Below are 72,089 nucleotides of genomic sequence, written 5' to 3' on the forward strand. Positions count from 1 at the left end.
ACAATGATTAACCTACCTAAAATAAAACAAGTAACAGTAATGAAAGAAAATAAAATAAAATAAAATAAAATAAAATAAAAAAGGGGGGGCGGTTGAACCGGCCAGGGGGCGGTTGAACCGACCTGGGGCAGGGGCGGGGGCGGCCGAGCCGGCGGCGGGCAGGGGCGGGCGGTTGGGCCGGGGCCGGGGCGGCCGAGGCCGGGCGGCCACAGGGGCGGCCGAGCCGGGCGGGCACGGGGGCGGCCGAGCCGGCCAGGGGGCGGCCGAACCGGCGGGCAGGGGCGGCGGTGGCCGAGCCGGGCGGGCACGGGGGCGGCCGAGCCGGCCAGGGGGCGACCGAACCGGCGGGCAGGGGCGGCGGCGGCCGAGCCGGCAAGGGGGCGGCCGAGCTGGGCGGCGGGCGGCCGGACCGGGGAGAGGGAGGGGAGATGGGGGGAAGGGAGGAGAGGGGGAGGGGGACCTCACCGGGGACGGGGACGGGGCGGCCGAACCGGAGATGAGCAGGGGCGGCGGCTAGGGCAGGTGCGGCGGCTGGGGTGGGGGAGAGGGAGAATGAGAGGGAGGGAGAGGGATTTTGGGGAAATTGAGGGAAATTGGGGGGGAGGGAGGGGGCGGCTGGGCCAATGGGCCCAAAGGGGCGCACGGGGGGGGCGGCTGGGCCGACCAGGGGCGGCCCACGGCGCGGGAGAGAGAAAGAAAAGAGAGAGAGAGAGAAAGAAAAAGAAAAATAAAAAGAAAGAAAAGGTTTTTCTCCTTTTCGAAATCCGATCTTTCTAGATGAATGCACTTACATCTCTAAGCAAATCAAAGAATGCATAGTTTGGCATGGTGCATCAAACCACATAAAGTAATTTAGAGTTTTTCTTAACACGGGAAATCCAAGCCAAACCCCGCTATAACTTTGGAAAAGGTCAAGGTTTAGCGAGGGAACGAGAAAAGAAAAGAGTAACGCCTGAATTTGGTGAGAGAAAAGAAGAAAAAAATTCTACCCCCAAATTCAGGGCGTTACAAACCTATCCCCCTTAAAAGAATCTCGCCCTCGAGATTCAGGGCTGGCTAGCAAAGAGCTCAGGGTATTTAGCCATCAGATCATCTTCACGCTCCCAGGTTGCTTCTTCCTCAGAGTGGTGATTCCATTTGACTTTGCACATTCTGATGGTCTTCCTTCGGGTGACCCTGTCTGCAACCTCAAGGATCTGCACTGGCTTCTCAACGTAGGTCAAGTCCTCCTGGACTTCAAGACCTTCCACTGGCAACTGCTCTTTTGGCACACGCAAGCACTTCCTCAACTGAGACACATGAAAGACATCATGCACAGCAGACAAATTCTCTAGCAAACTGAGCTGATAGGCCACTTCTCCACGTCTTGCAAGAATCTGATACAGGCCAATGTAGCGGGGTGCTAGCTTGCCTTTCACTCCGAACCTTCTGACTCCTCTGATCGGTGACACTTTCAGATAGACAAAGTCTCCGACTTCGAAACTCAGCTCTCTTCTTCTTGTGTCTGCATAGCTTCGCTGCCTCGATTGCGCTATCTTCAGATTCTCTCGAACCATCTTGATGTTCTCTTCGGCTTCAAGCAAAATGTCTGGCCCAAACACCTGCTTTTCTCCAGGCTGATCCCATTGCAACGGAGTTCTGCAACTCCTTCCATAGAGCGCCTGAAATGGTGACATCTTCAAACTGGCCTGGTAACTGTTGTTATAGGAAAACTCTGCATAAGGTAATCGCTTGTCCCATCCGGACTGATCTTGCAACGCACAGGCTCTCAACATGTCTTCAAGAATTTGATTGGTCCTTTCGGTCTGGCCATCTGTCTGCGGATGATAAGCTGAACTGAAATTCAGATGCGTGCCCAAAGCTTCATGCAACTGCTGCCAGAAATGAGAGGTGAACTGCGTTCCTCTGTCTGACACTATCTTCTTTGGCACACCATGAAGACAAACGATCCGAGACATATACAATTCTGCCAATACGGCACTGCTATAGTTGGTCTTGACAGGTATGAAGTGGGCTGACTTGGTCAGACGGTCCACTACTACCCAAATGGAATCGTAGCCGGCTCGAGTGCGAGGCAATCCGACTATGAAATCCATACCAATTTCATCCCATTTCCACTGAGGGATCTGCAACGGCTGCAACAATCCAGCAGGTCTCTGGTGCTCTGCCTTAATTCTTCGGCAACTATCGCACATAGCCACATGCTCTGCGATTTCCCTCTTCATTCCGTACCACCAAAATTTCTTCTTCAGATCCTGATACATCTTCTCGCTGCCAGGGTGAATCGAATAGGCTGTCTCATGAGCCTCCTTGAGAATCAACTCCCGAATGGACTGGACATTGGGAACACACAAGCGGTCTTTGAACCATATCACGCTTTCTGCATCTTCTCGAAAATCTTTGCCTCTGCCATCTAGAATCAGTCGCCGGATCTCACTGATTTTCTCATCATTCTTCTGCGCTTCTTTGATTTCGCGCTCTAAGGTAGGTTCCAACTCAACTGTGACTCCTCGCGAATTGTTCAGAAATCCGAGACTCAACCTGTCAAACTCTTTGGCCAACTCATAAGGCATCGGACGAGCAACCATCAGATTGACTTGACTCTTTCTGCTCAAAGCATCTGCCACTACGTTTGCTTTACCTGGATGGTAATGAATCTCCAACTCATAGTCTTTGATCAACTCTAACCATCTTCATTGCCTCATGTTCAACTCTGATTGAGTGAATATGTACTTCAGACTCTTGTGGTCTGTGTAAACATCGCATTTCTGTCCATACAAATAGTGCCTCCATGACTTCAGTGCGTGAACCACTGCTGCCAACTCTAGATCATGGATTGGGTAATTCTTCTCATGAACCTTCAGCTGTCGGGACGAGTAAGCCACAACTCTTCCCTCTTGCATCAACACACACCCCAAACCTGTGTAACAAGCATCACAATACACCGAGAAGGGCTTGTGCACATCAGGCAAGACTAGGACAAGCGCTGTAGTCAACTTCTCTTTCAGCGCTTCAAAGGCCTCTTGGCATTTCTGGGTCCACTTGAACTCAACTTTGTTGCCTAGCAACGCTGTCATTGGTTTCGCAATCTTCGAAAACCCTTCAATGATTCGCCGATAGTATCCAACCATTCCAATGAAGCTCTTGATTCCTCTAGCATCTGTTGGCGCTTTCCAGTTCAAAATGTCTGCCACTTTCTTTGGATCCACAGCCAATCCTTCTTTGTTGATTATGTGACCCAAGAACAGGACTTCATTGATCCAGAACTCACACTTGCTCAACTTTGCATACAACTGGTGCTCTCGTAATCTCTGCAATACCATCCTCAAATGATCTGCATGCTCTTCTTCGCTTTGAGAATAAACCAGAATGTCATCAATGAATACCACCACAAACTTATTAAGGTAATCCATGAATACACTGTTCATCAAGTTCATGAAGAATGCTGGCGCATTGGTCAAACCAAAAGACATCACTGTGAACTCATACAACCCATACTTGGTAATGAATGTCGTCTTCGAAATGTCCGAAGGTCGGATCCTGAGCTGATGATAACCTGACCTCAGATCAATCTTGGAGAACACACTGGCTCCTCTCAACTGGTCGAACAAATCTTCTATTCTGGGCAAGGGATACTTGTTCTTGATCGTGACCTCATTCAAAGCTCGATAATCGATACACATCCTCTTGGTGCCATCTTTCTTCTCCACAAATAGGACAGGGGCGGCCCAAGGCGAGGTGCTTGGCCGGATGTAACCTTTCTCTGACAGCTGCAGAATGCAACCACACATCAGAACTGATCTGGCAAATCTTGCAGCATAAGAAAAGAGAATAGAATTCTTCAACAGCACTGAACAGATGAGCATCTTCACTGATCTCCAACACAGACCACACAGCTTCTCAGATAAAGAGGAGAGTGGAATAAAAGGTTTCCCAACTATATAACTAACTCTATTAACATAATAGGTAAACCAAAATGCAGGGGATACCCACACTCTGGTGACAGTCATTACAAAGATCCAAACCAAACATAGTTCATCATGACAAACACAAATGCACAGGATATAGCAAACTACCCTGTCTAACTAAGACTAACTAAGACTGAGACTAACGCTAAGACTGAAGCTTCTACGTATATATTTCGTATTAATTACAAGATCCAACTCTAACGATCTATGGTTCTAGAGTTATCTTGGTCTTGCAGTCGGGATTGCCATAAGACTGGTGTCCACGCTGAGGTGAGCGGTACGGGTGCTGAGTCCCGACGGGAGCGGGGGAACCACCATCCAGGTGACGACGTTCCGCGCGCTCAGCCCGCAGCAGGGCGATCTCAGCACGAGCCCTACTCAGCTCATCTAATGCATGGTCCAGCTCCGTGTTTAGCACGGCGGCTAGGTTGACTGTGCTGCTCAACCTAGGATTGCCCTCACCGACAGGTGAGACAATCACGCCTCCTGTGCTGCCAGATGGACGGCGGGGGTAATACTTCAGGTCAAGACCATCAGCTGCCCCACCGAAAACTGAGCAGTAGTGCGAAAGCGCACGCCGTGCAGCATCTTGCATGGCTGCCTCAGCTGAGTCCCGCTCAGAGATAGAATATTGCTCTGAGCAGGCCTCCGCACCCTGAAGACTGTTCTCCGGGCAGCGCACCAAGCAGGTTGCCTCCCAGCGGTCCGGGTAGACCCCGCGACTGTGCTGGTAGACCACACAGCGATACTCGACGGACCAAGTATGCCGGTTAAATGCCCGACGTAGCAGGGTGTCGAGCGCATCGTGGAAGTGACACCCGCGAGCAGCGACGCGAGTGATGGGTCGAGCAACCCATCCTTCCGGCTCAGGTTAGCAGAGAAGTCGGTGTCGTGGCTCGAGCTGTCGTCGCCACCTCCGTCGTCTGGGTCTCCTCCAGCAGCTACTCCAGAAGCTGGGGCGCCCAGTGGTGGTGCAGGGGGCGGCTCCAGAGGAAGCACAGGGGAGCAGCTCCTCACAGACTCTATCTCCTGCTGGAGCGAGAAGGAAGAGCCCTGCTGCTCCTGTCGTCGACGCTCCTGCTCCTCACGCAGGCGGTGGTGTAGTCTCTCCAAGTGGCTGGACTGTCCGGCCACGGGACGGCGAAGCGGACGCTCAGCAAGGCGGGAGGGTAAGAAGGGGATGACTGACTTTCGTGCAGTGTGTCTAAGTCGAGCCATCTACAAAAGACATCGCAAGCAAAAGGTGAGAACAGAATTAATATGACCAGCAAATAATGAATCATAAGTAAATGAAGGATTAGAATAAAACATGATTTTCAGCAAGGTATAGTATATAGTAGAACATAGGTTTGGTCGGTATGACCAACTTTTGAAGGGATATCAAAGTCAAGGCAGAGATAGAGGTCTATAGTCCTTAGAGCGACCATTCTACTCTAGGTTAGCGGTCCTACAGTCAGCACAGCTTTGATACCACTTATGTCACACCCGGTTTTAGAAGGTAAACCGAGTGCGAACCATGTACGTGCCAGGATCAGTTATTCACGTACACAGCAGTTACATAATATGGACATCATCACACAGTGCTCAAAATAGTATTAATAAGGGAAATAGTCGATTACATCGTACGTCTGAGACGTCCATATAGTTCTTACAATAAATCAAAGTGCGGAAAAGAAACGTAGATAACCGCGGCCTTCACAGGCAGCCGACTGGGGGTTGCCGCTAACCCACACCTAGAACTCGTCGTAATCTTGGAACTCCTGGAAATCTCCTTCCACAGCTTCATCTTCGCCTGAGCAGTGGTTGCAATGTTGACAACCTGGGGATGGGGGGGGGGTTTGGTGTGTAGAGCAAGGGTGAGTACACATCAACATACTCAGCAAGCATCCTGTTTGGCTGTAGTGGACTGGCTATATGTGGGGATAAGTCAAGCAGTTGCTTTTAGTTGGTCAGATTATTACTTACTAGTAGAAAGCCAAGTTTTAGCATTAACCCAAGTTATTAACCCTGAACGTACTCCTTTCCAAACGGAAAGAGTACCACTTACCAGCACCATAGTCATAACCAAAACCATCAAGCTCATAACCACCTGTAATCCGAACATCTCTGATCAAGTATCACTAATCACTGGAGCTCCCTTGGCCGCTCATAACCGCGAGCACGGCTGATATATCAGTTTTCAAACACTCTGCAGAGGTTGTGCACTTTACCCACAAGTCGTGATTCCCATTCTGCCCGGAGAGAGCTACTCCCCATTGACCACTACCTAGGTGGCCTAGCAGGGCATCACTACGTAGCCTTTACAAAGATTCCCCGGGGCTGTAGCCACCCGTTAGGTTTCCTAAATGCACCGCACTCCTCCCCAAGGGGCGAACCCAAACTTGGCAGAGCGAGCCGCATACACCGAGCCCCATTGACGGCACGACGGCTAAGTGAACTACACCCCGGATCCTCTAATTATTCAGCTAAGGGCATCCCATTCCACCCTCATGGTTGCACTGTTTTCCCGGGCGGTCATCCATAGAACAGGTCCTTACGGAGAGGCACTCGAGAAACCGCTCGAGCCCCCTTGATGACCACAAGCATACATCATAATAAGAGAAGGGAAAACAGCGTATCATAGATAATCTCATCATGTTCATTGATTAGAGTTTGAGCAATAGCATAAAGCTAAACAGTAATAATCCAACCCAAATAGGTGAACAAGGACATGGTTAACAAAAGCTAGTCAATCCTTAGGCATAAATGTGTAAAGCGGGAGGTGAATTAAATAATGAATAGGACAGAGATAGGTCAAGGGACACTTGCCTCCACCAACCGACTGCTGCTCAGGGGCTTCTCCTGCGAGTTCCTCGGGCTCTTCGACCGGATCGTTCTCTATGCGATTGCAAGCATACATACATTCATCCATTCAAATTGGGAAACAAACAGTACATCATACAAGGGAACAAATAAAGTGAATATGCATCAAGTATGACATTCGATATCGCACTCATTATGGTTAGAAAGAAACGGGAAAAGGTCTCGCGGGAGGGGGGGTTAAAGCTTATGCACTAATGATTAGTTACAATTGGTTCTAACAAAAGAATTCAGTTATAAGCACTAATGGAAACCTAGTCGTTTTTAGTTGACCAACATTGGACTGGATAAACAATTAATTGTATGAACTAAATAGCATAACGAAATTCTAAATTAAGTTTCCTATTTCAATAACATGAACAATGATTAACCTACCTAAAATAAAACAAGTAACAGTAATGAAAGAAAATAAAATAAAATAAAATAAAATAAAAAAAGGAGGGGGGCGGTTGAACCGGCTAGGGGGCGGTTGAACCGGCCTGGGGCAGGGGCGGGGGCGGCCGAGCCGGCGGCGGGCAGGGGCGGGCGGTTGGGCCGGGGCCGGGGCGGCCACAGGGGCGGCCGAGCCGGGCGGGCACGGGGGCGGCCGAACCGGGCGGGCACGGGGGCGGCCGAGCCGGCCAGGGGGCGGCTGAACCGGCGGGCAGGGGCGGCGGCGGCCGAGCCGGCCAGGGGGCGGCCGAGCTGGGCGGCGGGCGGCCGGACCGGGGAGAGGGAGGGGAGATGGGGGGAAGGGAGGAGAGGGGTAGGGGGACCTCACCGAGGACGGGGACGGGGCGGCCGAACCGGCGATGAGCAGGGGCGGCGGCTAGGGTAGGGGCGGCGGCTGGGGTGGGGAGAGGGAGAATGAGAGGGAGGGAGAGGGATTTTGGGGAAATTGAGGGAAATTGGGGGGGAGGGAGGGGGCGGCTGGGCCAATGGGCCCAAAGGGGCGCGCGGGGGGGGCGGCTGGGCCGGCCAGGGGCGGCCCACGGCGCGGGAGAGAGAAAGAAAAGAGAGAGAGAGAGAAAGAAAAAGAAAAAGAAAAAGAAAGAAAAGGTTTTTCTCCTTTTCGAAATCCGATCTTTCTAGATGAATGCACTTACATCTCTAAGCAAATCAAAGAATGCATAGTTCGGCATGGTGCATCAAACCACATAAAGTAATTTAGAGTTTTTCTTAACACGGGAAATCCAAGCCAAACCCCGCTATAACTTTGGAAAAGGTCAAGGTTTAGCGAGGGAACGAGAAAAGAAAAGAGTAACGCCTGAATTTGGTGAGAGAAAAGAAGAAAAAAATTCTACCCCCAAATTCAGGGCGTTACATCAGTCTTCGGGTTAGCTCTCTTGGGTGCCATCGCGGGTGGTTTTCTCGTAGCACGAACGGTGAGCGCCAAATGTTGGAACTTGCTCTCAGTCGCAAGGAGGCCAACAAGAGTGAACAGTGATGACAACAGGGTTACGTGCTAGAAGGCAATAGCTCTGTTGATCTGGCCTCCCACGGGCACTGTGCAGGGGTATTTATAGGTACCTGAGCGCCCAGCGCCTTGTGCTAAGGACGCATGTGCCCTCAGCTACCTAGGTTATCCCCAGAATATTCCCATAAAGCGGGGTTACAGACTGTAATTACAGGGATGCCTTTACAAATTAGGCCCGTAACGCGCGGCGGCCACGCAGGGCCCGTTACAATGGGCCAGATCGCACGTGGGCCTCTGAGCTGGACGAGGCCGCACTGTGGGATGACGTCGTCGCCGGTCTTCGTCTGGCGCCGATCAAGCGAAGGGTGTCCCTGCCTGTTTTGTCTCTGTCAGACCAGCGGCTGCAGCGAAGACTTCGAGCGAAGGGTGGCGTCTTTGCCTTCGCCCCAACACTAGTCGTATAAGGTGAATGTCCAAAGGTAAGGTAGAATCTGTCAAGATGAGATAGATACAGGATACTAGATACATTTTAATGGGGATAATCTAGATTGTCTAGTTATTTTATAAATATTGTCCTTTATACCTAGGTATATATGCAGATGCAATTGTGGACATTAATCCACAACCCATAACATTCAATCAAAGATCTAAATCAGGCAAGTATCATAAGAACAAACATTCAAGTTCATAGATATCTATAAAAATAGTTTTGTTTTTGTTCCTAAGATGAGGTCTCCTATTCCTAAAAGTCACTTTAGGTGTAGGATTTCAATATGTGAAATCCACATTTGTCTTTAGAAGTGAAAAGGTAAGAGTAATCAGAGTAAAGTAGCAGTGGATGAGAAAAGATTAAGGAAAGTTTAGAAAGGATAAGAGTAGCAAAGGTACGTAGATAATGGTTGTCCAGTTCTATCTAGGTTTCGTCCTACAGTCAACATGGGCTCTGATACCACTTCTGTCACACCTGGGTTTTAGGGGTCTAAAACCCGGGCGCGAAATAATCACCAAGTGTGCTGGGACCAAGTCTCACACATATGATGATTCATGGTATAGAAACGAATGTCACATATTTACTATATAATAGGAGTTATATACAAAATAAATAAAAAATTACATCATAAGGAGACAACGATCCAGCAACCCCAAAGTTGACTAGGAGACGACGGCCTAGACCTCTCACGAACTCGTCACAACATCCTTCGTGCGCCTCATTCTGCGATACTTGTTCTTGATCTGTGAGGGGGTGTGAGACAGCAAGAGTGAGCTCACATACGTTCATCGCTCAACAAGTTGTGGGGACGAATGTGCATGAACTCGCCAAAGGTGGGAGCTCACGTGAAGTGTAAGGCTTACTAAAGAGGATGGTTGAAGCTGAGCATTGCTTTTAAAGTTGGTCAAAATTTTATTAGCAATTACTAAGTACAAGTAAATACCAACCCAATTAAGTAGTAGAACAAAAGTGATAACAACACCTGCGATGCAATGCATATGACAAATTGAATTTAGTTCCATAAATTAATCATGTGAGGGTCCGAGCTGCTCATGATCGTGAGCATGGCTGATGTACTAGTTTTACACTCTATAGAGGTTGCGCATCTTAGTCATGATACCCATCTGCCAAGGGAAGGCCACTCCCATACACCTCTATCGAGGAGGCGAGGCAGGGTAACACTATGAGGCCTTTACAAAGTTCCACTAGCTTCAGAAAACCCGCTACAGTTTCTAGGAAGCTCCAATGCAGGGACCCGTCGCTTGACCGCCATCGCAGCAAAATCAACCCAAGGGTGTCCCTACACTGACCACTCCCATACTGCCCTTGCCCCTTTCGGGTTAGCCTCCACTAGCTTTCCTAATTAGTCAACTAAGGGCGTCCCATACCATTCTTGTGGTAGCACTGTTTTCTTGGGTGGTCGCTCCATGTTCCAATTAACATAATGATCTTATCATGAACAATAAATAACAAACTGATAATAAAAGTATAATCATGAATAATGTGCATCTCTATACCCAAAACCACATAAAGCAATAGCAGGTACTACCCAAAAAACCAGTGGTAAACAAGGTATAAAGATAGTCAAACTAGGGTAACCTATTGGATCCCATCAAAATTAACCTATGCAAATCATTATGATTAATAAGAACATGATTGGGTAAAAGAAGTGATCAAGGGCACAACTTGCCTGGGACTTGAGATTCCAGGTACCAACTTGCTCTTCAGGTGACTCGTGACCTCGCGCTAGTCGTAGCAATACAAAAAAATAGTGTATAGGCAAAATTAACATCACACCAAACATAAGAACAAACTGTGTAATAATAATCTACGCGTCGTAACAAGATCGCAGGCTCAAGAATCACTAAATTCGGAGTTACGGTTAAGAAGGTATAGTTTACGGAAGACCCACGTGAGTAAGTGATTGAAACTAGGTCTTGTTTTGATTTTATAAAGATAATATAAAGAAATAATTAATTCCACTTTAATATTAATTATAACTTGACTAGAGATCATATTTTAACCAAATTATAATTATGGACATGTTAGCTTTGATTAGAAGAGTTAATCTAGTAGACATATGTTAAATAAATATCTAACTATAAAATTATGTGATATGGTATAATTGATGTTGTTAGTGCATAGTAAATATTCATATGTAGCTAACGCGACTTGAACGAACCAAATTGGAATTAAAACGAAGAAGTTATGGATTTCTGAAGTTTTAAGTGTTGGATTAAAAAAGAACTAAGTGCATAATTTTTAATCCCAATTTTATAACAAAATAAAGTTACTGGATGATAAACAATATTAATATGAGTCTAATGCAACTGGAATGGATTAATTTGGAGTTAAAAAGGGAAGTTATGAATTATCTAAGATTATTCTATATTATAAATCATTTTCTAAAATTCTATTTACTGAAAACAAAGGCTATGGATTGCTGTTTCAAATTCTAAAGAGCACAGGGGCTAGTTAATGAATATCTAGGGCACATCTGTAATTATTATGCGCTTCCCATGGACGGCGGGTTGGTTTGTTATAAACCCGAGGGCTCATATGCTAAAATGTCTGGGCGAAGAGGTATTCCTCAATCTAGGTCGTGCGATCTAAGATGGACACACGAGATTAGCTCCAAACCAACCAACTCACCTGAGCCATCGATCCCGAGATCAATGGCCAGAATCTATTGCGCGAGGGGGTTATGTTTCATTTAATCCTGGCTGTCTATGCAGAGATCAACGGCTAGCACCAGTCGATCCCCAACTTCTAATCGTAGCTATTCAAATCGGTTCCCATGGTTACGAAGACTCTCATCCCCAACCTCTCGCACTACGGTCGGTGGCGCATGGTCGACCACGGCGAAGCCATCACTGGAGAAACGCAATCCCACGCTCCCAGCCACGGAACTTAGGTTATTCGTGATCAACACCTTAACTGAGCTATGGTGAGTAGGCAGGGACAACTCATACCTATAGAGACGACATGCAGCGACCGATCCACGGCGAGGCGCGGGTGTGAGGCAGATGCACACACCGACGAGCGATTTTGGTTCACCCCGGAGGTCTCCCCGCCTAGCGATGCTTAGAAGACTTGCGACTTGTCCGCCTGCACATGATACACCCCACTGGCAGACCGGAGACGCAAAGGAGGGACCCCCCGGCGCTGAGATAGTCAGCCGGAAAACGCTCGTGGCAGCGGTGACTCACGGTTGATCAAGTCGTGTTGAGGATGCGCACGCGGTCGGTACCTAGAGATCTCCAAGGAGGGCGCCTTATATAGGGGCGAGAGCCGCGGATAGTGTAACACCCGAGGTGTTACTCAGGGTGTCCACCCAGGGCTACACCATTTTTGAGCTACTATCACATGTGGGTTAGTTGAGCAAAGTACATCAAACTTAGAATTCAAGGTCCTAAGCAAGTGCAACCCATCTTGGATATCATGCCCTAGCTTGTCATGCACATCTAAGGGGAGAATTTCCCAAAACCCTAAAGAAAACCCCTTTGGATAATGGGAACCCTAAATATAGGAAGGATCAAAAAGTCATGTAAACCTTACGATCATGGCTTGGGCCAAATATAAAAGTTGTAGTACACTTGATAACTTACAAGTAATAGTAAGGAAGTAACCCCAAAAAGATTTCAGAAAAGCCCCAAAAAGTTCACCAAAGGTTGAGCACAAGAGAAAATTCAGAAATTGCCTAAGTCTAAAAACCAACCTTTGAACAAAGATCCCACATGTTCACCCTCATCCAAAATTCAAAACATTTCGACCCAATTGACAAAGTGGCGCCAAATTAACCCTAGAATGCCCTGGAAAGAGGTGACACCTACCCTAGGGCGTTTGACACGACTTGGCACCATTTTTGTCTCGGTTTGGACCTAGCTGACATAGCCAACTTCTCACCCCTCTATCTCCCTACCCCGACCATATCTTGACTTGGAACTCACAGCAAAAAGGTAGGATATAGAGCAGAGAAGAGACCGTACACAGTGCTTTTGCCAAGATACGCACGCTAAGGTGCTCAAATCTGTCGTTGAACCATGGCAGAAGCGAGCTCCCACGTGTTCGACGAGGGCTGACACCCGGGGGCGCGCTCAGAGCACGCCCGCGCGCGAACCCCCGCACGCTCGCGGCCGCCCGTGACCACGCCCACGCCACGGCTATAAAGCCCGTCCCAGTGCTCGGCTGCCTTCCCCGTTGCCTCCTCCGTACCACGCCTAACTCCCCCGAGCCCGCCCTTAGCTCCGGCGACCTCCCCGCGAACCGCCAGTGCCGCCCGAGAGCAACCACCGTGGCCAGCACCTTTCCTGCCCTCCTCCGTTCGATCCAAGCCTTTAGATAGCTTCCTTGTGAGGCCGTGAAACTTACGCAAGCTTGAACCGAGGACCCGCGTCACCGGAATAGCGAAACCGTGCTCGCCGGAGTTCATCACCCCGCCGGCGCCCGTGGACCGGGTAAATCACTGCGCCATTTTTCGATTCAATGCACAGATAGCCTATACATCACCCCGAGAAGCTCACCGTGTCGTTGGATTGGACTAGGTCGCCGTGGTTTGGCCGGCACACCCGCCGCCGATGAGGACCCCCGCCTGCGCACGTGGACCAAGCGATTCCGACCATCCCCGCCGTCGAGCCGTACACCATTGTGACCGCTAGAACCTTCCCGAGCCAACCCTGCCCCTCGCCGGACCTCTCTCGCCGCCGGTAAGCCGCACCGCCCCTTTCTTCTCTGCGGATACTGTTTACACCTGGGAGGGACCGCGGGGGAGAGGAAGAGAAAGCCAGGGGGTTATGCGCATTGTTAGTCACACCGAGGAATAGTGGCGCAAGGGTAGAACTGCGAGGATTAATTAGGATGGACTTTGGGGACCTCGGTGCAAAGTAGTTTTTCAGGAAACCTTTATTAAATCTGATTTAAATTTTGAACAGAAATTGAATAAATCATAACTTCTGTTTTATTCATCCAAATTTAGCCAAACCAATTTTGTCAGACTCTAAATAATGTAAACTACTTAAGAAAAATTTAAAACCCCTATGTATTACAGAAAACTTTAGAGTTCTAAATTAATTATTGTTTTGGCCAAAAGCTAATAATAGGGATAAAAATAGTTGCACTATTTGACTAGGGTTAGAAAACTTTGGAGAAGTTTATATCCACTTACTGACCTGTTTAAAAATGTTAAACCTCTTTGTCCACCCCATTAAGTTAGTTTTTGCCATTTATTTTACAATATGCTTAAGATTAAGAAAAATAGAAAAGATGATTTAAATAATGAACCAGAGGGCACCCTTATTTTTGTTAGAGTACTTATTCAATGTAGTTTACTAGAAAAATCTATTACACCCTGGTTTAGTATGAAATAAGTAGGATCCCTTTTTCTTTTAGAAAATAAGGAAAACTTAGAAAAATCCTACAAAAATAACCCCAAGGTTACAACACCCCAAACCTTGGGATAACTAATGTTTTGTTTTTATGAACATAAGAAAAATACAAAATCTGTTGTTTGATATTTTTCAAATGACAAGTTAGTTATAAGCACCTTTTTGGCATAAAACTTTAGAAAATCACAACTAAATAACCACCAATTAACTTTTTGTGATTTTTGGCACAGAGGTTTATTATTACTGTTAGATACCAACAAAAATAACCCTTAGGAAAGAACTCACCTCTAATGAAGAGATATAGTGCAAAGTAGCCCATTTTACACAACTTTTGTCATTTTTGTCTAAAGCATAGCCTTTTTATTTTAAGCCCCAAATTCCTAGAACAGGCTATAAAGACCAATGGCAACCCACTGTAATTTTTACAAGATTTTTGAAAATTTTGAAATCACTGTTGTAGTTCAAACCCACACAAAAATTCATAAATAGAAAATAAAGGAGGGGAAAATGAATGGTGGAAATTAGTGTGACCTTAAAACCCTTTGTAAATTGTCCACTAAAATATATAAGGGAAATACAAATCCACTATGCTTATCCTTAGCAAAACCTAAACCTGGAGTCATAAACGTAAACCACTAAAAGCCACGTATAACCAAGAAACCCTAAGTTACCAACTAACTTAGTTTTTCTTCCGTTAGCATAATGTTATTCAATCCTGCATAATCATGACATACATATTCATTGCATTCTGATAGATTGCAACCTCGCCGACAGAGATTACGTCCTCGTGCCGGAGCAAGGAGCTGCTCAGGAGGTAGCCCCAGATCCAGCACCCAAGTCTGCACCAGAGGATCTGCCTGCCACAGCTTTAGAAGGCAAGCCCCGGTTTTATGCATAACCGTTTATATATGCTATTTTACTACACTTAATGTTTGTAGGCTTGTATTGTGCACTTAAGTGTAGGAGTTGCCTGAAACCATAGTTGCATGAACTCAGGATCCCTGTTGAGATGAATACTAGTATGCTAGGTCGAGTAGCTGCTTTACTAATTAGGGATCTCGGTAGAAGTCGAGTGATTTTTCCAGCACTCGCGCGAGGTTAGGAATTTGTTGTACTCACTTTCATATCATAATGAGGTTGGTTTGTGGGCAACAATCCATGGGGATTGGTTGACCACGGGATGAAAATTGGAATAAGGATTAAGGTTTGGTACCGTGTGTCAAGCGTTTGAACGTGCTAAACACATACCGAGAAATATGGTAAATCGGTAAGCCTAGTACCTGAGTGAACCTGGCAGCAGTTTGCCCTCCTCACGTGACCTGAGACGTGGTCTCCCATTCCGGTTATGGTGGGTACAAGTGCGGTCACTGCACGACGGCAGTCGGGGTCAGTGGGGCATTGTACGCCAAGGCGGTGAGCCCCTCTCTGCTGACGGGGAATCGATGGGGACGATTGATGTGTGTGGGGACGGAGTGCCTCGCCACGTCGTGTGTTTAGGTTTACCTTGCAAGGTTTAAAAACTCGATTCGAATCGTCTGCTTCTCGCAGCTAATGAGACTGCTTGATCCATGCTGCTACATTGAGTAATAAGTGGAAATGAGGTGACTGACAAAAGATGTTGATTGGTAAAAATGTTTGATACCATGTATGATTAGCTAGGTACACATCTAATCTAAAGGATTCTACTCAAACTTGAAAAGCTAAAACTTGTTTTTAGACTCAGCTAGTGCTTTTGGCAAACCAAACCCCTCAGCCAAACAGCTGCATGTCTAGAGGTAGAGGAGTAGACTCCTCACACCGGGTAAGTCTAGCTGAGTATTAGTATACTCAGCCTTGCTTGTGGCACAATTTTTGCAGGTACTCCTTAGGATGATTGGTTGATGGTGTGACTTGGCCTTCATCCCTACCACCGGGATAGACGGTCGAGTGGGTTATTGCTTCCGCAGGAGGGACCAGGAGGAGTAGTGTGGCCAGGCTTCACCATGTTACTCGGTTCTTCTCCGTTAGTTATTTCCGCTGCATTAAAACTTATGGTTATTATTTCTGAAACTCTGATAATGTAATCACTATTGATACTTATTAAACTTGTGGTATTATGCTTTATTATATTTCTCTGTGCCTCACCTTCGAGTGAGCTAGTGGTATTCGATCATGGATAAGTGGCTTTATCGTACTAGATCCGAGGGACTGACGGGTTATTCCTGTTTAAGTGTGTTGTTGCCCTTAAGGGTGCGACTTGGGCACTTAAGCTAGAATAATTCAGGCGGTTCCGCCACAGCGCCCTCCCCCCTTAAAGGAATCTCGCCCCGAGATTTCAGGTAGAGTCCCTTGGAGGGGTGCTCGAAGGTGTGTTGGTGCTACTCTTTCTTTCACCCAGGTTTCTCTGGTTAACTGCTCTTCGAATGTCATCCTCTTTGCAACTTCAGAAGGAAGTCCTTTTTAAGTTAAAACCACAACTTAGACTATCCTTTTTATCTAAGTTTTCTTATAATTATTTTTAAAGGGCAAGTGGGGGTGGGGTTTTGGGTTACGTACCGACTCCTTTGGGCAGAAAGGCGGGGAAGCGAGAGCGTAGAAAATCCTCAGTCTCACATGTAGCTTCTTCCGCTGAATGGTGACTCCACTGAACCTTATACATTCTGATTGATCTTGCCCGCGTTGACCTTTCTTTCTGATCCAGTACCTTGACGGGGTACTCTTGATAGGACAGGTCTGGTTCTATCTCAATGTCTGGTTCAGGTAGCACTTCAGTGGGTAGGCGGACACATTTCCGCAGCTGAGATACATGGAACACATCATGAATAGCTGACTTGCTGGGCGGCAACTTCAATTGATATGCTACAGGCCCACAAGTCTCCCGGACCTCGTAGGGTCCAATGTAACGAGGAGCTAACTTGCCCTTGACCCCGAATCTCTGGACACCCTTGGTGGGTGACACCTTAAGATAAACATGGTCTCCCACTGCAAACTGTAGAGGTTTCCGCCTTTTATCATGATAGCTCTTTTGCCTGGCTTGAGCAGCTTCTAAGTTCTTCTTGATGACTCTGACCTTTTCCTCTGCTTCAAGTACCAATTCTGGCCCAAATATTTCTCTTTCTCCTGCTTGAGACCAATTCAGTGGGGTCCTACACCTTCTCCCATATAAGGCCTCAAAAGGTGCCATCTTCAAACTGGACTGGTAGCTGTTATTGTAAGAAAATTCTGCTAAAGAAAGACACTTATCCCAATCCTTTCCATAGTGTAGCACACATGCCCTCAACATGTCTTCCAAAATCTGGTTTACCCTTTCTGTTTGGCCATCTGTTTGAGGATGGTATGCTGAGCTTCGTACTACATGGGTCCCAAGTGATTCCTGCAATTGTTCCCAAAATCGTGCCACAAATGGTGCTCCTCTGTCTGACACTATAGTCCTTGGTATCCCATGCAAACGAACTATCTGGTCAATGTAGATTTCCGCATACTTCTCCATCCTGTGGGTGGTATGTACTGGCAAGAAATGAGCGGTCTTGGTCAATCTGTCCACAATAACACAAATGGAATCATGGTGCCTGGAGGTGTTGGGCAATCCCACGATAAAATCCATGCAAATGTCCTCCCATTTCCAAGATGGTATGGGAAGGGGTTGCAAAGGGCCTGCTGCCTTCAAGTGACTGGCTTTGATCCTCTGGCAGGTGTCACACACGGATATGTACTTGGCAATCTCCCTCTTCATTCTGGTCCACCAGTATAAGGATCTGAGATCGTGATACATCATGTTGCTACCAGGGTGCATGGAGAATTTTGAAAGGTGAGCTTCATCCAATATCTTCTTTCTGAGCTCAGGGTCCTTGGGAACAACCAATCGATCTCCAAACCATAAAATTCCCTTACTATCCTGACGGAAGCACTTGTATTTCTCTACCTTATGCTTGAGCATGTCTTTGATAACCTGAACACCTTTATCCCCAATCTGTGCTTGGACTATTTTCTCTTGCAAGGTGGGCTCCACCGAGATATAACTTAATTCACCGGAAGGAACAACTTCCAGGTTCAGCTTACACAACTCATCACATAGGGTGGTAACTCTTGCATCCATGCTCATACAGTTACACTGGGCCTTTCTGCTCAAGGCATCTGCCACAACATTGGCCTTGCCTGGATGGTAATGCACCTCCAAATCGTAATCCTTGATTAGTTCTAACCATCTCCTATGCCTCATGTTCAGATCTGCTTGAGTGAAGATGTATTTGAGACTCTTGTGATTAGTGTATATGTTAAAGTGAGCTCCCATCAAATAGTGTCTCCAAATCTTAAGAGCGTGAACCACAGCTGCCAACTCCAGATCATGTGTAGGGTAATTCTGCTCATGGGGTCTGAGGGCTCGGGAAGCATAAGCAATCACTCTGTTATCTTGCATCAAGACACAACCCAATCCAGTACCGGAAGCATCATAATAAACTTCAAAAGGCTTGGTGTTATCAGGTTGAGCCAGCACTGGGGCTGTTGTCAAATGCTGCCTCAAAGTATGAAAGGCATCTTCGCACTTCTGGCTCCAATCATATTTGGCTCCCTTCAATAACTCAGTCATTGGCTTGGCAATTCTGGAGAAGTCCGGAATAAATCGTCGACAATACCCTGCCAATCCCAGAAAACTCCGAATTTGCCTCACTGTAGTCGGGGGTTTCCAATTCATCACCTCTTGTACCTTCTCAGGATCAACTGATATCCCCTCCTGAGAAATTGTGTGACCCAAGAATTTAATCTCCTTCAGCCAGAATTCACATTTTGACAACTTAGCATAAAGACGATGATCGCGCAGTCGCTGAAGCACGATGTGCAAATGCTCAGTATGTTCGTCTTCATTCTTGGAATAGACCAAAATATCATCAATGAAAACGACCATGAACTTGTCCAACTCTGGCATGAATACTGAGTTCATTAGGTACATAAAATAAGTCGGGGCATTGGTCAGCCCAAAAGACATCACCAAAAACTCATAAAGCCCATATCTGGTAGAGAAAGCAGTCTTTGGAATATCACTGGCACAGATCTTGATTTGATGGTAGCCCGAGCGAAGGTCTATCTTGGAGAATACCTTGGCTCCCACCAATTGATCAAACAAGACATCAATACGGGGTAGTGGGTATTTGTTCTTGATGGTCACCGCATTGAGAGGGCGATAGTCAACACACATTCTCAAACTCTTATCCTTTTTCTTCACAAATAATGCAGGACATCCCCAAGGTGAAGTACTTGGGCGAATGAACCCCTTATCCAACAATTCTTGTAGTTGCTTCTTTAGTTCTGCCAGTTCCGCGGGAGGCATCCTATAGGGTCTCTTGGAGATAGGAGCAGTCCCGGGTTGCAATTCAATTGCAAACTCAATGTCTCTGTCAGGTGGCATTCCTGGCAATTCATCCGGAAAAACATCTGGGTAGTCACAGACTACTGGGATCTTTCCCACTGGGGATTCTATCATAACGAAGGCACAAGAATGGGTACAACCCTGATCAGGCAAATATAAAACAGTCTCGCCATAAGCAGGGGACTGAATCTCAATTGCCCTGGCTGCAATGTCCAATACTGCCTGATGCCTGGTCAACCAGTCAGCTCCCAATATAATATCCACGCTATCCAATCCTAAGATGAGAAGGGTGGTTCTAATCACAAGACTACCAAATTTTATAGGCACTTGCCTGCTGATTTGATTGGTGGCAATCCTGCCTCCGGGTGTTGAAATTGTGATACCCCCATTGGTGTGATGAAAGGGCAATTGACACTTGGCACTAAATTTGGCACTAATAAAGCTATGTGATGCACCAGAATCAAAAAGAATAATAGCAGGACAATTCAAAACGGTAAAGATACCAGTCATGACGGGTGCTCCCTCTGGAATATCAGCCATGGTGGTAAAGTTCAGCTTGCCCTGCCTCACTTGCACCTTCTGTCTCTTGCCTTGATTCTGATTAACATTCTGCCCCTGCCTCTGCTGGTTCCTGGGGCAATTCTTGGCATAGTGTCCGGTGTTGCCGCAAGTGAAACACCTGTTGTCATTTGCCTGGCGATACTGCTGCTGCTGTTGATTGTTCCTCTGAGCTGGAAACTGGGTACGGTTGGGGGCCTGCTGCTGCTACTGCTGTGGTCGGATCACCCAACGCCCTTGCTGCTATTGGGGTCCCCTGCTCTGAGTGTCAGACACAATCCTGAAGCGCTGTGGCTGAGCTGAGGGTCCTGCCACAGGGGTCTTCCTCTTCTTCTCTGCTTGACGAGCTGTGATACAGTCCTCCTGGGGAATGGCCATGTTGACCAACTCATTATAGTTGTTGGCCCTGACAGTGTTGAGACGATCACGGAGCTTAGTGCTGAGCCCCCGTCTGAACCTATCCCTCTTCTTCTCATCTGTATCTGGATGGTACCCAGCATACTGGCACAGATCATTGAAAGCCTGAGCATACTGCAACATTGTCTTGTTGCCCTGAGTGAGTGCCAAAAACTCGTTGAGCTTACAGTCCATAATGTCAGCTGGGATATGGTGTCCTCTGAAAGCTGTCTTGAACTCTCTCCAATCCACTTCATGGTCAGCTGGTTGCATAGCAAGATAGTGGTCCCACCATGTCCGCGCGGGTTCGCGAAGCTGCTGGGTGGCGAACCTGACCTTAGTCACTTCGGAACAAACTCCATTGAGTAGTGGGAATTTAGATTCCACTACCCTCAGCCATACATCAGCATCAAGTGGATCCTCTGCCCTGGTGAACAAAGGCGGCTGAGTACTGAGGAACTCCTGGTAAGTGGCCACTGCGGGGTGACGCTGATGATCTCCGCCACCATAGTGCTGGGGTGGTGGCTGATGCTGAGCTAGCTGCCTCAAGATCTCGTTCTGCTGAGCCATTAGCTCCTGCAGAGTGGGAGGCGGTGGCGGCGGTGGAGGGATGCGCTCATTCTGGCCACGACGCGCTCTCCTGGCCATCTGAAAAATCACATATATACTTAACACCATATCTCCAAGTTCAAGGTTTAATCGCGGCGAAAGAGTCAAAAGAAAATTGATAGATCCCGAAATAAACCAAAAGCATAAACTTTCCGTTCAAATTTAAAACTGACATCATCCATCAACCAAACTTCCAAAAGAGTTTACCACGGTTACATCAATGGTCTCAAAAAGACTCGACTCTATCTAGCCTAGTACCCCGAGGGTGCAAAAGCTAAGCTAGCCGCGAGGAGTCCTAACACTACCAACTTCTATTCCTACCCCTGATACCTAGTGAGCAAACGAGGCAACACTTGACTCGGGGGAAGGTGGCCTTCCTGAGCCAGCAGTGTCCATGCTGGAGGCAGGCACCCCCCCTCCCTCAATGTCGATGTCCTCGTTAGCCTCCACATCCTGGATCTCCTGGTGATGCATATCCAGGTGCTCATTGGCCTCGGCAAGCTGCTGCTGGGTGTTGAGGAGCTGATCCTCGAGAACCTCGATGGTGTTCTCCCTTGTCCCCACTAATTCCTCCAGCTCTTGGATCTCATCTGACAACTGTTCCACCTGTAAGTCCTTTTCCACCATCTCCTGGGACAGGTCAACCACAAGCTCCTCCCTGTTATCCAGGGTGATCTTTGTGGCCTCCAACAATGCCATCAGATGGGACATTGCCTCGCCACGCATCACTTGCAGACGGTACAAGGCATTCATGCACCGCACTGACAAGTGAGCCGTCTGGCCTGGGTAGAGAGCCCAGATGTCCTTGGCATGCTCCACCCGATCCTTCCACATTGGGTCGTCTTCCCTTTCTGCGGGGAACAAGCCAATGGAGTGGGTAGACAGCTCCAAGGGGTGGAATCCGCGGAAAGTAGTCAAACCGTGCAGAGCGATTGCCTCGATCGTGTCCTCAGCCCGGTACCCAAAAGACTTAGAGTCTAGTGAACGCCAGCCTGGCTGCAGGGGATGAGGCTCCAAGGTCATCCTCACCCTACAGTGGGGCACCCGGTGCTTCTCGAACTGCTGCACCGTGTACTGAGGAGGTGTCATATATCCGCCCCCCTGAAGTACCTCCCACAAAATGCGGGGAAAGCCCTCTCGTGCAAGCCCGTCAGTGTGAGTCAACGCATTCCCGTCGTTTGAGGATCCGTGGGAAGCCATCTGTGGACGGTCAGGCGTAAGTAAAGAGAAAGAATTATAAAAAGAACAAGAAAAATAAGACCCAGCTCCTCTCTAACAGAATGGCACTAGGAAACTTAAATGGGTTCTAATTTTAAGTTCTTACTAAAAATTTCTTTTCCATTTGTTAAATTTAAGAATGCATGCTTGCTCGTCCTGAACGACCTCACAGCAATGAAAAAGGGATTAGGGAAGAACTCCCATCCCCTAAAGTGGCATGTGGGGCCTAAATACTTAGCCACCTAGCTACCCTTCTATCATCCTAAGGCTTCACGTCCTAGGTCTATCCGGCTCGTCCTACGATCTATCCAACATTGTTTCTATCAAATTTTAATTCGAAAAGGGATGGTATTCATATTTTATTGATTCCTCTGTGGTGGTACAAGCTCCGATACCAGCTGTGGCGGAACCGCCCGAATTATTCCAGCTTAAGTGCCCAAGTCGCACCCTTAAGGGCAACAACACACTTAAACAGGAATAACCCGTCAGTCCCTCGGATCTAGTCCGATAAAACCACTTATCCAGGATCGAATACCACTAGCTCACTCGAAGGTGAGGCACAGAGAAATATAATAAAGCATAATACCACAAGTTTAATAAGTATCAATAGTGATTACATTATCGGAGTTTCAGAAATAATAACCATAAATTTTAATGCAGTGGAAATAACTAACGGAGAAGAACCGAGTAACATGGTGAAGCCTGGCCACACTACTCCTCCTGGTCCCCTTCTGCGGAAGCAATAACCCACTCGACCGTCTGTCCCGGTGGCAGGGATGAAGGACAAGTCACACCATCAACCAATCATCCTAAGGAGTACCTGCAAAAATTGTGCCACAAGCAAGGCTGAGTATACTAATACTCAGCTAGACTTACCTGGTGTGAGGAGTCTACTCCTCTACCTCTAGACATGCAGCTGTTTGGCTGAGGGGTTTGGTTTGCCAAAAGCACTAGCTGAGTCTAAAAACAAGTTTTAGCTTTTCAAGTTTGAGTAGAATCCTTTAGACTAGATGTGTACCTAGCTAATCATACATGGTATCAAACATTTTTACCAATCAACATCTTTTGTCAGTCACCTCATTTCCACTTATTACTCAATGTAGCAGCATGGATCAAGCAGTCTCATTAGCTGCGAGAAGCAGACGATTCGAATCGAGTTTTTAAACCTTGCAAGGTAAACCTAAACACACGACGTGGCGAGGCACTCCGTCCCCACACACATCAACCGTCCCCATCGATTCCCCGTCAGCAGAGAGGGGCTCACCGCCTTGGCGTACAATGCCCCACTGACCCCGACTGCCGTCGTGCAGTGACCGCACTTGTACCCACCATAACCGGAATGGGAGACCACGTCTCAGGTCGCGTGAGGAGGGCAAACTGCTGCCATGTTCACTCAGGTACTAGGCTTACCGATTTACCATATTTCTCGGTATGTGTTTAGTACGTTCAAACGCTTGACACACGGTACCACACCTTAATCCTTATTCCAATTTTCATCCCGTGGTCAACCAATCCCCATGGATTGTTGCCCACAAACCAACCTCATTATGATATGAAAGTGAGTACAACAAATTCCTAACCTCGCGCGAGTGCTGGAAAAATCACTCGACTTCTACCGAGATCCCTAATTAGTAAAGCAGCTACTCAACCTAGCATACTAGTATTCATCTCAACAGGGATCCTGAGTTCATGCAACTATGGTTTCAGGCAACTCCTACACTTAAGTGCACAGTACAAGCCTACAAACATTAAGTGTAGTAAAATAGCATATATAAACGGTTATGCATAAAACCGGGGTTTGCCTTCTAAAGATGTGGCAGGCAGATCCTCTGGTGCAGACTTGGGTGCTGGATCTAGGGCTACCTCCTGAGCAGCTCCTTGCTCCGGCACGAGGACGTACTCTCTGTTGGCGAGGTTGCAATCTATCAGAATGCAATGAATATGTATGTCATGATTATGCAGGATTGAATAACATTATGCTAACGGAAGAAAAACTAAGTTAGTTGGTAACTTAGGGTTTCTTGGTTATACGTGGCTTTTAGTGGTTTACGTTTATCACTCCAGGTTTAGGTTTTGCTAAGGATAAGCATAGTGGATTTGTATTTCCCTTATATATTTTAGTGGACAATTTACAAAGGGTTTTAAGGTCACACTAATTTCCACCATTCATTTTCCCCTCCTTTATTTTCTATTTATGAATTTTTGTGTGGGTTTGAACTACAACAGTGATTTCAAAATTTTCAAAAATCTTGTAAAAATTACAGTGGGTTGCCAATGGTCTTTATAGCCTGTTCTAGGAATTTGGGGCTTAAAATAAAAAGGCTATGCTTTAGACAAAAATGACAAAAGCTGTGTAAAATGGGCTACTTTGCACTATATCTCTTCATTAGAGGTGAGTTCTTTCCTAAGGGTTATTTTTGTTGGTATCTAACAGTAATAATAAACCTCTGTGCCAAAAATCACAAAAAGTTAATTGGTGGTTATTTAGTTGTGATTTTCTAAATTTTATGCCAAAAAGGTGCTTATAACTAACTTGTCATTTGAAAAATATCAAACAACAGATTTTGTATTTTTCTTATGTTCATAATGACAAAACATTAGTTATCCCAAGGTTTGGGGTGTTGTAACCTTGGGGTTATTTTTGTAGGATTTTTCTAAGTTTTCCTTGTTTTCTAAAAGAAAAAGGGATCCTACTTATTTCATACTAAACCAGGGTGTAATAGATTTTTCTAGTAAACTACATTGAATAAGTACTCTAACCAAAATAGAGGTGCCCTCTGGTTCATTATTTAAATCATCTTTTCTATTTTTCTTAATCTTAAGCATATTGTAAAATAAATGGCAAAAACTAACTTAATGGGGTGGACAGAGAGGTTTAACATTTTTAAACAGGTCAGTAAGTGGATATAAACTTCTCCAAATTTTTCTAACCCTAGTCAAATAGTGCAAGTATTTTTATCCCTATTATTAGCTTTTGGCCAAAACAATAATTAATTTAGAACCCTAAAGTTTTCTGTAATACATAGGGGTTTTAGATTTTTCTTAAGTAGTTTACATTATTTAGAGTCTGACAAAATTGGTTTGGCTAAATTTGGATGAATAAAACAGAAGTTATGAATTATTCAATTTCTGTTCAAAATTTAAATCAGATTTAATAAAGGTTTCCTGAAAAACTACTTTGCACCGAGGTCCCCAAAGTCCATCCTAATTAATCCTCGCAGTTCTACCCTTGCACCACTATTCCTCGGTGTGACTGACAATGCGCATAACCCCCTGGCTTTCTCTTCCTCTCCCCCGCGGTCCCTCCCAGGTGTAAACAGTATCCGCAGAGAAGAAAGGGGCGGCGCTGTGGGGGATAGATATCCCCCGGGTCCACTAAAAGAGTAAAAGACCTCACGAAAGGCCCAAGGGCCCAGTAAATCGTAAGGTCATTCTTTCGTGGGCCTGGGGAGAGACAACCAGCAAAGCAGATCGACATGAGGCCGGATTGGTGCAAACCCGGACGGCCCACAACGTCGAGCGAGTGACCGCAACAGAGATCCGACTTTCCCACGCTGGAGCCCCCATGCAACGGAGCCATGCAAGGATAAGTCGGCAGAGCTACATGAAGATAAACTCAAGCAGTTCACTATCTTTTAGCTACTCGTTGTTATCATATCCACATGTATTGCCCCACGGTCGAGTATATAAGGCCTAGGGGGCACCCCTTCAGATCGATCGACCCTATTACTTAGCCACCCACATCAACTCTTTGCATTCTCAATCCAGAGAGCTCTCTTGTAACCTTGTCCACCAAGCATACTCACCAGGACGTAGGGTGTTACGCGTTTCTAAGCGGCCCGAACCTGTAAACACTGTCCATTGTCTCTCGTGCATCTGGCACGAACCATTTTGCTACAGTCGGCGACACCGTCCTACTCCTAAAACACCTTGAGGGGCAACCCCGGGTGTGCGGACGGATCCAAAACACCGACAGGCGCGACTTACCGGCGGCGAGAGAGGTCCGGCGAGGGGCAGGGTTGGCTCGGGGAGGTTCTGGCGGTCACAACGGTGTACGGCTCGACGGCGGGGATGGTCGGAATCGCTCGGTCCACGTGCGCAGGCGGGGGTCCTCGTCGGCGGCGGGTGTGCTGGCCAAACCACGGCGACCTAGTCCAATCCAACGGCACGGTGAGCTTCTCGGTGTGATGTATAGGCTATCTGTGCATTGAATCGAAAAATGGCGCAGTGATTTACCCGGTCCACGAGCGCCGGCGGGGCGATGAACTCCGGCGAGCACGGTTTCGCTATTCCGGTGACGCGGGTCCTCGGTTCAAGCTTGCGTAAGCTTCACGGCCTCACAAGGAAGCTATCTGAAGGCTTGGATTGAACGGAGGAGGGCAGGAAAGGTGCTGGCCACGGTGGTTGCTCTCGGGCGGCACTGGCGGTTCGCGGGGAGGTCGCCAGAGCTAAGGGCGGGCTCGGGGGAGTTAGGCGTGGTACGGAGGAGGCAACGGGGAAGGCAGCCGTGCACTGGGACGGGCTTTATAGCCGTGGCATGGGCGTGGTCACGGGCGGCCGCGAGCGCGCGGGGGTTCGCGCGCGGGCGTGCTCTGAGCGCGCCCCCGGGTGTCAGCCCGCGTCGAACACGTGGGAGCTCGCTTCTGCCATGGTTCAACGGCAGATTTGAGCACCTTAGCATGCGTATCTTGGCAAAAGCACTGTGTACGGTCTCTTCCCTGCTCCATATCCTACCTTTTTGCTGTGAGTTCCAAGTCAAGATATGGTCGGGGTAGGGAGATAGAGGGGTGAGAAGTTGGCTATGTCAGCTAGGTCCAAACCGAGACAAAAATGGTGCCAAGTCGTGTCAAACGCCCTAGGGTAGGTGTCACCTCTTTCCAGGGCATTCTAGGGTTAATTTGGCGCCACTTTGTCAATTGGGTCGAAATGTTTTGAATTTTGGATGAGGGTGAACATGTGGGATCTTTGTTCAAAGGTTGGTTTTTAGACTTAGGCAATTTCTGAATTTTCTATTGTGCTCAACCTTTGGTGAACTTTTTGGGGCTTTTCTGAAATCTTTTTGGGGTTACTTCCTTACTATTACTTGTAAGTTATCAAGTGTACTACAACTTTTATATTTGGCCCAAGCCATGATCATAAGGTTTACATGACTTTTTGATCCTTCCTATATTTAGGGTTCCCATTATCCAAAGGGGTTTGCTTTAGGGTTTTGGGAAATTCTCCCCTTAGATGTGCATGACAAGCTAGGGCATGATATCCAAGATGGGTTGCACTTGCTTAGGACCTTGAATTCTAAGTTTGATGTACTTTGCTCAACTAGCCCACATGTGATAGTAGCTCAAAAATGGTGTAGCCCTGGGTGGACACCCTGAGTAACACCTGGGGTGTTACAGATAGCTACCAACTTGCCGGCGAGAATCGCGGCGAAGACCATGGCGATGCGGAGGAGATCTACAGGACGTGCGCGATTCTGTAGGGGACGGAGGCCCTGATGACCCGGGCCCAAGCGGCGGTGACACGAGCTGAGAGAGGAACACGCCAAGAGGATGAGTGGGGGGTCCATGAGTCAGTGCGTGGAAGCAGCGAGCGAAGCAACGTGCACACGAAGTTGCTGACGAGCCCAGTCCACGTGCCAGCGACACGATGCTTACACATAGAGACCGTCGACCGGGGCCCACAGGTCAGCGCATGGCATACAGAGGCTACCCAGTGGGGCTCACACATGCGCGGAGGGGAGGAGAAATGGGCCAAGATATGGGGAATTTGGCCCAAATACAGGTTTGGTTTCTTTTCTGCTTTTTTCTCTCTTTTCTTTCCTATTTCAAATCCCAAATTCAATTATTCAAACTCGAGTTTAAACTCCTGTTTAAAATTTCTAATTTCCAAATGTCTAATACCATCCTAGTAGGAACATAAACTATATTGTTTACAATTTTATTCTTCTTTCCTTATTTAATTCTAGCAATGACTTTAATACAATTTCCTTTCTCTTTTCTGTTTTATATTTTCACATATAATTTAAGGTCAAAATTAAGTTTTGATTCCTTTATTTACATAAAATACATTATACCAAAACTTTAGCATGGGTTGCATATTTCTTTATTTATTTATTGGTTACTTTATTAATTTAGTACTCTTAATTGTTTATGAAGAGGAAAGGTTCTAATAAATTCCCTTGGTTCCAAAAAAGAAAAAAATCTAGAAACACTATCATAAATATTTTTATTTATCTTTTATAATATTTTTTCCTACCAAATTTTGGGCTTTACACCACTGGTCAATCGTGGGACGTGCGTCCGCGCGCGGAGGGAATAATCCCGACCACCGGGCCCCACACATCAGTGAGCGGAAGAAGGAGCGCTAGGCAGGTGGGACCGAAGTGTTAACGCACAAGTGCGTGTGAGGAGCAGTCGCTGATGGCGCGTCCCCACGTGTCGGCACGCAAATCCCTCAGTTGGGCTACGCGGAGGAAAGGAGAGAATGGGTCGAAACCAAGGATTGGGCCCATGCGCGGTTTTCATTTTTCTTTTCTTTTCTGCTTTCTTTTTCCTACTTATTCCATTTTTAGTTTTAAGTTTTAAATTTGACTTCAGATTTGTGGAGTTCATACTTAGGTTAAATGTCTACATTCAAATAACAGTATGAACAAAATTTATTTATATATTTATTTTATCTATTTGTATAGTATTTTCCTTCTCTTTTCCCAAATTTAAGAATTCCAATTAGGTCTTTAAATCCACACTGGGCTACTAATATATTTCTATTAACATTATTTTTATTGTTACCAAATGCACACACAAAGATACTCTGACATGATGCATAGTTTATTTAAGGGTTATTAGCCAATTAACCATTTTAAATATGGTTGTTCCCATGTTACCACAAATAGAGGCAAAACACATAAGAGGTCATTTCTATTCTCATTATTTACAATTTGGGTATTACAACTTGTTTGGATCCCTGAACTGAAATCGTTGTTTTCACTTCATTATTAGATTACCTTTTAATCCCTCCTAATTTATTAGAACCAAATAGAGTCTTTTTTCCCCATCCTATACATCTACTTGGATTCACATACCTAGTTACTAGTCGGGTCTAAAAATTAGTCCTTGTGTAAAAAGATTGAAGTGGATAAGTGAAAGTGAACCATCTGATCTAAGATCATTATTTGTCGGAAAGTAACTGACCTAAATTGTTATTAAGCTTTATCCTCATATAACCCGAGAAACAAATTTACTCTTGTTGACACCTTTTTAGGGCGCCAATCACTCAACAAGAACCAGCGGCGATGCTCTCTGGTCAGGCGCGGACGGTCCGCGGCACAGGGTCGGACGGTCCGCGACCTGGCGCGAGGCTAGGGTTTCCTGCCTGACGGCCGAACGGTCCGTGCCCTAGGGCCGGACGGTCCGCACGTGCGCAGGGGCGGCGGAAGATCGCCGACGGCGCCTGGATCTCGCTCCCGGGAGGGACCCCGTCGGGGAGCAGAGATCCTAGGTGGTGTCTAGGCTTGGGCAGGCCGACCTAGACTTCTCTAATCGACGTAGAGTCGAAGAGAAGCGGAGAATTTGGGGATTGAGAGGCTAACCTAGAACTAGACTAGAACTACTCCTAATTGTACAGGAAATAAATGCGAGATAGAACTTGTATTGATTCGATTGATGATTACAAATCGGCCGTATACCTCTCTATTTATAGAGGAGGGGGGCTGGACCCTTTACAAACTAATTTCCGAGCTATTTCCATGATTCTAGCTAACAACCGTAGCACAAAACTCGGAACCCTAATCTGCTCTGCGCGTGCGCGGACCGTTCGGCCCACAGGCGCGGACTGTTCGGACCGTGGACCGTCCGGCCCCAGGGCCGGACCATCCGCCCTCTCTTTTTGGTGCCCAACATATGCCCCCTGCCTTTTGGTGGAGCAGAGCGAACCAAAAGCAACGAACTCGATGTGATCACATCGATTTTCTTAGGCATTTTGCCACTTACTAGGATGGTACGCAGTGGCCTTGGTCCTGATGGTTGACTCGATGGACGTGTCCCCTTTAACTTTGATCGAACTGTCAGTCCCAACACCACCGAGCGTCATAGTGGTCCTGACCAATTCGTCACCTTGCTTTCCTAATTTTCTAAGTGTTCTAGCGTAACTTTATAGTCGACCAGGTCTTCTCCTTGCAGGTCGCCTTCCTCCATGGGTGTTGGTACATCTTTGCAGGTGTCATGGTGTATTGCGGATGATTCGGCCTCAGGGGTCAGATGGTCCGCACCCTGTACGGTTGGTCCGGTCTTTATAGCCAGACTGTCTGCCATACCTGCAAAGAGTTGTATAGTTGTTGTTTTATTTTCTATCTTTGTGGTCGTTTGATTTTCCTCAACGGCCTTTGGTCTCCATCTCTTTTGCGGTGGTGGATACTGTGGATGCGTGTCATTGAATATTTTTTCCGCCTCCTTCTCCTAATTCTCCTTTGCTCTAAGGCGCTGTAATTTTCGCTTTTGCGATCGTGTCAATCCCGATGGGCACCATCGGGGCATGGAGTATTTTGGATCGGCTGTTTTGTTGACAGTCGTTCCTTTTTTTGTTTGTGTTGGCCGATTCACCAAAAGTTATTGGCCCTTCATTATTTTGTTGTACGACGACATCTGTCGTTTCTATTTTAATGATGTCTCCTTTTTTTCGTACTGTTGGAGGTTGTAGTTGTATGCCCCCTGCCGGATTAGTTAGCCTTTAGGGCCGAGTTGTTCGGCAATCTTGCTGGGCCTATGCTCGTGGACCAGATTGAGGGGCTCTCAATCGGTCTTGTACTGGAGGTGTCAACCTATTGAATACAGATGTTTGGGGTGCCCCCCAAACGGGGTGCTGTGGCATCCCAAATGGGTATGGTGGCATGCCCCACATTTGATTTGGGACATATGGTGGAGGTATGTTTGTGTATGGATATGGCATAGGTGGATATGGTGGTGGAGGTGTCCATGCACGTACGTTAGGTCTTAATTGAACATTATGACCTTCCATCCTTTCCGAGTGGTGTGGTGGTCCAATCGGCCTAACCTGTAGTCGCTCCTAGGTGGGTAAGCGAGGTCGCTTTGGTGGCCGGTCGCTGGGGTCAGCCTTCTTTTTCACATATTTAGACAATAATTGATCAAAAGTCGGGCTGGATTTTACCAACTGACCAGTTGCTTTGAACGTGTTAGTTTTCCACGTACCTATTTCTGGTCGTCGTGGTTTGAAGGTACGTGGTCGCCGTGGCTCTTCGGCGTTGCCGGACCGTCCGCTGGAACGCTCCGGACCGTCCGGTGATGTTATGGACCGACCGCGCCTGGGCACCAGACCATTCGTGATGCGTAGTATGGGTTTTCACGCATATCCCCTTGTCTGTGCTTGCCCTCAGTGCCGGAGTTTGTGATGGTCACTTTCAGTGTCTCTACCCCATCAGGAGTCTTCTCGGCCACCACTTTCCTGCAAGAGATTTTGTTGTTTCCATCGGCCTCCCGTGAGTTGCCGATGATGACTTCTTTGTCTTTGCCCTTATCGGCTGTGCTGGGCCGAATTAGGACCCTTTTGCCCTTGAAGTCATTCATATTCATTAGGAAGGGCTCCCTGTCCTCCTGAAATTTCAATCATCCCTCGTTAATGGCTGATTGGATTTGTTGTCGGAACACATTACAATCATTAGTGGCATGGGAAAATGAGTTGTGCCACTTGCAATATGCACGACGCTTTAGTTCGTCGGTGGGTGGAATGATATAATCAAACTTAATGTTACCATTTTTTAGTAATTCATCGAATATCTTATCACATTTGCCAACATTAAATGTAAACTTAATCTCCTCCTGCCGTTTCTTTTGAACTGGCTGCAAGGAGGAGCAAGCCGAAGATTTGGCCTGCTTAGGCCAAACTATTTTGGCAGTGTAAATTTCCTTTGGTTCACCATCCGAACTACTTTGATTGTGTTCTACTATATGGACATTATCATGAACCGTTTTGACTAGTTCTTTGCTTCGGCTTTCGCAAGCCGAAGCTCTCTGATGTAATTGTGCTAGCGTAAAGAACTGGATGCTTCTAATTTCTCTTTTAAATAATAGCGCAATCCATCAAAGGCTATTCCCGCCAGTTGTTTATCTGTTAAATGAATTTGAAAGCATCGGTTTCTCGTATCCCGGAATCTCCGGATGTAATCACTAATCGATTCATCCTTTTCTTGTCGTAGGGATACTAAGTCTACTAAATCTAGCTCATAATCGCCAGAGAAGAAATGTTCATGAAAATTTTGTTCTAAATCTCCCCACGACAAAATAGAATTAGGAGGGAGCGTGGCATACCATGTGAATGCAGTCCCTGTTAAAGATAATGAAAATAAACGTACACGGAATGCTTCGGTGTCGGCCAATTCTCCTAACTGTGCTAAGAACTGGTCTATGTGCTCACGCGTGCTCTTTTCTTGGTCACCCGAAATACTTGCGAATTCGGGTATTCTGGTCCCTTGTGGGTATGGGAGCTGGTCAAACTGGCTATCATAAGGTCTCCGATATGACTGCCCCCCGGGGACTATACTAACTCCAAGCTTATTTCGGAACGCCTCAGCTATTTCCTCCCTTACTATATCGATGGCAGCCAGTGGGAGACCACCTGCTCTTTGATCCAATATGGGTGAGTTTGTTTGGATGTTGGTATGTTATTTTCCTCTCCATTGGTTTGGGTTTTGCGGCGCGTTAATGTATGCCCTATGAGGTTCATAGGACTGGCCATTCCTTTCTGGCCTTCTAGGGGCCGGAAAGCACTCACTCTCACGGGTTTGATAGATTATATTATGGTGCTGGTGTGTCGTATGGTGAGATGGGGAGTCTAGCTAGGACGGATACGGAGTTGGATATCCATCCTCCTTAAAAAAACTCTGTGCCGGACCGTCCGGTTAAATACGCGGACCGTCCGGCCCCGTGAGCGGACTGTCCGGACATGTGGCCGGACTGTCCGACATTATATTTGGACTGTCTGGCGCCATACACAGACAGTACGAATGGGTTATCTAGGGTTTGCACGACATGTGGTGGCTTGGGTGCAGGTCTCGGTAATTCGCTTCTAAAAATGGGATCAGCCGCCGCTGGCCCGGACGGTCTGCGCCCACGTGCGAATGGTCCGGGCATGCGCAGATCAGCAAATTTATCACCGATGTGCGTGGGAGGCTGTCATTGCCCAGGGTACATGTCCATCGGCATCCCATAAAGGGGTTGTGACTGGTCGTGACAACATGTAGCCGATGAATTATGTGTGTATTCCCTCAATTCAACCTCGTGCGAAGGAAGATTTGCCATAGTAGACTTATCAAGCGCACACACTACCCTTTTATGATCATTTTGTATATCCCCTACGATACGTTACAAATGTTCTCGCTGTTCGTCTATGTAAGCTTTAAGAGATTGGAGTTCGTTGGTGTTACTTACATTGGGGGTAATCGTAGTAGATCGGAGCGAAGCCAGATCTGTCGCCCGTTGCCGAACGACTTTGTTGTTCCTGTCCACTTTGAAGTCGGCCAGGAACTTCGCCTTTGCTTTTTGGATCAGCTGCTCCTGATGCTCCTCGAACAAGCCAGATCTATATGAATTGAGTGGGATTGGACGAGTTTAAATTCCAAGCAAGTCAAACTTTTTTTTAATTTTTTCCAATCACATTTAATTCATATGTAATGAGAATAACCAAACTAGACCTTGCTGGGCCGTGTGAGCTAGATAGGCTACTTCTAGCACGCGCTCACTAGTTGATGCACCTCAAGTCTTCTGTGTCATGTCGGAGTGGCCAGCCGACAACCGTTACTGACCTGGCACAGGTTTTCTTCGCGATGAAATGATGGCTAAACTTTGGGTAGTTCCCTCCCAGGCACCCACCACACAACTCGCGCCCACGGCATCTGATCGGCGTCAAAACCCGACGGCCCAGCCCAACCCGTCTGCAGAAACCGTCAGCCCAGGCGCACCTTCCAGGTATGTCCAGTCGCGACCCTATGAAAAAAGGCAGAGCAGAGAGCCTAGAGCAAACTCACACACACCAACACCCAAGACACAAGACATCCCCGGAACACGAACAGCGAGAGGAACCCAAAGATGAGCGTGGAGATCCTGGATGGGAGCACGGTGCGGAGCTTCGTGGAGGACGAGCGCGCCTTCAACTCCACGGTGGACGGTCGCTTCGCCGCGCTGGACGCCGACCACGACGGCCTGCTCACCTACGCCGAGATGGCCGGGGAGCTCATGAGCCTACGCGTGCTGGAGAGGCACTTCGGCGTGGACGAGGCCGCGGTGGCGCTGGAGGAGCTCGGGGCGCTCTACCGCGGCCTGTTCGCACGGTTCGACAGGGACGGCAGCGGCAAGGTGGACCGGCACGAGTTCCGCGCGGAGATGAAGGAGGTGATGCTCGGCGTTGCCAACGGGCTCGGCTTCCTCCCCGTGCAGATGGTCATCGAGGAAGGCAGCTTCCTCAAGGTCGCCGTCGACAGGGAGCTCGGCCAGCTCGCCAAAGCTGCGTAAATGAAGCTCACTCACGCGCCCGGAATACTACCAGTATATACACTATTCGAGAGAGCGAGGAAATTTCGAACATAATGTATGGAGAATAAATTATACGAAGTATTATATAAAATTTCTCGAATAATATACATTGAGGATATTTTAGAGCTTCACGTCTTTGTAGTTCGTATAGAAAGACCTTGTATTCTTTAACTATTCAGTTTATTTACATAAGAGTAAAATAGTTATATTTATTTCCTTCAACCATCTCCTTAGACCAATCCTTATTTTTTTCCTCGAAAGGATAGCAAGAGGATTACCCAATATACTTAAAGAAAGAGAATCAGTACAACTTAACCAAAAACAGGGACTCCTGGTCTACAATGCCCTAACTACAACCATTTTAAAAGAGAGAAAGAAAGAAAAAAACCTAAAAACCCACCGTTAGAGAACTCTGATCAAAAGATAGAGAAAGCCGCACTGTATTATAAGACATGCTCCTTGATTAGATGGGCGACAATAAGTTGATCATTCCCATAATTTTGAAAAATTCTCCTATTTCTTTCTTTCTATATATTCCACAGAAAAATAGACCACTAGCATATAAAAAATCTTCTTCTTGGTTTATCAATTCTAAGTCTACACCTTCTTTATCATGTATGTATCTAACCATTTTGGTTTAGGTTTTCTAAGGAGTCGAGATTGGTCTATTGTAACAAAGTTAGCCATATGCTTTTTGAGTAACTACAATATTTACTTGGTTGCCATGCTAGCCGTTGCGCTCTAGTCACCAACAACTACTCAAAAGCCCACATGGTTTGATGATCAGAGATCATGAAGAGATACATGAATATGAGGAGGAATCTCCTTGCCTATCAACAACCACCGCCCCGACCCTTCCACCCGTGCCTAGACCTGAAAGTTTAGGCCGGACTGTTTTGGGCCGCCCGGGCATGGACCATAAAACGGGCTCAAAGCATGGCCCGGCATGAAATATATTGGGTCGTGCCAGCACGACATGTCGGTGGTTTGGGTCCGATCGTGCACCTGGGGTTGCCCCTCGAGGTGCTTTTTGGAGTAGGACGGTGTTACCGACTGTAGCTCGATGGTTCGTGCTAGATGCACGAGAGACAGTGAACAATTTTATACAGGTTCGGGCCGCTTTGAGAGGCGTAACACCCTATGTCCTGGTGTGGATCTTTTATGTGGTGGGTTACAAAAGAGTTCTCTAGTATGAAGGATGCTAGAGAGCTGAGTAGACGGCTAATGAGTGAGTTGTTGTTTGAGGGGGTGCCCCCTAGGCCTTATATAATCGACCATGGGGCGTTACATGTGGATATGATAACAACGTGTGCCTAAGTAATAGTGAACCGACTGAGCCTATATTCCTATAATCTCGCCGACTTATCATCATTCAGTTCCGATGTCTGAGGACACTTCACGGGAGAATCAGATCACTGTTGTGGATAGCGCTTGAATTCAGCGAACCACATGGGCTCGAGTCGATCCGATCTTATGCCGATGCATTCTGCCAGAGATTCCTCCCGTGGCCCACGAAGGGGTGGCCTTGCGAAATAATGGGCCCAAGGCCTTTTGCGAGGCCTTCTTGCCTTCTAGTGGTCCCGGGGATATGTGTCCCCCACAAGCCCCCAATCTTTGAGTTGATTTTGAAGTAATCGACCCAAAGATTCCAGATCCAGCTTGCAGTTTTGAAATATGCCTGTCGAGTCGTTGCTTCTGAACTCTGAGTAATTCGGCAAAAACGATCTTCTGTTATCCTCTCTTGACATTATTGAACGGTCTTCGCTTTATTCTTCAGAAATCAGTGCTATGCCTCTGGCTTATGCTTTAGAGATCAGCATTCTGTTCTCAGGAGTTTAGGATTGCGGAGGTGCACCCAATGGGTGTAGCCCCTGAGCTTTGAGTGGATTACTAAAAATAATCCACTCGAAGGTCTTCATCTCATGCTTTTTTAGAAGTCATTGTTTTTGTCTTCGACACATGCTTTAGAAATAAGCATTTTGTCGTCAGTTCATGCTTTAGAGGTCAGCATTCTGTCTTTTGGAATTAATGATTCATTAGGTGCACCGGAGGTGCACCCAATGGGTGTAGCCCCCAAGCTTTGAGTGAATTACTGAAAATAATCCACTCAAAGGTCTTCATCTCATGCCCTTAGAAATCATCATCTCATCTTCTTTTCATGCCTTAGAATTCAGCATTATATCATCAGTTTATGCTTTAGAGATTAGCAACACGGTCTGCCCATGTCTTGTTAGGTTTGAAATTTACTAGATCGGCGACAGATTGGACGTCTGGTAGATGGCTCTTGGCTGGTCTTCATTTCGCTTTGTGCTTCAATGCTTCTGTTTATTAGACTTGTACTTCAACAGCTATTTTTGGCTTTCCTCCAATCTCTATCGATATCTTCCTTCTTTCTTGATACATTCATTGCGTATATTGTATGGATGTGACTGCTTGGGAAAATCTATTGAAAATTCCTGGACGTCCCCCCCAATGGGTGTAGGCAAAGGACGGCTTGGTGTGCTGAGCGTTTAGCAAACTGCCCTTGAGTAGTAACTTGATGTGACCGTGGGGTGTAATCATATCGTCCAAGCAGTTGACTTCAGTCCCAATGGGTGTCGTATTACGTGAAACGACATCTATCGCCTGACTTGTTTCCAAACGATTTGAATGGCTTATTGAATATTTGCGACTATTCAGTGACCGTGGTAGGAGATGAGCGGTTGCCTTCTGCCTCTATAAATAGAGTGCTTGCTTCACTGGTGTCTTCACACATCTCTCTGCCGTTTGTTGCTTATTCTCCTATTCTCTCTTCTCTTCTACTCAACCATGGGCAAGAGCAAGAAGGGCGGAAGTTCGTCGCACCACTCCGGCCACAAGCGGAAGCGCGAGCCGAGTCCCCCCTCGGAGGACTTCGGCAACTCCGAGTACTCGGAGGAGGAGTTTTCCTCCGAGTCCGAGGGGTCGCCGGTCTACACCTCTCCCCCGGCGTCGTCCAATGACTCAGACGATTCCCAGGGGATCGCTGCTGAGGTGTGGACATACATCCGGACCGTCGAGCGCTCCGGGCTCGAGGGCTTGGATGAGTCGGAGGTCTCCTCGGACGAGGAGAACTCCTCTGACTCGTCCGAGGAGGAGAGCAGCGGTGACGGTGACGATGAGGGCGACGGCGACGACGGAGGCGACGGTGACGGCGGCAAGGGCGACGACAAGGGTGATGGCGACGGTGGCGGCGACAAGGGCGACGGTGGCAGCAGCAAGGCCAGTGGCAAGGCGCCACTGGTTTAAATATTAGTATAGATAAATAGTAGTAGAAGTAGTATTAGTATTAGTGGAATAATGTAGTAGTAGTTAGTAGTATAGTGTAGTGTAGGTAGTGTAGTGATGTAGTAATGTAATGTAGCAAAAAAGGGGAAGAAGGTCGACTCATAATGAGTTGGTCTTCGAGTTTGTGGAAGAACTTCCCTTTTATATAAGAAAATTTCGGCTTGTTCTACGTATATCTTTCACTTTTTCATAGTTCCTTTATAGTCAATCGACAGCTTGTATTCATGCCCAACGCAGTCATTGTTCTTAGAGATAACGCTCGAGTAACGACTTGTAATTGCTGAGTCGTATTTGATTCTGCCTGCATTTACGTAGAGAAAATGGCTGAGTTACTGTTGGTGTCTTTAGAGGTAACAGCCAAATTATGCTAGATCACGTCAGTGTTTTAGAGGTAACAACCAAGCTATGCTGGGCCACGCTGGCGTTTTAGAAGTAACAGCCAAGTGGTGCTTGGCGACGTCAGCGTTTTAGAGGTAACAACTGAGTCATGCTTGGCGACGTCAGCGTTTTAGAGGTAATAGCCGAGTCATGCTGGGCCACATCGGCGTTTTAGAAGTAACAGCCGGGTGGTACTTGGCGATGTTAGCGTTTTAGAGGTAACAGCCGAGTCATGCTGGGCCATGTCGGCGTTTCAGAGGTAACAACTGAGTTATGCCATGAAATCTTGTTTTTTTCGAGTGATGACTCAACACTTTTTAGAAACGGTGTCTGACCCGAAAAAACCCCATTTATATCACGTCGTGGCACGCCTCTGTGTTCTGAGCCCTAACCTCACCTTTTGCCTCCAAACATTCCTCTATTTCCCTTTGATTTCGCTTCCATTCAATCCACCGACGAGATTGCGATGGCGCCCAAGCGGAAGAACCAAAATTCTGGTGCGGTGGTCATTCCTCCTATCGACCCTAACAGCCAGTTGCTTTCGCAGGTAACCATATGTCTGTTGTTTCGGAATCGGATCTCCTCCACCTTGTCGATGTTGGAGTTCTTCCTCCGAAACAGCTTTGTTCTTGGCGGATTTGTCGTGGGGTTACTGTCTCGACAGAGGATACCCACGAGTCTGTTGTTTACACCCCTTTTCTTATCCACGGCCTAGCTCTTCCCATTTCTCCCTTCTTTCGTGGTCTCCTTGACTTTTATGATCTGAACCTGACTCATCTGAATCCCAATTCCATTCTGCAAATTTCTATCTTTGTTCATCTGTGCAAGGCCTACCTCAGAATTCTTCCTCACTTCGGTTTGTGGAAGTACTTGTATCGCTGTCGTCCTGGGATGACTGGGGGGCAGCACCAGCTCATGGGTGGTGCGAGTTTGGAGATTCTCCGTGGGAGGAAAATCGAATACCTTGATATCCCACTTAAGGACATCATTAAAGGATGGTGTTTAGAGTGGTTTATTGTAGAAAACCATGGCAAGTCCCTCCCCCCTCAGTCAGGGAGACAGCCAGATGTGTGCACTCCAAGTTGGATTGAGTCTCCTACTGCCTTGGAAGTAACAGAAGCCAAGGTTCTGCTTGCTGAAATTTGTTTGCTGAAGGAGAGAGGTTTGACCGTCGAGGCTGTGGTTGCTAACTTTATTTTTAAGAATATTCAGCCCCTGAAGGACAGAGCATACCCAGCTTACTTACACAGTGGTGTCGCTGACTCAACCCGGGTTACCAATAGGAGGATTCCTACTGAGGATTTGATGAGCCGACTAGAGATGATCTTGAGAGGCAAGGTATCAAATATTGGTGCTCCTGTTGCATATTCTGTTGGAATCTGCCACCTTCCAAGTCCTTTTTCAATTTTGTGTCCAATCCTCCTACTGGTGATAGTGGTCTGGGTCTTAGAGTGCGACCCACTCCCGAAGATATTGATGTCCTGGTTGCTTCACTTGGTGATCTTCCTAATGATGAGAAGCAAGTTCATTTTGAGATGCCAACGAGTCTAGGTGATGCAAAGATAAGTGCTATGCTTGATATGTTGGCTGGGGAATCTTCTGACTTGGCCCCTACTGAAACAATGGTTGTTGCAATTATACCAGAGCTTGAAAAAGCAGTGGACACCCGAAAGCCTAAGGGTACTCGTCCAAAGCGTCTTCGCTAGGTCAGTCGTCCAACTGCACCTGCCGAAGGGAAGAAGAAGAAAAAGAGACGGCTTCGGCGATTATCGTGCTTGGACCAGGATGCTAGCCCTTCTGCTCCTGTTGCTGAAGAAGTACTGGCGGAGATCTTTACTAGAGTTGATCCCACTGGTGGTGTGCCTGTTGAAACTGAACCCAATGGGTGTGACCGTGCACCAGTTGACCCCAATGGGTGTGGCCCTGCTGATGCTGATCCCAATGGGTGTGTTCCTGATGAAGCTGATCCCAATGGGTGTGATCTTATTGAAGCTGAACCCAATGGGTATGACCCTGCGCTGTCTGTTGTCCGTATTGTTGACGAGGACGAAGAAGAAGAAGAAGTCCCACTAATTCGGAAGAATAGTCGGCGTTACAGAGGCAGTGGGGGGATAGCGATATTCCTTCTCCAGCTCTGTTTGCTCTTGTTAGCCTGCAAGAATTATCCATAACAGATTTTGATCAGGCTCTTGAGGATGTCGTTCCTGAGGCTATGCTGTCAGAGCCAACTGATGGTGATATGATGGACGTCTCCTCTGACACTCTAGATGTGGGATTAGAGGTATCCCGGGCAGCATCTCGCGCATCGTCGACCTTGGAAGGCGGTCTTCGGTGCCAAGAGGTTGGTCAAGATTGTTTAACTCCCATGGAGGTGACTGAGAATCCTTCAGCCTTAGAGGTAGCTATTACAGAGAACCCAGCCCCCAAGGGTGGTGCTGGCGGTTACCCAGCCCCCGAGGGTGTCGCCGGTAATGATCCGGCTCGGGTGGGTAGCGCAAGCTACAACCCAGCCCCGAGGGTGTTGCCAGTAGTGATTTGGCTCTGATGGGCAGTGCGAGCTGCAACCCAACCCCGAGGGTGTTTGAGCGAGCTCTCCTTCTCATACCTCCATGGATGTCCACGTCGGGTCGTCTCCACCTCATTCTAATGGGGTGATAGCGGTGCATACTTCTCTAGCTTCAAGTGAGGGAGTCGCCTTAGAGGTCGGCGCACCAGATGCCAGAATTCTGATATCTGCTAGTGGAGCTGAATCCCGGGTTTAGGGTTTAGGGTTTAGGGTTTAGGGTTTAGGGTTTTAGGGTTTAGGGTTTAGGGTTTAGGGTTTAGGGTTTAGGGGTGATAGCGGTGCATACTTCTCTAGCTTCAAGTGAGGGAGTCGCCTTAGAGGTCGGTGCACCAGATGCCAGAATTCTGATATCTGCTAGTGGAGCTGAATCAACCCCCAACGATACTCTTCAGATTGTCCCAGTTGATATTCCTTCGTCGAGCTACAACCCAGCTTCTCATGACTTGGGATTGCCTTCATTCTTTTCTAATCTTTAGGTAACTTGGCTTTTTCTGTTCTGTCAATACTCCTGGCAAATCACTTTCTTTGTACTCATTTGTTTTTAATGTCAGGCTTTGGTCGACGGGATGGCTGGTCAATTGAGATCACATGGTGCCGCTATCCCAGAAGGAGCTCTGTCTCTGACGCAGTGGAATCTGTTGCTGCTTCAGAAGCAGATATCTGATTTGAAAATGTCAAATTCTGGTTGGTGTCTTTGTTTCTTCCCTGGCTGATTGATTAGTCTATTTTTAACTGTGTATCCTTCTTCGACTTCTTTTTGTTAGATATGACCCGGCGGTACTCTGAGCTCGAGGAGAAACATCTTCAGTATCAAGTCGACTCAACCCGGGGGTACTCTGAGCTTGAGGGGAAGTATTCGCAAGGTCAGATCGACCTGGCCCGGGTTTCTGCTTCTTTAGACAATGCAAATTCTTTGAATTCCTCTCTTAGTGCTCAGCTTGACTCTGAAAGGGCGGCTAACGAGGTAAGCTTACTTGACTGGATCTGCTGTGACTTTACTGCTTACTGGATACTTGAGAGCTGATTCTTGTCTATAGGAGGTGAAATGGGCACTTGCGGCTTCTCGCGATAATCTTGATAGGTTGTATCGTGACGCCAGCAATTCTCTGACCATCTTGGAGAGGAGCCACCACTTTACCATGGCAGATCTGGATCATCATCGTCATGAGCTGCAAGTATCCCAAGATAAGATCCTGCGTCTTAGGCAGTTCATGTCGAGCAAAGACTCCATCATCAAGGATCTGCGCACCTCCAAGAAATCAGTCGCCAGGAGCTAGAGGCCACTCGACTGGCTACCAAAGTTGCAGAAGACAATTCCACCATTCTGAAGGCTCAGCACGACAAGACTATGGACAAAGCCATTCGCACGGAGCGGATCTTGATGAGAAGGCCGGGTGTAGTTGTTCCTGATGATATAGTTGTCGATGTCAAAGCTGCTCCTGATGCTTCGAGTCGCCCTTCCTCCTTGATTGCTCCTGCGAAAGACATTGCCAAGTAGAAGATATTGAATACATTTGTGAACTATATGTGAGTGTGATCAATGTGATCGAATATTTAGTTAGAACATGTTTTTGACGATGAAAGCTATAACATTTTGTTTCTGTTGTTAGAATTCAACAGTTGTCATGAACGTTTGCAGAAATGAGTGCAACGCACTGGTTTTGAAATTTTTTCCTAATTTGTGCCAATTGTTTAGCTTAGCAAGGCATAGTGGTCGCCCTATGTCGAGTAAGCGTGAGCATGTTGCACCGTCTTGAGTCATTGCTGACTTAAGCCGATTGCTCTGTTAGTAGGGTATAGTGGTCAACCTAAATTGAGTAAGCGTGAGCATGTTGCACCGTCTTAAGTCGCTGCCGACTTAAGCCGATTGCTCCGTTAGTAGGGTATAGTGGTCACCCTAAATTGAGTAAGCGCGAGCATGTTGCACCGTCTTAAGTCACTGCCGACTTAAGTCGATTGCTCTTGTTAGTAGGGTATAGTGGTCACCCTAAATTGAGTAAGCGCGAGCATGTTGCACCGTCTTAAGTCACTGCCGACTTAAGCCGATTGCTCTTGTTAGTAGGGTATAGTGGTCACCCTATGCCGAGTAAGCGTGAGCATGTTGCACCGTCTTAAGTCGCTGCCGACTTAAGCCGATTGCTCCGTTACTAGGGTATAGTGGTCACCCTAAATTCAGTAAGCGCGCGCATGTTGCACCGTCTTAAGTCACTGCCGACTTAAGCCGATTGCTCTTGTTATTAGGGTATAGTGGTCACCCTAAATTGAGTAAGCGCGAGCATGTTGCACCATCTTAAGTCACTGCCGACTTAAGCCGATTGCTCTTGTTAGTAGGGTATAGTGGTCACCCTAAGCCGAGTAAGCTCGAGCATGTTGCACCGTCTTAAGTCGTTGCCGACTTAATCCGATTGCTCCGTTAGTAGGGTATAGTGGTCACCCTAAATTGAGTAAGCGTGAGCATGTTGCACCGTCTTAAGTCACTACCGACATAAGCCAATTGCTCCATTAGTAGGGTATAGTGGTCACCCTATGCCGAGTAAGCGTGCTGATAAACAGTTCGAGTGCTCTTGAGAATGAAATCTTTTTATTAACGATGTATTTTCCAATTACAGAATACAATGTTGCCCCGATAGCTTTTTGAGATCTTGCTAAGGGTAAAACTTCCTGAGATGCTCTATATTCCATGAATTCCCTACTTCCGTGCCATCCATTTGAGTAAGTCGATATGATCCTGGCCGAGTGACCTCCGCTACTACAAATGGACCTTCCCATAGTGGTGACAATTTGTGCCGTCCTTCCCCCGTTAGAATTTGGCGACAGACCAAGTCTCCCACTACGAAGGATCGATGTCGTACAACTTTATCATGATAGCGCCTCAGGGTTTGCTGGTATCTAGCTGACTAAATTACTGTATTCACTCGCTCTTCTTCCAATACGTCAGTATCCTCTAGTCTGGTAACTTCTGCCTCAGCTATGTTTTCGAAGACCAGTCTTGGTGCTCCAAACCAGAGGTCGGCAGGTAGCACTGCCTCCAAACCATAAACCATGAAGAAATGGGTATTTCCATGGAGAGCTCGACTAGGTTGAGTTCTTAGGCTCCAAACAACATACGACAACTCTCTAATCCATTTTCCCACGAACTTTTCATTCTTGTCAAACACTTTCTTCCTTAGTACTTCCAGTATCATTCCATTAGCCCTTTCTACCTGACCATTGGCTCTTGGATGTGCCACTGACGCATATTTGATCTGGATGCTCCGTTGTTCACAGAAATCAAAGAATTCAGAGCTAGTGAAATTGGATCCCAGGTTGGTTATGATGTTATTCGATATCCCAAACCTGAATATTATATCTTGTATGAATTCCACTGCCTTGGCTGAAGTTAGAGAAGCAATGGGTTTGTATTCTATCCATTTAGTGAATTTGTCAATGGCAACCAACACGTGAGTGTAGCCTCCCTGAGCTTTCTTGAAGGGTCCAATCATGTCTAGTCCCCAGCACACAAATGGCCATGTTACTGGTATAGTCTACAGTTGCTGTGCGGGTAAATGCTGTTGCTTTGATAAGAATTGGCAAGCTTCACACCTCTAGACTAACTCGGCTACATCAATCTTTGCTGTTGGCCAGTAGAAAACAGACCTGAAGACCTTCCCGACTAGAGTTTTGGATGCTGCGTGTATCCCACACTGTCCGGCATGGATCTCATCTAACAGTTGCTTCCCAGTAACCGAAGGAATGCACTTCATGAGGACTCCTGCTGCGCCCCTTCTATACAGTGCATCCCCAATGAGGGTGTAGTGGGCTGACTGCCTCGCGATGCGTTCTGCTGCGGCTTTATCATCCTGTTCCTCTTTGTTCTTTATATACTTGATGATAGGTTCCCTCCAGTCATTAGAGTCTGACTCTGGCTGGCTCAAAACATTGCATTCTTCTGCTTGATCTGAGGAAATGCTCGGGCGTGGTACCTCTTGGATGAAAACTCCAGGTGGGACTTGAGTCCGACTGGACCCTAGTTTTGACAATGCGTCTACTACAGCATTGCGATCTCTTTCCACATGATGAAACTCCAGCCCTTCAAATTTGTCTTCCAATTTTCGGATGACTGTGCAGTACTTGCCCATAGAGTCATTCGAGCAATCCCATTCTTTATTTATCTGACTTATGACCACTAGTGAATCTCTGTATACCATCAACCTCCTGATACCCAATGATATGGCAATGTTCAATCTGTGGATCAAAGCTTCGTATTCTGCTGCATTATTGGATGCTGAGAATAACAACTGAAGAGCATATTTGAGTTGTTCACCTCCGGGCAATGAAGAGGATCCCTGCGCCTACTCCCTGCAGCTTCAGCGAGCCATCGAAATACATCTGCCATACTTCTATAGTCTCTGGGTTATCTGGTACTTGTTACTTGGTCCACTCTGATACGAAGTCGACTAGCGCTTGGGTCTTTATTGCAGTATGAGGCCAAAACTCGATGTCGTGAGCTCCCAGCTCGTAGGCCCACTTGGCTATCCTTCCAATGGCTTCTTTGTTGTGGAGAATATCCCCTATTGGAAACCCGGTGACTACTATGACTTTGTGGTCATCAAAGTAGTGACGGAGCTTGCATGCAGTTAGAAGTACTGCATACAATAGTTTTTGAACTTGAGGATACTTCTTTTTTGAGGGTCCCAGAACTTCAATGATGAAATAGATGGGGTGTTGTACTGGATATGCATGTCCTTCCTCTACTCGCTCGACTACCAACATGGTGCTCACCACGTGAATCATGCAAGAGATGTACAACAGCAGATCTTCGGCCGGCTGATTTGGCGTGGCTCGGCGTGGCGGCTTTAACACTGGCGGTGTAGTCAGGAACTTCTTCAGTGCATCAAGGGCTTCCTGAGCTTCTGAGGTCCACTACAACTTGTTCACCTTCTTGAGCAATTTGTAGAATGGTAGGCCTTTTTCTCCTAACCTTGATATGAACCTGCTTAAAGCTGCCATGCATCCAGTAAGCCTTTGCACTTTCTTCTGCGATCGTGGTGCTTCCATCCTCATAATAGCCTCGATCTTTTCCGGGTTAGCTTCAATTCCTCGGTGGCTGACAATGAATCCGAGCAACTTCCCAGCTGGCACTCCAAAGACACATTTTTCTGGAATGAGCTTCCACCGATATCGCCTCAGACTGTTGAAGACTACCTATAAATCTTCAATGAAGTTTTCTGAATTTTCTGTCTTAATCACCACATCATCAACATAAGCTTCCACTCACTTGCCCTAATGATTGGCTAAGCATGTTTGAATAGCTCTCTGGTAAGTCGCTCCAGCATTCTTGAGGCCGAACGACATGGAGGTATAGCAGAAGGCTCCAAACGGAGTAATGAATGTTGTTTTTCCTTGTCTTCTTTTGCCAGGATGATTTGATGGTATCTCGAATAGCAATCCAAGAATTACAGTATAGAGCATCCAGCGGTTGAATCTACCACCTGATTTATTCTAGGAAGTCCGAAGGGATCCTTCGGACAGTGTTTGTTGAGATCTGTATAGTCGACGCACATGCGCCAATCCACTTTATTCTTTATGAGTACAAGAACAGGATTTGCTAACCACTTAGGATGCATTACTTCTCTAATGAACCTTGCTGTGACTAAGCGAGCTAGCTCGGCACGAATAGCTTCTCTCTCGTCGGGCGTGAAATGACGCAACTTTTGTCGGATCGGCCTCGCCTGGGGATAGACCTTCAGTTTGTGCTCGGCCAGCTCTCTCGGGACTCCCGGTATATCCGCAGGATGCCATGCGAATACGTCTCGGTTATCTTGCAGAAACTGGACGAGCGTGCCTTCCTATTTGTCATCCAGGCTGGAGCTGATGATGCCAGTCTTGCGTTCGTCTGCGAACCCATGGTTGATTCTCTTCGTTTCTTCAGTCGGCCACATAGAGGTCGTGGCTTGAGCTTCATTTGCAGGTATCGCAAGGTCCTCCTCAGGCTTTGAGTTCGCCTGTGCGGAAGAAGTCGTCGATGGTTTGGTGGTGAGGGCCGCCTGAATGGCCACTTGGAAGCACTCCGCGGCGCCTTGGAAGTCAGCGCGCACGGTGATGATTCCTTGTGGTCCTGGCATCTTCAATATCATGTATGTATAGTGCGGAATGGCCATGAATTTCACCAATCCCGGCCTACTGATGATGGCGTTGTATCCGCAGTCGAAGCTTGCTACCTCGAACCTCAGGAACTCGGTTCTGTAGTTTTCCAGAGTTCCGAAGTTGACGGGCATGTAGATGTGTCCGAGTGGGTACTCCCCTTCAGTCGGCACAATGCCGAAGAAAGGAGTGTCTGACTTGTGGAGCTCTTTGAGTGCGACTCCCAAGCCTAGGAGTGTCCGGGGGAAGGTGACGTTGATGCTGCTTCCCCCGTCCACTAGCACCTTCTTTACCCTGCTCTCTCGGATCACCGGATCGACGAGGAGTGGGTATTTGCCCGGATGATCGAAGTTAAGCCATTGATCCACCCGAGTGAAGGTGATCGGGTGTTCGCACTACACGACGGTTGATCTTTAGCGACCCTTATTTGGGACCGACGGTTGGTCACTAAAAGTTATAGACCGACGGTTGGTCGCTAAATGCGTTTATAGCGACGGTCTGTGGGTCGCTAAAAGTCTAGAAATTTAACGACTTATGGTCGGTCGCTATAGAGGTAAGTGTGTGACTGATGGTGGGTCGCTATAGGGGTACGTGATTTTTGTGTTTCTTATTTACTCACCAAATCCCATCTAAAGGCCTACTAAACAAACAAACGAAACCCTATTCCACGCGCGCAGTCGCCGTCACTTCTCCCATGGCCGCCCCTCCCTCAGCCGTGGCGGGTGCCGCCGCCACCTCACCCTTGGTGCTCGCCGAGCTCGCCCTCAGCCCTGTCGTGCCCCTGCGCTTGGTCCTCATTGGTTCCAGGAGAGGTCGGTGTCGTGCGCGGAGAGGGGCGGCACGTTCGGCGGCGGGGCGGCGGTGGACGTCCGGAGCTACAACGCCTCCTACGCGAGGCTCCAGCCGCGGCCGCCGACGTCCAGGGTGCAGCGCGCCAGGAGCGTGAGCGCGTGGACGCGCCCGGCGCCGCCGCCCGTGCAGTCGCAGTGCCTCCCCACCGCCCTCCACGCCCGGCCGGCGACGTCCCGTTCCAGATCCAGGTATGCATCCTTCCCTCCGCCGCAAACGGCGTCTCTTCCCTCCATTCCTTCCCCGTTGGCAGGCGCCCGCATCCCCTCCCTACGCTTGACGCCTCTGGCGTGGAGTGGATATCCGAACGGGGTTCTATGTTCCCTTCCAGTCATCTTCGCCTTTCGGCTGGTTTGGATTGGTATTGGATGGTTTTGCTTGTTCATTACGTTTCGGCCTGCGGAATCCCCTCTTTGATGTGAGCGCTGGTCGCTGGAATCCAAACCTTCGCGTACCTCTCCAATCAATCGTTCAATGTAGCTGCAGCACAAGATGCTGGATATGAGAAATTTTTGGTTGATAGATAGACCCTAAAGCCAGGAAAGGTAGCGCCATTTAGATCTGGGCATAAAACCCGAGCCCAAAGCCCTAAACCCGAAATACCCGAACCCGTACCCGTTTAACCCGAAGCCCGTTACCCGAACAAATCCAGCGGGTAACAAAACTGAATACCCGAACTAAGTTCGGGCCTAATCGGGTAGTAACCCGCGATACCCGAAGTACCCATTCTACCCGAAATACCTAGCAACGTCTATTCAGGCACCAGGCCAAGCGCTAGGCAACAGGACACAGCCCACGGGCCACGACCCAATTAGCCAACTACGAAACCTAGCAACCCTAGCTCTCCCTGTCCAGCGGCGGCTGTGGGCTGCAGCTCTCTCCCAGTCTCCCTGTCCCTATCCAGCGGCGGCCGGCGGCTGTGGCTCTCTCCCTGTCTCCACTCTCCAGCGCAAGAAGCAAGACAGTCGCGGGGGGCGCCGTTCGCAGAGCCGGAGCCGGAGACGGCGACAGCGGCAGCCCCATCGTCGTCACCGATGCCAAGCAGGAGGTCACCGTCTCGCAGTTCGTCGCACAGCTAGGTTCGTTTCGTAAATACAGTACAAGCCAGTAATGACAACGATGATCGAGCTAGTGAGTGGGATCGTTTTTTTTGACAGATGAGGCAGCCCGGCGGAGGCTGAACAGCATGCACCAGGCAACAACGGAGCAACCACACCTTAACAAACCGAAGTTGTGAACGGTGAACGCTCCAGATTCAAGCAGACAACAGAGAAATCAAGCCGTCGCGCCACCTGCTAGACGCGTCCTCGCCGGAAGGTAGTTTATTTGTAGATTATTTTTTACTATGCATTAGAAGTTACTTTGGTAGATTATTTTTTATTATGTTTTAGAAGTTACTTTGGTAGTAAGAATAATTTGACACAGGTAAAACAAGAGAAATCAAATGTACCTCCAATACTGGAAATTACAGCCACCGGCCGCAGCCATTACGACCATTAGCAACAATGTCATAAAGAAAATGCTTCTCGTTTGCACTCTGTAGAAATGAGTTTCAAAATTCATCAAAAGTAAGCAATGTATTTTCAATTCAGATAGATAACAATGCTGGAAATAGAGAAGAAATACTTTTGTGCTGGTAGGCTTAGCGCTGGCAGTTATCATCTCTTGCAGAACATTTTAATGTTTAATTAAGGTCAGGAACTTTTATAAACACTGTGATGTACTATAACCAACTGTATACAATTATTTTTACTTCTAGCTATTGGATCCCACGCTTACTCCATATATAAACACATATTAACTAGACAATGCTTCATCTCATTGCAGAACTAAAAGAAGAATTTGGCGGTAAAAGAAAAGGACAAGAATCAACGACAACAACAGGTACAGGAATAGGAAGCAACACCATCCATGGAACATCTACATCTTAGTTCATGGCTTCATGTTGGACTGCTGGTTGCAGGCGAGGGCTCTATGTATCCATCTGACCATATTTTTGTAGCGATATTTTTTAGGGGAGCAGCGACCTGCGCTGTTGCTTTCGGATAGTTCGTCTTGGACTCACTGGCAAAAGCTAGTCTGGCTCGGTGGCTCCGATTTTGCAGAAAGGACTGCACTGCCTACCTACTATCCGTGCTGCTGCCTCCTACTCTACAGACTACACGAATGGAACTATGGACTATGGAGAACAAATATAGTTTCACTATCACGGTTTCACTGCATCTGGTTCTGGTGTCTGGTCGAGTGTTTTGAATATCACTACACTGTTTCACTGCCTGCTACTCTCTGTAATTATGGGTAAGGGTTTGGGTATAGATGTTAGAAGCCCGAAATATAAAAAACCCGAAAAGCCCGACCCAAAATATCGGGTAAACCCGAACGCCCAGCCCTAGCGCCATTATACATTTCAGCATATATTATAACCGCAACTCTATTAATTTTATGTTCCTTGCATTTTGATTTGTTGGACTGTTCTGCATTTTTTCTTGGTGTTTTTATTTTCATCTGATTCACCTTTTGGTGTTTTTATTTTCATCCAATTCACCTTAATATTTCATCATGTTACAGATATCAGTCCTCGCGAAATCCATTCGCACTCTTGCACGTATGGAAGACCCAATCAACCAAATACTCAAAAGAACATAGGTGAGTTCTTACAAACTCTAACTAATGAAAAGCTGACATTTTCCAAAGATAAATACTACATCTGCAAGAGTACCTTTTTCAGGTTGCTGAAAATTTAATTCTCGAGAAAACATCATGTCCTTTGGGTGTCCTATTGGTTATTTTTGAGTCCAGGCCTGATGCCTTGGTCCAGGTAGTTTTTTATTGTAATTTACCAGTTACTTTTCACCATGTGACTTGTTCATGCTTAGTACTTAGGCATATTTATAAGCTATCTTTAAGCTTTCATATCATTATGTAGATTGCATCTTTAGCGATTCGAAGTGGCAATGGTCTTCTCTTGAAAGGTGGAAAAGAAGCCATGAGATCAAACAAAGTATTGCATAAGGTATTTTCTCATGCTGATATGACATGTTTTTAGATTCGTTTCCTGAAAAAATTCTTATAGGTTATAACTGGTGCCATTCCTAGCAACGTGGGTGAAAAACTTATTGGCCTTGTTACAAGTAGAGAAGAAATTGCTGATTTACTAAAGGTGAGCGTAATATATTATGAAAATGATGATTGTACCATTATGTCGTAAGTCTAGATAAACTTATTTCATATTCAGATATAACATAATTTGCCTTTGTTTTCTGCAGGAGACATTGCTTGTTCATAAAGATCTTATAAAGGCTCCAGGTCTTGATGACTTACTGCTATCACTCAAAACAGAAGGTTTGCATTTCACTTTACTTGTGCATCCTTAAGGCTTAAACTATTGGTGTATAGCTGCTCCTTGTTTCTCGATGCAACTTTGGGCTTGTTTGGCTGCACTCCAATCCACCCCGATAAACATTTAGTGGTGTGGTTCCACCCCATACATGTGGATTAGGGTAGATTAGAGTGCAGCCAAATAAGGCCTAATGTGTATCCTGAATCAGGAAAGGATACATGCTACTTTTGCATTGTTCTACCTTGTGTTCAGATGTGGAGTCAAGTGAGCTGTACCGTTATAGTCGATCTTTTGTAATTCTTAGAATATGTCTTTGTTAAGATTGCAAAATAAGTTGTTAGTACATGAAAAGAAGTTTATTTGCGGGGAAGAATAAAACACATGCAAATAATACGTTCAACTCACATGCAAGTAATATGTTAACTCTTTGTTAGAATTTTGTTGGCAGATGCCTACATGTCTTATATGTTCGCAAATTCTTATTGTTTTGGATAAATCAGGTCATGTTGAGCTTAAATGCTTGTTATTTGAAATCCATTGGTTCACTTTCATCAAAGTCATATACATATGAACTTGTGGATTGCTTCGTCTTACTTAAAAAATAAACTTATGATGTGTTGCAGGAGTTGCTATTTTTGGGGGCCTGTTGCACATGAAGTATTGTGCATTCCAGAAGCAAATTCATTCCATCATAAGGCTGCAACACCATCTAGTGGAGGTAGATAAGGCATCAAAACTGTATTTTTATTTGCAAATGCAGTAACAATATACTAATTTGATGTACTTTTGTCTAGGGTGTTCTGGACAAAGAAAGCTTGTACCTTAAAACAGGAGGATACAAGAAGCTGGAGTGGTTGTCTGAAGGCTTTTGAACAGCTTGAAGCATCAGTGTAGCTTTGGTGCTTTTGTGACTGATCAGCTCTGGAGCAGCTAGAGTGATATAGTTGTGGGCTTTTGAACAATAGTTGGAGTGATATGAAACATTAGTGATCTAGTTGTGAATGATATTATAATTGTGATGCTTTTGTGAATATATAATTGTGGTGCTTTTGTGTTTATGTGATGGATCTATGACTGTGGTATACTGATTAACTGTGTATGTCTTTATGATTTGTGTATAAAAATCTATGATTTGTGGTGCTTAATTAAATGTATATTATTATTAATAACAACTGTAAAAAGGGCGACTTTCTGTTGGTTGCTAAATGTATAGTATGGCGACTTACGGTTGGTTGCTAAATCTATAGTACAACAACCTACGATTGGTCGCTAAATATACAATATTAGCAACGGACGGTCGGTCGCTAAAAAGATGTCGGTCGCTAAAGCCTTTAGCGACGGCACTTACAGCGACCATCCTTATGGGTCGCTAAAAGTTTTTAGCGACCAACCGTAGGTCGCTGAAGGTCGTTTTAGCAACCAACCGTAGGTCGCTGTAAGGGAACCGTCGTGTAGTGTCGGACCATCGATACGGGGCGGTAGCGCTGGTGACCGCCACCAGTATCTGACGATCATTGAGCTTCTGCTGCCTGTTGTTCTCTTGTGACCCATGTCCGTCGAAGATGACGTTTACTTCTCCATCGATGCGGGGGAATGCTCCATCTCCTCCCCCTTCCTGCTGCTGAGGTTGTCGAGGTTCTCCGGGTCCTCCTCGTGGTGGGGGAGGTGGCAGAGGTTGGAAGGGTCGGCTGTTCCCAATGGAGTGCTTGAAGTCTCTGCAGTTCCGGAGGGTGTGGCGCATGTCCTTGTGGTACGGGCATTGGGCGTCGAGGATGTCGTCCAATGTTCGTTCGCCTCCACGGGGTGCCCCTCGGACACGAGAGACGGGTGGTCCGGCGGCGTGGACTTCGTCACGAGGCATCTTCTCCCAATGCTTGTCGGGTTGCTGGTTCACGTCGCGTCGTGGTGCCGGTGGTGCAGGCTTTGTTCCTCCGATGAGGTCCTGAGCCCATTCGTCGGCGGTGATGTAGAGGTCCGCCTCCCTGAACAGCTGTTTGGAGGTAGTCGGCGCCTTTTGCAGTATGGCTCGGACGAAGGCCGAGTCATTAGATCCTCGATAGAAGTCCTCGATCACCGCTGCTTCCGCAACCTCGGGAATACGATTTCTCATGGTCTGAAACCTTTTGAGGTATGACCGGAGAGTCTCATCCCCTTGGTGCCTGATGGATTTGAGGTCCCATGGCTACGCTGACTTGTCAGAGAGAGATTGGAAGTTGGCGATGAAGCACCGACTGAAGTCGCTCTAGTCGTCGATGCAGTGTCGAGGTAGGTGTCGTAGCCATTGCAGCGCATCTTGCCCAGGGACGATGGGCAAGTACGCAGTCATCACATCTTCGGTTGCCCCAGTGACCTGGGCAGCGGTGGTATAGACGGCCAACCAGCCTCCTGGGTCCTGCTTAGGCTCGTATTTGTCAATGTTGGAGACTTTGAAGTTAGGGGGGCACTGAATGGCCCTAAGACAAGGAGCGAGCGCCGATACTCCACATGTGTCCTCCTGTCGACGATTGTGGTGTCGGTCCTAGGGAGGGGAGTTGTCGATGTGCTGCCTCGATCATCCTCGGGTCGTGCCGCCAGTTGAGGCTGTCGCCGACTCAACCCTGGGCCTGACTCCGTGCAGGGATGTCGTGATCCCGATCATACTCTTCTCGGCGCCGAATCTCGTTCTCGCGAAGCATTGATGGAACTCCGCGCATCCCGTCGACTGTTGATGGCGTGTCGTAGATCGCTCGGAGGATGAGCGAGAGGTAGAAGATGGTTAGCTGCCCGAGTGAGCAGCCGCTGATAGCCCTCGGCGTCTGGAGTCCGGGGGAGGCCATCGGCTATCCGAGCCAGCACTCCACCAACCTCGCTTGGTGTGTTCATGGCTCGGGCGAAGTCGGGGTTCAAGTTTCGTCCAAAGAGAGGGTTTTCTCGACGTTGTCTCGCCTCCTGTTCGGCCTGCTCTTGAGCTTGCCGACGATCTCGTTGGTGGGAATTCCTTCTTTCCCTGAAGACTTGCTCATCTAGAGTTTCTCTCACCTCTGAGATCTCATCTCGTGATACAGGCTGCGCCGGGTCCAGTTCTCCGGCTTCATGATGTCGCCGAACATTTCGGCTTCGGTTCCTTCATCGACGAGCTTCCCGCTGAGGAGGTTCCTCCCCAGGCACGGTTGGTTCATCGTAGGAGACGAGGGACGATTCCACTCTCCCCTCTATGAAGAGGATGTCGGGGTAGAATGGGGTTGTCGTGGCGACAAGCTTCTTTCTGTTCTCCTTTGAGGGTGGAGGTACCAGAAGAGCAGCTTGGCGGGCTTTCATCTTGTTTGTTTCTTTTCTCCTTGTGATCCGTGTCCATTTGTCCGTGGATGAGGTGGACAACGAGGTTCTTCGGGTGGACGAATTCTCTGCTCCTGGCCTGTAGGAAGTAGTCTTCGCCCGGAGCGTTGGTGGTTGCCCTGTTCCCTGCTTCATTCTGGCTTTCCTGGAGATTATCATGGAAGGCTTTCTTTCCGGCGGATCCGCTATTCGATGTAGAGTCCCTTCTTTGTCTGCCACGGATGAGATGGTTCTGAAGCAGAACACGGATCCAGGGCGGAGAACGATCTTGTGCTGGAAAGTGATGGCCATTGAGCTAGCTTGGATCAGTGACACACCCCCTACTTGGCGCGCCAGCTGTCGGTGTTTTGGGTCTGACCGCGCACCTGGGGTTGCCCCTCGAGGTGCTTTTCGAAGTAGGACGGTGTTACCGACTGTAGCTCGATGGTTCGTACTAGATGCACGAGAGACAGTGGACAATTTTATACAGGTTCAGGCCGCTTTGAGAGGCGTAACACCCTACGTCCTGGTGTGGATCTTTTATGTGGTGGGTTACAAAAGAGTTCTCTAGTATGAAGGATGCTAGAGAGCTGAGTAGACGGTTAATGAGTGGGTTGTTGTTTGAGGGGGTGCCCCTAGGCCTTATATACTCGACCGTGGGGCGTTACATGCGGATATGATAACAACGTGCGCCTAAGTAATAGTGAACCGACTGAGCCTATCTTTCTATAATCTCGCCGACTTATCATCTTTCACTTCTGACGTCTGAGGACACTGCGCGGGAGAATTGGATCACTGCTATGGATAGCGCTTGAATTCAGCGAACCGCAATGGCTCGAGTCGATCCGATCTTATGCCGATCCATTCTACCAGAGATTCCTCCCCTGGCCCACGAAGGGGTGGCCTTGCGAAATAATGGGCCCAAGGCCTTTCGCGAGGCCTTCTCGCCTTCTAGTGGACCCGAGGGATATCTGTTTCCCACATGACATGAATACAGAGCTGTGCTGGGCTTTGATTTTCAACCCATCGTGTCGCCCGGCCCGACACGAGTGACTGGACCGTGTTTGGACCGGCCCGACAGCGAAAAGATCTGTAAAAGCGTGACAACAAAAATATATTAGACTTCGTTATATATATATATATATATATATATATATATATATATATATATATGTTGTTCTCCTCAAAATAGCTTACTTGGTTGTGGGTCGTGTCTGGGCCAGCCCAGCCCAAGAGAAGCACGACGTGCTTTAGTGCCGTGCCAGGTTTAGATTTTAAGTGTTTGACCCAGTATAACCCGGGTCAAAAATATTAAGGACCGTGTCGGTCCAAACACTTAAGACCTAAGACACGGTGGGCTCGTGCCGTGTCGGTCCGGCACAGATTTCAGGTCTACCCACGCCTAGGGGTGGTAATGGATCACGATCCAAATGCCACTTCACAATTTGTTAAGGCCTTAAATTATTTCTAGTTCAAAAATGAATAGAAACAAAGCCCAACCCTAATTCGATTCGATCCTTAAGTTTTATAGTGTAAAATTTAAGGCCCATTGTCAGCCCTACCCACGCCCGCGCCGCACCACGTGGACCTCACGGAGGTTGCACACGTTCCTGGACTGCCTGCAGAAGACTGACGTCATCGAGTGAACAGCACGAAGCAAGGTATCACCGTCTTCGTGCCCAAGGACTCTGCTTTCGCGGCGCTCGGCGGGGAGATGGCGCTGGGCAACCTCAGCTCCGGTCGCTGCTCCCGTACCACGCGCTGGGCGGAGTTCGACCGGTTGAGCAGCCACGGCCGGGTGGCCACCCTCGCCGGCTCGCAGTACACGCTAAACCTCACCTATGACATGGGTACCGTCCGGGTGAAGTCGGGGTGGTCCGGCCCCAAGATCAGCAGCAGCGTGTACTCCACCCGCCCCGTCGCGGTGTACGAGGTCAGCCAGATGCTCCTGCCGGTGCAAATCTTCAAAGCGACTCCCCGCTGGCGCCGGCCCCTTCCCCTGTCCCCGCCCCGGACGCCAAGGCGGCAAGGCCTCTGACGATGTCGCCCCCAGCCAGGGCCGGTCCTGAGGGCGGGCAACCGGAGCGGCTGCACCGGGCCCCAAAATTTCAGGGGCCCCACCCTAAATATACATACAGTGTATATACGTATTATGGTCAGGTCCAGGTAAAACTAATCCAATTAGGCCCATGTCGATTCAACTGCCTAGACACCACGGTAATTGGAATAAAAAAATCCCTAATCACCGTCGGCCGCCGCAAACGCACGCGAAAGCCTTGCCCTTGCACGATTGTGCCCTGTGCTTTCCGCCCTTGCCATATGATCACCTCACATTGCAGTCCTGCCATCTTCTTGCTGGTCCCTAGGCCTGCTGTGCTGCTTGTTCACGGAATCACAACACAGGTCACGACTTCAACTGCTTGAAGCTAAGTTTACCTGAAAGTCCAATGTCTTCTATGGAGATCTTTGAGTATGTTCGGCACATGGATTCGTATCCAAATATTTCAATCGCTTACCGGATATTATTTACTGTGCTTCTAACTGTTGCATCAGCTGAGAGAAGCTTTTCAAAGTTGAAATTGTTGAAGAACTATTTAAGTTCAACAATGTCTCAACAACGTCTCAAGAAATTATTGGACAAGGTTGATAGCAACACTATTATCAACGACTTCACATCAAAAAATGTTATAAGAAAATTTTGAGGTAATATGTAAACATATTTGAATTTATTTTGATATATTTGAGTTTTTTATCATAAATTTTTTTTGTTGATGTGCTTAGAAGAAAGTAAAAAAATTATAGATGAAGTTTTAAAGGCCCAAATTTTTGATTTCGCCCCGGGTTCCCGAAATCTCAGGACCGGCCCTGCCCCCAGCCCAGCGTCAGGGAAGTCCGCGAGCGTGAAGGCCAAGACGCAAGAGAAGAGCTCGTCGTACCGAGTCGGTGGTGCCCGTTGCTTGCCGCTTGTTGCTGTCTCGTCGGCTGGGCTGACGCTCTTGTGGTGAGAAGAGAACCGACAGACACCTTGTCGAGACTTCGAAGCACGAAGTTTTGCTCGGCTCCGCCGTGTTTAGTTTATACTATGCTCATGAGAGGCTAGCTGATGGTGTTCGAAAGTTTAACAGTTAATGGCATCCCCTTTTTCTGTTCTGTCAGTGACGATCTGAGCTTCTCAGCATGTGATTGCCTTGCCTCTAACCTCCGCCACCAGTTCCTGCCGAGGCAGGCTTCAGGAATCAGAAACTAGAATCCACGAGGTCGATCACGCACGGTCTTCAGTTTCTTTGCCTCCGCCATGAACATGGTGCTGTTCATTTTGGATTTTCCCTTTTATTTTTATTATTGAAAATAGGGAAATGAATTAAAAAAAAAACAAGGGAGGCCGACCGGGTGGGCGGCTACAAGGCCTGGAGGCCGAGCAGCCCACCGGCCATGGCTGGTAAAAACCAGCTAGGGTACCTCAGTGGCTGGGCGTCGACAGCCACAGGAACAAGAGTGGTGGTGGCAGGCTCAATGGCTTGGCCGGCTTGCACGGCCCCTTCTGGCGCTTCCCCTCTGTTCAGCAGCCTCCAAGTTTGGTGTACGGGCTGCTCCGTAAGTATGGGTGCGTATCCCCTCTCTTAGGATTTGGCTCGGGAGTCGGATGTTCTTCTTCCTCTCTCCGTGTTTGCTGCTTCGGTGAGAACTGGAACGACCAGTTCGTTCCCTGGTATTCTTACTGGTAGTGGTTCAAAGTGGGAGGAAGTGGTGCTGTGCTTGCGCAGCGTGGGTTATCTGTGCTCTGTTGTCGGATTCGTGCACTTCTCTGGTGCCGAGATTCTTCTCTAGTCTGTGTCCACCATGACCTGGTGCTTGGGCTCCCTTCTGCGCGGTGTTCCTCTTCTCGGTCTAGTACCATGGACGTCTCCTACGGCTTCAGCAGCGGCTTCTGTATCTCCGTCAACCTCCCGCCGCGCAGGTCCAGACGTGGGTGGCGGAATTGGTTTTCTGGGACAGAACCTCGTGTTCGCTGAGTTAGTCTTCCCACGTAGACAATCTACGTGCTGTGAGTTACCCATTGTCTCGCTTTACTTATTGAATAATTTTGTACAATCTGGTAGTATTATTTACTTGGTTGTGATTGCAAAATTTGTGGGTGAATTTATGCGTTCGATGATGATAGCGGTGTAGTGAGACAACGTGATAGTCTAGGTTTTAGTGTGTTGTTATTTTCAGTATTGATATTGTGCCTAGTCATCTTTTACTATTGTGCAGGCTGATTATTTAAGTTCATTACTGTTTCTTAATTCCTATGCACACTGTTTTGATCTTGATATTCATGCTTGATTTCTAGGCTCATAATATTTAATCTAAAACCCTGATTTGGTAAGATTGGACTGTCATGTTAGTCAAGGATCTTTGATCACCCTTTAGTGTTGGAGGGTTGTCTAGTGCAGCAACCCGTTATTTTGAGAGCAATATTTTAATATAAACAATCATGTTTATGTGTCTAATCTGCCTTTTTCATCTACTAGCCATGTTTAATTCTCAAATGGACTTGAGTAGCTATGTTTCATGTTTTCATGTACTAGGATTGCTACTGTTCATTGCTGTTATAATTATATCGGCGTTTCGGAACCAGGGGGGCCCTGGACCGACCAGTAAATTTGTCGCTGCGTGTCCCTGCCCAGATGGGTCGGTGCAAGATGGAACACAAGGGAGAAACGGGGCTTGTATTATCTCGCACCCGGGGGTGTGCTCGTAGTAGGGGTTACAAGCGTCGCGAGAGGGAGAGCGAGGGCGAGAGCGAGAGGTTTCGTTCCTCTGTCTGCGGCCTTGCCGACCCTCCTCTCTTCGTTTGTTGCCTCGCGCGAACCCCCTCTAGGAGGGGCCTGGACCTCCCTTTTATAGATGCAAGGAGAGGGTCTAGATGTACAATGGGGGTGTAGCGATGCGCTAACGTGTCTGGCAGAGAGATGCATGAGCCCTGTGTACATGCTAACGTGGTTGTCGGAGCCCTGTGTATATACTAACGTGGCTGTCGGAGGAGTGCCTGAGTCTTGTAGAAGCACAGCTGGCGGCGTGGCAAAGATCCTGCTGACGTCTCCTTGCTTCCGTAGGGGGCCGTGAACCTCCGACGTCATGGACGCACGCGGGGAGCCATCATTACCAGTTACCGGGGCGATCAGATGGGACGCCAGTCTTGTTCCATCGTAGCCTGAGCTGGCTAGGAGTAGGGTAATGATGGATCCCTTGACACGTGGCCGGTCCGAGCCCAGGGTCGGGCGAGGCGGAGATTTCTCCCGAGGCTGAGGCCAAGGTCGGGCGAGGACGTGATTCCTCCCGAGGCCGAGGCCTGGGGTCGGGCAAGGCGGAGCTCCCCGTTGCGCCCGAGGTCGAGTTCAGCGGTTTGTCAGTCTTTGCCGGGTGACTGGAACAGTAGTCGGAGCGAGGCGGGCGACGCTGTTTTCCTGTCAGATCGGTCACTGAAAGGGCGAAGTGACTGCGGTCACTTCGACCTTGCCGACTGAGGTGCGTGTGTCAGGACAGGGTGTCAGGCGATTCCCGCATTGAATGCGCCTGCGATAAGGTCGGCTGGTAAGGCGATTTGGCCAAGGTTGCTTCACGTCGAAGCCTGTCCGAGCTGGGCTTGAGCCGAGGGTGCGCCCCCCCGCCCGAGGAGGCCCTCGGGCGAGGCGTGAATTCGTCCGAAGCTACCGTTCTCGCCCGAGCCCGGGCTCGGGTGAGGCGAGACCGCGTCCCTTGGTAGCTGAGGCCTCGGCCTGAACAGCACCCATCAGTCTTTATGGATCGCACTGAGGATGTTTACCAGCCGAGTTTTAGGAGCATTGGGGGTACCCCTAATTACGGTACCCGACAGTAGCCCCTGAGCCTCGAAGGGAGTGTTGGCACTCGCTTGGTGGCTTTGTCGCGCTTTCTGTGAGGGGACCGACCTTTCTCGGTTGTACTTTGTTCCGGCGGGTGCGCGCGAGCGCACCCGCCGGGTGTAGCCCCCGAGGCCTCGTGTAATACCCAATTCTTAGGCAATAAGAAAGTAGGGTTAAAATGTGTAAATAGGGGTGCTCATCCTTTATGAACAAGATAAAATAGATAAATTCATGGCATGATGTTGTCTTTTTGTAATAAGTGCATAATAATGGGAATCTGAATATTTAAACCCAACTGGAATTCAAAATTTAACATGAAGAAGTGGGAAATTTGGGATGTAAATAAAAAACAGAAAAGAAGAAATCCCTGCGTTATGGGCCGAATTCCCCTCGGCCCAACTCGGCCTCCACCGCGCGCCCTAGGGTTTGGCGTCACTGACGCGTGGGCCCACTTATGCATCGATGCCGCGTCCTCCGCTCAAGCTCACTGGCAGCCGGGCCGGAAAACCAGGAACGTCTTCTCCTTCCTCAGGTTGGACTCGCCGCCAAAACGGAATCCGCGGAATCCAGAAGCCACCTAGGAGAAATTGTCGTGAAATTTCTGGGATCCTGTAACAACCTGGGTGCGCGCGTCATGCACCTGGGTCGGATTCTTCTCATGTATAAAGCAGGGTCGCGACCCCCTGTTTTTGACCGGGCACCAGTGCGGGCGTTCCGTCGTGGGTGATTCCCGTCTGACCTCCAATGTGGGCGCAGTAACCGGGTTGGGAAGATGGGGCGTGCTCGCGGGTTGGGGTCGTGGCCCTGCAGGGGGAAGTGGAGGCTCGGTGGGAGGGTAATTGCTCGCCGACGCTCAAGTGCCGCCATGGAGTCCCTGCAGACCGTGCACAGAAGCCACGACGACGCGATTCACGGTAAGAATAATTCCATTAACTTCGCCGCAGCCCTAGCTTTGTATAGCTCTATTGGATCGAAATATAGACTGGGTGTTAGCCGGATGGCTCATCGCTGGCCATGGGCGCCACCGCGGGGAATCTGTTCACCGCCGTTGGGCGCCGTCAGTTTGCTGGGAGGTTGGGGATGCTTCCTGGCCGTTGGATCCATGGGCATCGGTCCTAATCTGATCTGTGCATACCTTTTTCTGAGATCGGATCATGGCCACTGATCATAGATCGTGCGACCAGGATAGATAGGCGTTACCCCCTTCGCACGTGCTGATCTGGGCCGTGGATCTGTGATCCAATGGCTAACGCGGTTAAAGCTGGCGAGGGTGCCGTCTGGCCGTAGATTTGTGATCGTATGGTGGCCACAGCGTACCGGTTCGATGTGGCCCGGATATAATCTGAGCCCTCAAATGTTGATCCAACGGCTGAGATTGAAGCGTAACCCTTCGCCGTTTACGTTTTCTAAAAGAGACCCTGTAGTTATAAGTAATCAACCCGTGGTCCACTACGGGGTTGGACTGAGTCTATGAAATTTTATATGTCAGCCCCTAGTCTTTCGCAAAATAGTGCCCTAGTCCAGAGCCTTTGGAAAAATTCAGAATTAAATAAATTGATTTTTAGTGTAAAAATAAATCTAGAAACTTGTTTAATTCATATTAAATTCATTTTAGCTTCAAATTGACTCATTCCAGTTGCAATAATTTTGTTTTCATATTGTTCATCATCTAGTGCCTCTGTTTAGCAATAAAACTTGAATTAAAATTGTCCATTTGAATTAATCTGTTCTAGGTGCTAAATAACTTGATAAATCCATAACTTGGTAACCGTAACTCCGAATTTAGTGATTCTCGAATCCACGATCTCGTAGCAACGCATAGATTATCATTAAGTAGTTTATTCTTATGTTTGGTGTGATGTTAATTTTTCCTATACCATGTTCGTTTGTATTGCTACGACTAGTGCGAGGTTACGAGCCACCTGAAGAGCAAGTTGGTACCTGGAATCTCAAGTCCCAGGCAAGTTGTGCCCTTGATCACTTCTTTTTACCTACTCATGTTCTGATTAATCATAATGATCTGCATAGGTTAATTTTTATGGGACCCAATAGGTCACCCTAGTTTGACTATCTTTATGCCTTGTTTACCACTGAACTTTTTGGGTAGTACTTGCTAGTGCTATATGTGGTTTTGGGTATTGAGATACACATTATTCATGATTATACTTTTGTTATCCGTTGTTATTTACTGTTCATGATAAGATCATTATATTAATTGGAACATGGAGCGACCACCCGGGAAAACAGTGCTACCACAAGGGTTTATGGACGCCCTTGGCTAATTAATTAGGAAAGCTAGTGGAGGACTACCTTACCCGAAAGGGGCAAGGGCAGTAGGGGAGTGGTCAGTGTAGGGAGGTCCTTGGTTGATTTTGCTGCGATGGCGGTCAGGCAAGGGATCCCTGCATTGGAGCTTCCTATAAACTGTAGCGGGTTTTCTGAAGCTAGTGGAACTTTGTAAAGGCCTCGTAGTGTTACCTTGCCTCGCTTCCTTGGTAGAGGTGTATGGGGCCCGTACAACCCCGTGGCAAATGGGTAACATGACTTGTGGGTAAAGATGCGCAACTCTGCAGAGTGTAAAACTGGTATACTAGCCGTGCTCACGGTCATGAGCAGCTCGGACCCTCACATGATTAACTTATGGAACTAAATTCAATTTGTCATATGCATTGCATCGCAGGTGATGTGGTTACTTTTGTTCTACTACTTAATTGGGTTGGTATTTACTTATACTTAGTAATTGCTAATAAAATTTTGACCAACTTTAAAAGCAATGCTCAGATCTAACCATCCTCTTTGGTAAGCCTTACACTTCACGTGAGCTCCCACCTTTGGCGAGTTCATGCACATTATTCCCCACAACTTGTTGAGCGATGAACGTATGTGAGCTCACTCTTGCTGTCTCACACCCCCCACAGGTCAAGAACACGTACCACAGGATGAGGCGCATGGAGGATGCTATGATGAGTTCGTGAGTGGTCTAGGCCGTCGTCTCCCAGTCAACTTTGGGTTGCTGGACCGTTGTCTCCTTATAATGTATTTATTTATTTATTTATTTATTTTGTATATAACTTCTATTAAATAGTAAAGATGTGACATTCGATCCAGTGCCATGATTCATCATATGTGTGAGACTTGGTCCCAACACACCTGGTGATTATGTTCGCGCCCGGTCTTGGTGCCCCTAAAACCCGGGTGTGACAGAAGTGGTATTAGAGGAATGTTGACTGTAGGACGCAACCTAGATAAGACTGGACAACCAATATTTACTTACCTCTGCTACTCTGATTCTTTCTAAACTTTTCTTAATCTATTCTCATCTATTTCTGCTTTACTCTGATTATTCTTATCTTTTCTTTCTAAAAGACAAATGTGGATTCACACTTTGAAATACTGTACCTAAAGTGACCTTTAAGAATATGAGACCTACTCTTAGGAACAAAAACAAAACTATTTTTATAGATATCTATGCACACAAATGTTTGTTCTTATGATACTTGTCTGATTTGGATCTTTGATTGAGTGTGATGAGTTGTGGAGTAATGTCCACGATTACATCTGCATATACATATAAACATAAATAGAATTCATAGGATAACTAAACAACTCAGATTATCTATTTCATATAGATCCCTCTTATCTTAAAAGATTCTCTCTTATTTTACTAGATCCATCTTATCTTACAATATTCTTTCTTATCTTAATAGATCCATCTTATCCTAATAAGCATACTTATCCACCCTAGTTTAACAACCATGATCTAATCCAAATTAATGATATCTTATCTAGTCATAACCATCTAACCTAGATCTAATCTAATGTGATGGATTAATCTAACCTAACGAAGTCTAACCTTAAGTTGAGCTAACCTAAGGTCAATCCCTTAACCAGTTGATAGTGGTAAAATAAATGAGACTCTACCCCTATAAAACATATTTTAAATTATTGCACTATGCACTAAATTAAGAACGACAGGCCAACTCGTCCGTGAACAAACAACATAACCTACCTCACAGGCTACTTAGTCCATTTGTCCTAAAAGCAAAGTAAAACTTTGTTCAAACCTACCTACCTCGTGTACCCTGGCTATCCTAACTATATGTCCTTAACTTGGATGGCAACTCCAAGAAGAAAGGCCAAAGAAGACCAACCACGTCAAAGAAGGATAAGCATCAACTCAAGTCTTCAAAGATCAAGTTGAATCACCAGTGGAATCAAGGTCCACAGTTCTGGATGAAGTCTGTCCTTATTATACCCTTGCCATAACCGTACCTCCTGCGACATAATAGATGGATAGACATACAATATCCATATATTCCAAATCGTCTACTAACTGTTATGAAAAAAAACTTGAACAAAACTTTGATGTCCAAAACCCAATGAGAAACTAAAATTCTAAACCAAACCTATTGTATCCCTTTTCTTGCAAATCTCGGGGACGAGATTTCTGTTAAGGGGGTAGGATTTGTAATACCCAATTCTTAGGCAATAAGAAAGTAGGGTTAAAATGTGTAAATAGGGGTGCTCATCCTTTATGAACAAGATAAAACAGATAAATGCATGGCATGATGTTGTCTTTTTGTAATAAGTGCATAATAATGGGAATCTGAATATTTAAACCCAACTGGAATTCAAAATTTAACATGAAGAAGTGGGAAATTTGGGATGTAAATAAAAAAAACAGAAAAGAAGAAATCCCTGCGTTATGGGCCGAATTCCCCTCGGCCCAACTCGGCCTCCACCGCGCGTCCTTGGGTTTGGCGTCACTGACGCGTGGGCCCACTTATGCATCGATGCCGCGTCCTCCGCTCAAGCTCACTGGCAGCCGGGCCAGAAAACCAGGAACGTCTTCTCCTTCCTCGGGTTGGACTCGCCGCTAAAACGGAATCCGCGGAATCCAGAAGCCACCTAGGAGAAATTGTCGTGAAATTTCTGGGATCCTGTAACAACGTGGGCGCGCGCGTCATGCACCTGGGTCGGATTCTTCTCATGTATAAAGCAGGGTCGCGACCCCCAGTTTTTGACCGGGCACCAGTGCGGGCGTTCCGCCGTGGGTGATTCTCGTCTGACCTCCAATGTGGGCGCAGTAACCGGGTTGGGAAGATGGGGCGTGCTTGCGGGTTGGGGTCGTGGCCCTGTAGGGGGAAGTGGAGGCTCGGTGGGAGGGTAATTGCTCGCCGACGCTCAAGTGCCGCCATGGAACCCGTGCAGACCGTGCACAGAAGCCACGACGGCGCGATTCACGGTAAGAATAATTCCATTAACTTCGCCGCAGCCCTAGCTTCGTATAGCTCTATTGGATCGAAATATAGACTGGGTGTTAGCCGGATGGCTCATCGCTGGCCATGGGCGCCACCGCGGGGAATCTGTTCACCGCCATTGGGTGCCGTCAGTTTGCTAGGAGGTTGGGGATGCTTCCTGGCCGTTGGATCGATGGGCATCGGTCCTGATCTGATCTGTGCATACCTTTTTGTGAGATCGGATCGTGGCCACTGATCATAGATCGTGCGACCAGGATTAGATAGGCGTTACCCCCTTCGCACGTGTTGATCTGGGCCATGGATCTGTGATCCAATGGCTAACGCAGTTAAAGCTGGTGAGGGTGCCCTCTGGCCGTAGATCTGTGATCGTATGGTGGCCAACGCGTACCGGTTCGATGTAGCCCGGATATAATCTGAGCCCTCAAATGTTGATCCAGCGGCTGAGATTGAAGCCTAACCCTTCGCCGTTTACGTTTTCTAAAAGAGACCCTGTAGTTATAAGTAATCAACCCGCGGTCCACTACGGGGTTGGACTGAGTCTATGAAATTTTATACGTCAGCCCCTAGTCTTTCGCAAAATAGTGCCCTAGTCCAGAGCCTTTGGAAAAATTCAGAATTAAATCAGAAATTGATTTTTAGTGTAAAAATAAATCTAGAAACTTGTTTAATTCATATTAAATTCATTTTAGCTCCAAATTGACTCATTCCAGTTGCAATAATTTTGTTTTCATATTGTTCATCATCTAGTGCCTCTGTTTAGCAATAAAACTTGAATTAAAATTGTCCATTTGAATTAATCTGTTCTAGGTGCTAAATAACTTGATAAATCCATAACTTGGTAACCGTAACTTCGAATTTAGTGATTCTCGAATCCACGATCTCGTAGCAACGCGTAGATTATCATTAAGTAGTTTATTCTTATGTTTGGTATGATGTTAATTTTTCCTATACCATGTTCGTTTGTATTGCTACGACTAGTGCGAGGTTACGAGCCACCTAAAGAGCAAGTTGGTACCTGGAATCTCAAGTCCCAGGCAAGTTGTTCCCTTGATCACTTCTTTTTACCTACTCATGTTCTGATTAATCATAATGATCTGCATAGGTTAATTTTGATGGGACCCAATAGGTCACCCTAGTTTGACTATCTTTATGCCTTGTTTACCACTGAACTTTTTGGGTAGTACTTGCTAGTGCTATATGTGGTTTTGGGTATTGAGATACACATTATTCATGATTATACTTTTGTTATCCGTTGTTATTTACTGTTCATGATAAGATCATTATGTTAATTGGAACATGGAGCGACCACCCGGGAAAACAGTGCTACCATAAGGGTTTATGGACGCCCTTGGCTGATTAATTAGGAAAGCTAGTGGAGGACTACCTTACCCGAAAGGGGCAAGGGCAGTAGGGGAGTGGTCAGTGTAGGGAGGTCCTCTTGGTTGATTTTGCTGCGATGGCGGTCAGGCAAGGGATCCCTGCATTGGAGCTTCCTATAAACTATAGCGGGTTTTCTGAAGCTAGTGGAACTTTGTAAAGGCCTCGTAGTGTTACCTTGCCTCGCTTCCTTGGTAGAGGTGTATGGGGCCCGTACAACCCTATGGCAAATGGGTAACATGACTTGTGGGTAAAGATGCGCAACCTCTGCAGAGTGTAAAACTGGTATACTAGCCGTGCTCACGGTCATGAGCAGCTCGGACCCTGACATGATTAACTTATGGAACTAAATTCAATTTGTCATATGCATTGCATCGCAGGTGATGTGGTTACTTTTGTTCTACTACTTAATTGGGTTGGTATTTACTTATACTTAGTAATTGCTAATAAAATTTTGACCAACTTTAAAAGCAATGCTCAGATCTAACCATCCTCTTTGGTAAGCCTTACACTTCACGTGAGCTCCCACCTTTGGCGAGTTCATGCACATTATTCCCCACAACTTGTTGAGCAATGAACGTATGTGAGCTCACTCTTGCTGTCTCACACCCCCCACAGGTCAAGAACACGTACCATAGGATGAGGCGCATGGAGGATGCTATGATGAATTCGTGAGTGGTCTAGGCCGTCGTCTCACACCCCCCACAGGTCAAGAACACGTACCACAGGATGAGTTTCTTGCACGTTGTAACCGGCGCGCTGGTTACATGACGTGTGGGTCCATGCCTCCATGCTGGACCGCTGGATGCGGCGGGGCCGAAAGGGCGTACGACCGTGGTGCGGTCTCATGCCGCTCGCACGGTGGTCCGCCCTTCCGCCCACTGGTCTCGGCGAGGATGGGGGGAGCGCTTGTAACCGTGGGGCGGTTACAAGCTTTGTCTGCGGTGGTTCGCCTTTTTAGCGTTTCGGATCAGCGCGCATGGCGCGTGGGACCCAGCCATCGTGTCGTGGGGTGAGAACCCTGGAGCGCATCAGTGGAGACTTTGCCCGTGACGCTTGGGGGTGCAAGTGAGGAGATCTGCCTTTAAAAGGGGATCAATCCCCCAGGCAGTAGCCATGCCTTCGCACTCCTCTCATGCACCGCGCCCCTCCTCCTTGCGAGCCCCCAGATGGGGTGCACTTGTGCTACCTTGCTCTCGCTGCCGTTGGAGGAGCGTGGCCTCGTGGAGGTCGGCACCTTTCATCCATCGCTCGGCTTCAAGGATTTTTATCACGTAGCCCGGCTGCATTTCCTCACCAATGGTCGTCCAGGGTGATGACCGTAGGCCTTGTGGTGGGGAAGAGCGAGCCTGGCTGTGGCCTACCCTCCACCCTCAGCTTCAAGGATGTTCATCATCCGCGCTAGGGGAGAGGGTGCGCCGCGGTGGGGCCTGCCTCCGCGCGGGCAGCGGCCCGCTCCTTCCCTCAGTGATGGGGGGAGTAGGGCGTTCGCCGTCTGTGGCGCTGTCAGCTGCCGTGTGTCCGGCTCTCTGGCTAGGGCGGCTCTGGTGCCGCTTCCGGTGCCGCCTCCCACCGCTGGGGCGGAATGTGGGCCGGCCACGACCAGGTCCTCCCTGCGCCGCCAGTCGTACCGGGGGGTCACACAACACGTCGTACGCCGCGAGGGCGGCGCTCGTGTTCTGGGACGGTCCTGTTCTCGTTGGCGAAGACGGGAGTGAGGACCTGCCGGTGCGCTTTGGGGCGGCCGCCGTATGCCGGCGCGGCATTGGTGGGCAGGTGGCCGCTGTCGTCGGTACCGGGGTGGTGGTCGCCAAAGGTGAGGCTTCCTCTGCGGAAGGGGTTGCCTCTGCCGACGAGAGCGTCAACTTCCCCGCCATTGGACCTCCGGCTCTTTGGCTTTGATGGCTGGTTCTCGTCCCCTGTGAGGGGATGTGAACGAGGGCCTTCTCGCAGTAGCGTTTGCCCCGAGGCAATTGCTACTGCTCTCTAGCCGTCTGAGGCGGAGGTCGTTGTCGCGCTGCTGGTGCTGCGGTCGCCGGCGAGCCACCTAGAGCTTGTTGTCCCGCAGGCCCTCTGGTGTGGAGGTAGTTCATTCCCGTGGGAATGGAACTAGGGCCCCGTTGGTAGGGGGATATACTAGTTTTTGCCTGAGCAAAATGTAACTGCTTCAAGTACTTAGACATTTGTCGTAGGTCGGGAGAACCGCCGAGGGTGCTGCCGACGTCTAAGTCCATGTAGCATAGTTACCCCAAGTATATGTTTATGTTCTTTGTGGCTGTCGAGGCCTGAACACTTGGGTATTCAAGTATAAAGCTGCGTTTTCTCCTCATTTCGAGCACTAAGACTTGCCTGTCGGCTTGCAGCACCACTTAACCGAGCGTGAGTGTCTTTGCGTGGAAGGTGACGAGTGAGGTATCCGTATCTCGGAGGCGTAGGAGTCCCTTGGCTCGGTCGGCTTTGCTGTTCGAGACCTCTCTTGCTCAGTTTCGGGACCTTCGGCCGCTCTTCGATGAGCTAAAGCCGGAGGTAGCGGTGGCGCGGACAGAGGCGGTGTCGGCTCGGATAGAGGCTTCGTCGGCCTGGGAGCAGGTGGCTTCCTAGGCCAGGGAAGTGCATGTAACACCTCAGGTGTTACCATGGCTAGAGCACATCTATGCACTGATGACTGTGACCACATGTGGTAGGAACTTGAGGAGAACATAAGATCCTTGGAGACCATGTGTTAATCAAGATTGTTAATGACCTAAGAGCATCACTCAAGCTTTTGTGCACTTACTACCTGGGCAAGAGGAGAGTAAACCCTAGACCTCTCTTGAGCCCTATCTTCCAAAACCATGGTTGAGAGGGGGAGAGAATAAGCAAATGTGCAAATCATGAGTTAATCTTTAACCAAACTTTAAGTAACTTTATAACCAGCAAATATGGGAAGGTAATGTTACAAAAAGACCCCTTAAGAAACCCCAAATCCCTTCCTTAAGTAGAGAAAGAGCTAGAACTCTCAAATTCCCTCTAAGTCAAAAACTACACCTACACTAAAGATCAACCATGTTCACCTTGAAGATGGCATCAAAACCACCTAAGTTCTATACCAAAAATGTGGCATACCACCTAAGGCACCCACTGGAAAAAGTTGAGCCCGAGACCTTGACGTTTGACATGCCTTGGCATGGTTTTTGTCGCAAGGTGGGCAGAGAGACATACCTGATTTGGCGACCAAAGATCTCCCGACCTAGGGCATATCTGCCATGGCGACTCACGGATGAGAGACAGCCCTAGGTGCCAGGAAAAGACTCGCGCCGGATTTTTGCCAAGATTCGCAAGTTTGCGACTTGGGCGAGCTGTGGAACACGGGCAGAAGAAAAGCTCCACGTGTTCGACGCGCTCTGTGCACGCCAGAGCACGCCCGCGCATGCCCCGCGTCGTGCCAAAGGCCAGCCGACGCAATGGCCCGCGCCCGTGCCTATAAAGCCCACTCAGGCGTCGACCACACTCTTCCGCGCACGCTCAAACTTCACCGGAGCTCAACTCACCATCGTTTGCCCGTGCACGGCGTGTCCGCGGCCACCTGAGCCCCTGCCGCCGTAGACCGGCCAACCCAGCCTTTCCCAACCCCGTCCAGCCCTCAGAGAAGACTGAGCACACCTCGGTGAAGCTCCCCGAGCGAGGAATCGAAGTCTGCATCGTCGGAGAGGCCAGTCCACGGTCGCCGGAGTTCACAACCCCGCCGGAGTGCGTGGACAGGGTAATCCACTGAACCATTTTCCGTTTCCTTGTGCACACAGTCTCTACGTCACCCCGTGGAGCTCACCGTGCCATTGGATTGAGCTAGGTCGCCGTGATTTGGCCGGCACACCCGCCGCCGACGAGGACACCTGCCTGCGCTCGTGGACCGAGTGATTCCGGCCATCCCCGCCGTCGAGCCGTACATCGCTGTGACCGCCAGAGCCTCCCCGAGCCAACCCCGCCCCTCGCCGGACCTCTCTCGCCGCCGGTAAGCCGCGCCGCCCTTTCCTTTCCCACGAGTACTGTTTACATTAGGGGAAGGACCTCGGGGAAGAAGAAGGAAAGGTCAGGGGGCTTTTTGATCTGTCAGTGACTCAAATGAATAGTAACGCGGGGGTATAACTGAGTGAGTTAGTTTGGAAATAACCCAGGGTCCTCGGTGTAAACTGTTTTTCCAGGAAACATTTATTAAATCTGATTTTAAATTTGAACAGGACTTGAATAATTCATAACTTCTGTTTTATTTATCCAAATTTGGTCAAACCAATTTTTGTCAGACTTTAAATAATGTAAACTACTTAAGAAAAATATAAAACCCTTATGTACTACAAAAAACTTTAGGGTTCTGATTTAATTATTGTTTTGGCCAAAAGCTAAATAATAAGAAGAAAAATAGTTACACTATTTGACTAGGGTTAGGAAAATTTGGAGAAGTTTATATCCACCTACTGACCTGTTTAAAAATGCTAAACCTCTCTGTCTACCCCATTAAGTTAGTTTTTGCCATTTATTTTACAATATGCTTAAGGTTAAGAAAAATAGAAAAGGTGATTTAAATAATGAACCATAGGGCACCCCTATTTTTGTTAGAGTACTTATTCAATGTAGTTTACTAGAAAAATCTATTATACCCTGGTTTAGTATGAAATAAGTAGGATCCCTTTTATTTTAAGAAAACAAGGAAACTTAGAAAAACCCTACAAAAATAACCCCAAGGTGAAAACACCCCAACCCTTGGGATAATTAATGTTTTGTTATTAAAAAATTAGGAAAAATATGAAATCTGTTGTTTGACATTTTTCAAATAACAATGTAGTAGAAAGTGCCTTTTTGGCATTTAACTTTAGAAAATCATAACTAAATGACCATCCCTTAGCTTTCTGTGATTTTTGGCACAGAAGCTTATTATTACTATTAGATGCAAACAAAAATAACCCTTAGGACAGAACTCACCCCTAATTAAGAGA

The 72,089-nt window shown here is 47.7% G+C and overlaps 1 protein-coding gene and 1 pseudogene across 1 annotated transcript; both read left to right on the plus strand.

Annotated features, from left to right (window-relative positions):
* The first annotated feature begins 34,314 nt into the window (after positions 1–34,314).
* LOC103641824 (uncharacterized) lies at positions 34,315–34,737 on the plus strand. Its single transcript, XM_008665151.1, has one exon. The coding sequence runs from the start codon at positions 34,315–34,317 to the stop codon at positions 34,735–34,737; it is 423 nt and encodes a 140-aa protein (XP_008663373.1).
* Positions 34,738–52,869: 18,132 nt separating this feature from the next.
* LOC103645129 (fasciclin-like arabinogalactan protein 7) lies at positions 52,870–57,861 on the plus strand (annotated as a pseudogene).
* Positions 57,862–72,089: the final 14,228 nt, after the last annotated feature.

The sequence above is a fragment of the Zea mays genome, chromosome 1 (assembly GCF_902167145.1).
Source record: "Zea mays cultivar B73 chromosome 1, Zm-B73-REFERENCE-NAM-5.0, whole genome shotgun sequence".
Classification (NCBI taxonomy): domain Eukaryota; kingdom Viridiplantae; phylum Streptophyta; class Magnoliopsida; order Poales; family Poaceae; genus Zea; species Zea mays.

Excerpts from the sequence above, each read along its gene's own strand:
- LOC103641824 (XM_008665151.1), top strand. The coding sequence starts at position 34,315 with ATGAGCGTGGAGATCCTGGATGGGAGCACGGTGCGGAGCTTCGTGGAG.